Source organism: Vigna umbellata, chromosome 3 (assembly GCF_029865625.1).
Source record: "Vigna umbellata cultivar VRB3 chromosome 3, Vumbellata_1.0, whole genome shotgun sequence".
Classification (NCBI taxonomy): domain Eukaryota; kingdom Viridiplantae; phylum Streptophyta; class Magnoliopsida; order Fabales; family Fabaceae; genus Vigna; species Vigna umbellata.
This window is the reverse complement of record NC_142167.1, coordinates 5381178-5451984: the sequence shown is the minus strand read 5'-3', so window position 1 is coordinate 5451984 and position 70807 is coordinate 5381178. Positions and strand designations below refer to the sequence as shown.

The following is a 70807-nucleotide window of genomic DNA, read 5'->3' as shown; positions in this document are numbered from 1 at the left end:
CACCGCATGGCCAATTGGGAGAAATTCAAAAGTTTACCCTGTCATTCATTATCTGCAAAATTTTTTGAAGAGAACTTGAGCAACAAGACATGATGTTCTCTTTGTAGACGATGATGTTTCAAAATAAGTTGGTCTTGGAGTAGAGGGGCAACATATAGACTGAAGCAATTCTTCCACACGCAGCACTTTAAATTTAGGACGTGTGTTGGGAGCAACATTAATTGTCAACACAGTGTTGGAAAATCTTGCCATTGTTGTTAAGTTTATACTCTGAGGTTCCATCGAACCTCCCACGGTTCTCCCATGGACCTCGTGAGATTCCATGAACAGTCCACCGAACCATAATGACATTCTCATCAGGCTGCCACACGTTGGATAAGTCATTCCACAAAGCCTTGAAAAACATCCTGCCATGAAATCGTAGAGCCTAGAAGATTGATTTGTAACTCTCAATGCCAACGAACGTGTTCAAAGGATCTTTGAGTACAATATCATCGCTAAATGAAAGAAATAGATATGTTTATAGACACATCATTTTTAACCCAATTGTCTTGTCCTTTTTTAGCGGAAGTTGTAGAGCTTATTAGTTCTAGGGTTAAGGTAGTGCACTTTTTTCGGGACCAAGAACAGTTCTGAGCAATGGATGAGAATGGACATGGTGATGGGTGGGATTTTTGCGATGAAAGTGAAAGAATAAAATGTGGTTATGCATGAGAAAAAAAAGAAAAAGGGATTCGAAAGAAACAAAAAAAAACAAGATTAGATTTTTAAATTTAAAATGTATTTAAAAAATAGAAAAAATTGTTGTGTTCAGAGGAATTCAGAGGAGTAGAAGAGAGAGAAAGAAAAAGCTAATGTCGTTTGTGCGTATTTAACGAAAGGGATGACATTGACACAAAATTTACTAAATGAGGACTAAATTCACACACTTTTAAAATGAGGAATTGGATTGACATTATTCAGCTAAACTGGAAACAAAATAGACTGTTAAACCTATAGTATAATATATTATATAATATACATTAACCTAAAACACAAAGAAATCTTACCGCATACGTAACATACCAAAACTTTTGTTGCACCAATAAAAGACTTTGCATTTAATTATTACACTATTCCAATTTCTTAAACTTGGCCCTACTAACTTACTTTCCATCAACTGTTAATCTCTCACAGTCCTACCTTACCAATCTATTGCACATACACGTGAATCAACCTTAAAACTTCAAAAGCCATTTTACTTCTTTATTAGGCACCTAGTGTTACTACCTGATAAATGCAAAAAAGTAGTAAATTTTCATATGAAATTTTGGCACTTCTGTATTAAATTGTGTACATTTGTATCAATTTTCCCCAATCTAAGAAAGATGAAATGCAATCACATGTTTCCGAGTTGTTGATTAAAAGGAAATCATTTGATCCCTATTTTGTATATGTTCCAGGTAAATTAAGAGAAAAGAGAAAACAGAGAAGAGTAAATCCTGCAACAATTCGCCCAAGCTAAAATGATCTCGCTTAAGCTATATTCATCCAAGAAGCCATTGATTTAAAAGTCATTCTCGCTTAAGCGAAAATGACTATCTTCTCCAAGAAGTTTCTTCTCGCTTAAGCGAAATCATCTAGCTTAAGCGAGAATTCGCGTAGTATATATACTAATGATTTAGAAAGAAAGAAAGAAGATAGAGAGCACGTAGAAAAGAAGACACAGAGCTACCCAAAGAGTTTTTCTTCCACTTTAGCTGTAGGATCTTCTTCTTCATCTCTTAGAATGTCAACGCCACCACGAGTGGCTGATCTTTTCTCTTGGGATTGAATGTAATCGATTCGAACTCGGATGTAATCTGGTGATATTTATATATAGCATTTCTGTTTTATTCAATATTGGTATTTTTGTTCTGCTCTTAGTGCTTGATTCTATCTGATCAATAGTTTCATGAATGTGGGTTTTAGTTTTGACTGGAAAGTATTTCTAAAATCTGATCTGAACAAGAATACTTGATATCCTGGGATGCTAGGGACATATTTCAGTTTATCAATTGCTCATAACACTTGAATATAATGCTGGACAGTTTGTTGGATATGTGAGGAATCAATATTCAAGGAACTGATCTTATGAATTTTATACGCGAGGAATCGATATAAATGACTTTTGTGTGTTGCATCAATATTGGTAATTTCAGTTGCTATATCTTTATATTCATTCAGATTGCACACGACTGAGATAGATGAATTCAATCCCAACTTCTCGTATTAAACTTTCTTTAACTAATCTGTTGTTAATATTTTACTTTTATGCAACGTAGTATAAATTATCAAAATCCATTATGAATCAGTTTGAATACCCTTGTATATATGCTGTTTGAGATAAATTTATCTATTTAATTGAAGTTGTTCCTCGTGGGATCGATACTCTTACTCAAAAATCATTAGACTACAGTTGACTATTGGTACGCTTGCCAAAAGTTCAACACTACCTCACACTTATATATACATGAACCATTTCTTTTAAAAGCCATAAATCTTATACCCATGTCACCCAAAACCACAAGTTAACGTTTTCTTTGTATAATCCTCATGCAGTACGATACTCACAGCCCATGCACCAAAGTTCTAATATCTTTCAAACTAAAACACTCATTTAAAAACTCTCTACCATGCAACCCTGTCACCCATTAGATTATCTCACCTCTGCACTCATTTCTTTAGCCATCAAAAAGATTCAACAAAGGTAAACCAATATATTACAACATCTATATAACAGATTCAACAATCGCATTTCACCATGCCTATTTCAAGCCACGCTTACTCTCCTTCTCTCCTTCCTTTTTCAAGCACCCAAATATAAGCATTGCTCCATAACACAAGTCGCGAAACACATTTTATCTTCACGGGCCATAAACCTAATGTTATCCCTACTTCATGTCCGATAAACATAGAAGAGAAAATAGTACTAGGAAAACACAACAAGAACAACCAATACATATAATTATACACACGTAGGACCAACCATGGTCATTATATCAACAATATTCAAAAGACTCAAACATTGGTTACATCAACCCAACACAGCAAAGTAAGCTCCCCTTACATGAGATTTCTGAAAACGTTCAAGACTTTAAGGATGCTAGCGAGACGCTCCTTTCTCACGTCCTCTTCCTTTATTACGTCCAAAGAGCCAAGCCAACTCCCAAATATCCTTCACTCTCTTCTCAAACGCTCAAGGTGTGTGTGGAGGTGGGTTATAGGGTTTTTCTTTTCCCTTTCATGCGGTTATGAATTGTATCCTTCCCAACTCTAACCTAACTTAACCTTTAAATACCTCTCACAACTTAAAGGTTGATTAAAACCCATCTTTAATTATATCTAAAAAAAACTTAGCATACAAGAAAATCATATTATGTTTTTAAGAACCAAAATAACCTAAACAATTTACCTTTTAATTCTTCTCTGCTTGGCATGCACAATAAAAAGAGAAATTCTCTCTCTTCAAACTCAACTTTATGCACCCACTCCTAATCACCTCAAGGTGATTATACCTCCTATAAGTAAGCATATAATTTTTTGTTCCTTGCAAGTGTCTTACAACTTTCTTTACAACTTTTCAACAATCTAGTTTTGGATTACTATGGTGTCTGCCAAGCATACTAATTGTCAAGCAAATATTTGGCCTCGTACATGTTTAAGTAGACGTCAAACTTCCAACAAAAAATGTATAAGGGATATTTTCCATTGTTTCCATTCCAAATCATTCTTTGGACATTGCTTAAGACTACACTTGTCTCCTTTATGTATTAGAATGAGAGATGTTGAACATTTAGTCATTCTGAATCTCACTAAAACTTTATTTATACATGTTTTCTGAGACAAACCTAATAGTCCTTATGATATCATAGTATACCTTACCCTTATTTTTTATTTTGAAGTTGTTAGAGAGAAACTTCTTAATCTCATTTAATAAACTAAGATCATTAGTTGCAAGTAAGATATCATCAACATACAAAATCAAAAATATAAAATTGTTCCTATTGACTTTCAGATATATACATTGATCAACAATGTTTTCCTTAAATCCAAAGGACACAATAGTGTCATTGAACTTGAGATATTATTGTTGAGAAGCCGTTTAAGTCCATATATTGATATCTTAAGTTTACACACCATGTGACCCTTTTCCTTCTTCAATGAACCCTACTGGTTGGTCTGTATAAACATCCTCTTCTAAATTCCTATTCTGAAAGGTCATTTAGTTCTTGCCAGGGGAATAATTACACCATTAGTGTTTTTAATGTCGTAAGCAAAAAAGACCAACTTGAATCGCTTCTACAAAATATGGGACAACTATGAACATCTGAGAAAAAAGGTAGGACTTTAAGCAAACCTAACCAATCGAGGGACAAAAATATGTATTAAACCTTATATATTTATATCTAGTGTATACTTAAATTGTATTTTAAAAAATTATTTTTGTGTACATATCTTCATTTACATTTGTATTAAAGTATATAAAGTATGTAGTTGTGTGAACATTTCACATATTTAAATTACAAATAAAAGTTATTAGAGAAAAATTATTTTTGATAATTACAAATAAATTTTAATTTTAGTTTATTATATAATTTGTATAATTATAAATTATAAATCATATATATACTACATAATTATATACGTTTATAATTTATATAAATTTAAAATTATAACATAATAAACGATATGTAATTATAAATTTATAGAATTATACGAATTTTTTTTAAAAAAACTATGATAAATTTATAAAATACTAAAATAATTTATTTAATTATATAAATTTATAATCATAAATAGAACTGTATAATTGATATGTTTATCAAATGGTATAGATCTTACATTTTTCCACATTATCTTAATACACTCTCAACTTTATTTTTAATTCTATAGATACTGTACATTTATTAAATCTTATGATATCTATTTAAAAAATCTCATTAAAAGATTTAAAATTTAAAAATATTCAATTAATAGACAAACTAAAAGAAAATGCAATTAAAAATTATTAACCCCATTTAGTTTGTGCCTTGGAGTGAGTGGGCATCAGACACAGATGAAGGGTTTTCGATCTTCCCAATCTCAGGCATTTTTTCTATACTGAGAAGTAAATACCCATTGAAATAGAATGAACAAAGGTGGAGCGGCGGGGTTAGGAGGTGGCGCCGGTGCCGGAAGCGGACCCACTGCGGCAGCAGCTTCAGCCGCAGCGCAGAAGCAGAAGACACTGTTGCAAAGGGTCGAAGGTGATATTGCCAATATTGTTGATAACTTTAGCCACCTCGTCAACGTTGCAAGGGTATTCGTTTCTTTTCTACTTTATTTTACCATCTAAAAGCTCTTTTAGAGAAGTTTGTCCAAACTAGATGTTCAATTCACCCAAACAAGATGTTCAATTCATCCTAACAATTTAATTCATGTTAACCATGAAAAAAAACAAATTTTTAATTTTTCTTTTTAAGAAGTTATGTGTAGGATAAGTCTGAGATTTTAATCGTGTGTTAAACCTTGGCATTTGGAGCAATAACATGGATGATAAGAAGAAAGGTTTTAAATTGATTTCGTATATTCCTTATGTTACTTGATATTGAGGGTGCCCATGAGCAATGTCATTAAAGATGCAGTAGTTTACTGTTGTAGAGAGTAGAAACACTGAGAACGGTTGCAGATGTTCTTAATAACCTGGATTAGAAGTGAAGAAAAGAGGGGTGGCATTGAGGATGAGTGAAATTGTTTGTCTGATAGAATGCAATTTAAGGTGAGAAATCTTTTGGATTTTTGTCTCAAAACCAATTATGGTGAGAAATCGATTGATAGGTTTGGTCACTGCCGTGTGAATGTGAATTTGGGTAAACATTTACGGAGTCATTTTTTGATGATTTTAATTTCACAAAATCGACTTTGGTTGAAAATGATTTTAAAGTGAAGTGATTTATGTTTAGGACTTGTATGTTGAAAGTGAGTTTGTTGCAACTTTATCAGCTCAAAGATGTGTTGTGTTGCTTCAAGCATTTGCCTTTGAAGACAAGTTTGATTTGGGACGATAAAATATTAATGTTTTTCTTTTAGGGTAAATTGCATTTGGCACCCTAATGTCAGTTTGGCTGTCCCAACCACCTATCCGGACATTTTCTTATTCATTGAGAGGCTGAGATAATGAGTATTTGCCTTTAAAGAATGACCAGAGGAGACTGCATTTCTTAAGTACTTCATTATGGAAGAGTCTCCTATGAAAAAAACTCTTAAAATATCTTGGATGATGCCCCTACATCCAGGATCTATTATGGTTTTACTCTTTTTTGGGGCCTACCATAGCTCAAGTAGGAGGCTACTAGTAAGTTGGGGTGGAGCTTAGTTATAGATAAACATAATAATATATTTAGACAGACAGTAGCAAATTTATTTGGAGTTGGTTAACCTTTGAAATGGGAAATTGTGTATGGTTCATTACCATTTCAATAAAAAGATAACCCAACTGTAATTTTGTGATTCCACTAAAATGGTGAGTTGGTCTCTGCCAATTGACTAGTTTCTTGTTCACATTTTCTCCTTTAGATGTCGGCAAAGACTATCTTTCTCTTCATTGATAGTCACTATTTATCCACTTTTTCCTTCTCATTAATGCACTGGTTTCTGTCAACAGCCACTATGAATGCATGGGGTTACTTGGATTGTGGATGATTTAGTTTTTAAGCTGTCCTAAGCCCTGTTCTGATCCCAGGGTAAACAATCGGGAATGTCTTCAATATATTAACACACTAACATTATGAGCATCTTGTTATTTGTACTTAAGAAATGCAGTCTTGCAGGTAAATGACCCACCAGTTAGAAACTCACAGGAAGCTTTTATGATGGAGATGCGTTCTGCTAGGATGGTGAGAGTACTTTTTCTGTTCATTCTTGTGCTTATAAGCAAGAATTCTTATGAAGATATATTGTTTTACTTGAATTTTATACATCAAAGTCTTATTACTTTGGAGAGAAATTTGCTTGTGCTAGATTGTGTCTGGGAACACTGGAAATATTACACTTTTCAGTTACCTCGTATATAATGCAGAGTTAATTGACTATAATTTTGTTTTTCATTCATATTAAATTACTTCTTTCAAATGTCACAATGTCATTCTCTCCATTGTTCTGTTTTGTGAGACTTGTTAAATATGGTTAAGTTGACAAGGTTTAGTAAGAGTCACTGAAATCTTTTCTTTTTCTGTTTATTTTTTATATTGATTTATTACCCAGGTTCAGGCAGCTGATTCTCTGTTGAAGTTGGTTTCAGAGCTGAAGCAGACTGCAATATTTTCAGGATTTGCCTCTCTTAATGATCATGTAGAACAGAGAAGAATCGAATTTAATCAACTGGCCGAAAAAACAGATCATACTTTATCCAAAGTTGGGGAGGAAGCTGCTGCTAACCTAAAAGAACTTGAATCTCATTATAGTTCTTCTGCGCAGAAGACCATGCAAAACCTGCAACCATAGTTAAGAATCTCTATATGCAGTATGCTGATCATGCTTTACTCAGTATAGTAGTTTTTAATTTTGGTTTGAAATCTGTTTTTTCTTTAATGAGAACATGGAAAACAAATAGCAGCACTCATTTTGAGTCAGTGTATGGATGTAATTAGCATATTAGATGAGGAATTAACTAGCAAAGGGTCAAAATCATTTCCACTCATATGATTACAATTACTGAAAGTCAAGGAATTTCAGATTATGTGGTTGGTTAACATGTTTCTTTTGGACGGGAATATGATAACTTTTTCTTGAAATTACTATGATGATGAAAAAACTATATATAGATATAAATATACATTTTTTCTATCATATCTGTTAAGGAGTGGACGTTATCTTTAATTAGTGGTTCGATAGCATGTAGAACAATAGGTAGAACAATATGTCTATACCAATTTTTTTATGATAGGTTATAACTTAGTTTTGATACCATGTTAAGAAGTAAATTTTAAGTTTAATTCAATCTCACAAAATTGGTTTATAAGGTGAAGTTTGCACCTACTTATATACTATAAATTAATGCTTTAGTCGATACGAGACTCCTTACAGTATCAAAGTTTAAAAGCCTAAGTAAAGGGATATAGTGGTAATTTTAGAAGATATCATGTTTTTGTTACGTTTTAGTCTCTTAGGATTTTAAAATATTAAAATTTTAAATTTTTAAATGTAGAAAACGGATAAGTTGTATTCTGTCTTTTATAATTTTAGTTGTATTCTATATTATTAAGATGTATACCAATATGGTTTTAAACAAATTTGATGCACAATCTTTGCATGTAATAAGTTTGTAAATAAGTTATGTTAAACATAACTATGTTGACATAATATTCAAAAGTTTATGGATGACAAACATATATTAAAATAAAAAAAATACAAAATATTAAAATACAAAATATGAAACCACACAATTTATTAAAATAAAAAAAAATAAATACAAAATATGAAACCAAAACCCTTTATGGTTTAATAATTTGATTTATTTTAATAACTTTGTACTTAAATTGTTTTAAAGCCATATGGAAGAGCAAATTAGTTTCATATCTATAATAGTAACAATACATTATAGTGTAAATAATTTACAAAATTGTAAAAATATACTAAATTTTTGTACAATATAAAAAAAATAAAGAAATCCAATTGACTTTTATAAATTTAATTCATTAAAGTACATTATATTAATTAACGTAATTATAACCAATATGATTTTAGGGACTCTAGTTGAGAACGTAATCACATATTTTTTTTATTTAAATATAACAATCCATCAAAATATCAAATACCTTTAATAGTTTAGTACGTTTTTTAATGTAATGCCTTAAATGATTATTATATATTACTTTAATTTTTAATAATTTCAAAATAATTAGTTAAACAAATAATACTTTATATCTTTTCAAGAACCCATACTCTAAAGAAAAGTTGTATGAAACTTTCCAAAATTTAACAACAGTTATCATCGCTTAATTCCTTAGCAGTGAAAATTTCATTTTATAATTTTTGTCTTATCTAATTTTATCTAATTTTTACAAGCATAAAGAAATTGGTAATTGACCTGGAAAAAATCAGAAATACTCGTTGTTAAACAATTTCTTACAAAAAAATCATTTTATAATGAGTTTTCCTTTTATAATTTTTGTCTTATCTAATTTTATCTAATTTTCACAAGCATAATGACATCAAAAGAATTGGTAATTGGCTTGGAAAAAAATTCAGAAACACTCGTTGTTAAACAATCTCTTACAAACAATGATTTTATAATAAATTTTCATTTTATAATTTTTGTAATTTTATCTAATTTTCACAAGTATAATGACATCCAAAAAAATTGGTAATTGGCCTGGAGGGGTTTTTTAGAGATGATGATTCAACATATGGAGATGATGAAATTAGAGAGGTTAGTGAAGATGGTGAAATTGAAGAGATCTTGAATGAACTTTCGCCTAAAGGTGAATATGTCAATGACTCAACTCTTTACAAAGACAAATTGTTTAACGACAAATGTTTCTGATTTTTTCAATTGGGACTACAGTAGGGATGACAGAGAAAAGGTTGGAGGGAGAGAGATGAAAGAAAAAGGTTGAGAGAATGAGAAACGTGAGTAAGGGTTTGGTTTTTTTTTTTTTAATTTTGAGAATGAAAATTATTAAAATACCCTTAACCTTAAAACTTAAAATCCATGATATATAAACGTATTTTTGTCTACTAAAACCCCGGTACACATTGTTAAAATGTACCAACTGAAAAATAGGCGTACACACGTTAACAAACTCATATATATATATATATATATATATATATATATATATATATATATGTATATATATGTATATATATATGTATGTATATATATGTATGTATATATATATGTATGTATATATATGTATATATATGTATATGTATATGTATGTATATGTATATGTATGTATATGTATATATATATATACATACATATATATATACATATATATATATATATATATATATATATATATATATATATATATATATATATATATATATATATATAAACTCTTTAGCTATGCATACATCAGGTGACATTTAACTAATAATAAGATTGGAAATGTATGGATGATAGTTAATTATGAAGCACATAAATAATTAAAAAAAAATCTATCATGAATACATTTTTAATTTTGCCCTTTGACCATTTTAAAAGAAACACAAGAAAAAATTTGTAATTGTATGGCTTATTTCTTCCTCATTTTCATTTTTTTTCTTCTTCATGTACCTTTACTATTTTATAGGGTTAAAATGTTTTAGATTCTACAATAAAAAAATATAGTTCTAGAATTAAAAGTAAATTGGACTACGTGATTTGTAATACATTTCCAGATTCAAAATATGTTCCAATTCAAAAGTTTCTTAACTACAATATAAAATGTTTTTAAATTAAAAATATATTTTAGATTATGCAATTCATAATTATATATATACTAATTCATAATATATTCATGTACTGTATAATTCAAAATATATTTTCGAATCTTTAAACATATTTCAAATACATTTTAAAATATTTTCAAATCATAAAATCTGAAATATATTTTTAATTTTGAATTGTACATAATTTATGGTGTACCATCTAAAATGTTTCTTATGTATAAATAATTTACATTTTTCCTGCAACTAGGAATAAATGTGTAAAAAGAAATATGTGCCTTTCAATAAATTGATATAAGTAAAGTTATAACATAGCCCTTTAACTCTTAATTATAAAAGAAACCACTCATGTAGATTGAATAACATACAAATCAACCTTAACTCCATGACATTTAATATACATAATCACATTAACTAACAAAGATAAACTTGAAGTTTTGGAGCCTCCATATACACTAAGGAATTAATATAATAGGAGTAAGATTATATATTTCGATAATATGACTACAAATCTTTGTAATTTGTAAAAAATAAAATATCAAAGTATATGCATTTCATATCTTAAGAATACTAAATTTATGATACAAAACACATAGGAAGATTAGTAGAAAAAAAATATTATTAGAGGATTTAAAAAAATATCAGTACACCATACAAACTATAATGTTGAACAACACAGAATTATTCCTTTTCCCATGTGAGAAGAAAATGAAAATACAATATGCAATGGTGGTGACAACAAAATGTTATATGATGATGTGAATTTATGGACACTATAGGAGTAGGCAGTTAAACCGCCATTTCCATTTCACAGAGAATATGACGCCTATCCATTCTTTTCCAAAATCACATTGATTTTCATATAGTTTTGATTTGCCAATTTTCTATATATAAATGTTGATTTTTTCCTAATTCTGGTTGTATTGCTATCTTCTACCTTTTCTTCCACAATTTCCTCTCAAGATACCCTAGTGTTTTTGATGATGGGTGGTGCTCCAATCAACAACCAGCTCATTTTCAACACCCTCATGTCATTTCCTGTCTAAACCAACCACCTTCACCTTTTCCCCCCAATCATTTTTCTCTCTTCTGCTTCAAAGGGTTAAAACTGTTAGATTCATTTTTCAACGCATCTGAAACTTTGTTGCTCATGTTGTAGCTCTTAGGTAACCAGAGGGAGTTATCAGCATTCATGCCATTTCTGACTTTCAGGTTTTATTTCCCCCAAATCTCTTTTCTTATGGATAATCAATCTTCAATGTATGTGCCATAATTGTTTGTTCATGTGCCTCTGTGATTAGTATTAATAATGATGATGATTTGGTTTCTCATCACTAAAAAATATAATAGTTATTATTATTATTATTATTCTTGCTTTCTGACTTTGAGAATGGTCACCATGTCCTATGATCTGCATCACATTTCATTACGTGGATGCCATGAATTTAGTTTTTCGTTCTTTATTCTTTTGACGTTTCTATCATGGCATCGTGCATGTTCAACAACTTCCCTATTAACTTATATGTATATTCTCTCACAAACACAATTATTTGAGTGGTTACATAGTTTCAGAATCAAGGTAGTGGCAGGAATTGAGTACTTTTAGTTTCTTAAATTATGGAAAGACCAACAACTAGTTTCTTATATTAGGTTGAGTTTTGTTTGAATTTTATTACCATTTAGATTTGTTTCAACAGTCCATGTTACATCTCTGTATAACTGATTTGCATGAGTTTTCTTATTTCTCTCTCTCTTTTCAGGAGTTCTTCCTCTTGAAGGGTTATTATTGTGTTGCCTTTTGATAAGATCAAATCCTGTCAAGATGCCTGATTTACCACCTGAGGTAAGAGTTTCATCTCTATGCATCCCCATAATTGACCACAAAATGCAATCAGTGCATTCAAGGTTTTAAAAATGGTATTGGCCACAACATTTCTATACTTCTTCACAAAAGTCCTTTTTTTGAGTATTTTTATGGCAATTGTCATCACAGCTTTTTTAAATTTATGCAGTGGGTATGCACTAACATATGTGAAAACTTCAAGGGAGTAAAATGTAAGAAGAAAAAAGAAAGTAATTTTAAAAACAAAATTAACTTAAGCATAAAATAAAAAATAAAATTTAAAGACACGATAACTTCTATAAATCAATGTATGCACAAATTGATTTTAACCAACAGTTTTGTTTTTTTCTATTTTTCTCTCCGGAAAAGTCTCATGTGAAATATAATTTCAAAGCACAAAATGAATCTTTGACCCAATTTATAACCTTGGATGCATCCACTTTTGGAGAAAAAAAAGAGCCTGAAAAAACTGAGTGAGAATTAACCAAAACTTCTGGTTCATTCATAAACACAGATGAGACACAATGTGTCAGAAGAGGCACACCCTAGTGTTCATAGCAGTTGTGCAAAGTCAGGAAAGAACTCACCAAGTCATCCCAATAATGTGAACCAAGCAGAAAAAGAGACCTTCAGAGCAGCAAATGTCCACACTTCAGGAAGGGAAACTGGACAATTGGACCAAGTTTCAAAATCTGATAATGCAAAGTGGGAAGGTAAATCAAGACCCCAGAGGCTAATTCCACCAAACAGGAATATCTCTGACTTCAGCCCTCAACAACACCAAAGTCCAAGCACAACAAAAAAGCCTGGTCAAAACCCTGATCATCATCATTCAAAGACAGTGTCTGTGTCAACCCCACATGGAAAGACCTCGCATCATGGGAGTACTGGTTCTCGCAGTAACAGCTTAGAGAGCACAAGTGCACCCATTAGGCCACATACTGGGGGTGATGTGAGGTGGGAAGCTATCAACATGATTTCAAAGTGCGGCCCTCTCAATCTCAGCCACTTCAGGCTTCTCAAGCGCATTGGTTATGGAGACATTGGGAGTGTGTACCTTGTGGATCTCAAAGGGACCAAGACCTACTTTGCCATGAAAGTAATGGACAAGGCAGCACTCATAAGCAGAAATAAGCTTCTGAGGGCACAGACAGAAAGGGAGATTCTTGGACTCCTTGACCACCCCTTTCTTCCAACTTTGTATTCTTACTTTGAAACTGAGAAGTTTTACTGTCTAGTGATGGAGTTTTGTAGTGGAGGTGATCTTCATACTCTTCGACAGAAGCAACCTAACAAGTGCTTCTCTGAAGAAGCTGCCAGGTTAGTTAAACCTCACCATCTTCTAATCATAATTCATATTGAAAACCTTGTATGCAATTGGTAAACAGTATTGCAATATCTTGTACAAGTTTCTTCTTGAGAGTTTTAGAAGAAAAGAAATGGAAATCAATTTTAAAGTATCTCATTAATGAGTTAATTAATAAAAACTCTTGTAATTACTCTTGATTTTTATAAAAACTCTTGAGCATAACTTAATTTATTTTATAAAAAAGATTTTTTCTTTTTATTTCATTACCTTATCAAAGGCTGGGCACTCATTAGTATTTCATGTTTATATCATTTTGCCATCAGCAGGGACTTGTGTTAACCATCTGATTTCAGTTTGTAGATCAACTTCAGTACTTATATGCTTAAAAATCTTGTGATAGGTTTTATGCCTCAGAGGTTTTGCTAGCTCTGGAGTACCTGCACATGCTTGGCATTGTATACAGAGACTTAAAACCAGAAAATCTTCTAGTGAGAGATGAGGGGCACATCATGCTCTCAGATTTTGACTTATCCCTTCGCTGCTCCGTCAGTCCTACACTAGTCAAATCTTCATCTGCCCATGCAAGCAACAATAGTGGTGGCAACAGTGACTCCAGTGGCGTACTAAGTGATGACCAAGCAAGCACAACTCAAGCATCTAGTTTTTTTCCGCGCATTTTACCTTCAAAGAAGAACCGCAAGGCAAAGTCGGATTTTGGCCTATTGGTTGGTGGAGCACGCCTTCCTGAACTGATGGCAGAACCTACCAATGTGAGATCAATGTCATTTGTAGGAACACATGAGTATCTTGCTCCTGAGATTATCAAAGGAGAGGGTCATGGTAGTGCAGTAGATTGGTGGACTTTTGGAATCTTCTTGTATGAGCTGTTGCATGGATCAACCCCTTTCAAGGGTGCAGGGTATAAAGCCACACTTTTTAATGTTGTTGGACAACCACTTAGGTTCCCAGAAACTCCTCAGGTCAGTTCAGTGGCTCGTGACCTTATTAGGGGATTGCTTGTGAAAGAGCCTCAGAAGAGAATTGCATATAAAAGAGGAGCTACGGAGATAAAACAGCACCCATTTTTTGAGGGAATGAACTGGGCTCTAGTCAGAAGTGCCACACCTCCACACATACCAGATACTATAGACTTCACCAAGTATGCCAGCAAAGACACACCACCCCCGGTGGACAAGAAGATGGCAGATATTGCTAATGATAAACACAACCATAATGCTAGTGATTCTTACGTAGATTTTGAGTATTTTTAGCAGTAAAAGTTTTATATGGATATAACACACTTCTTTGACAAGAATATACTGTACAAAGTGTCACCTCTCTTCCCCAAGAAAATTGAAGACTTCTATGAGAAACATAGAATGTAAACAAATATGTAAATTTGTTCAAAAACATTCTTTTCCCCCCATTTTTTTGAAAATGTCTTTAATATTGTTGTAAGGACTTCCAGAGTAGCACTGCTTGCAAAATTCAGTGTTCAGAATATGTTTTGACAATGACAAGATGTTTATGGTACACGACATGAGTTCTTCAAATATAGAGTTCTGTTGGCTCAAGCAAAATGTAATTTTGGTGATCTCAGATTTGGAGTATTTTTAGTACAAGTCATATATTTGGTTAAAAACACAGTTTGACAGGAATACACTCTACAAATTGTCACCTCCACCTTCTTTCCCTACAGAAAATTGAAGACATTTCTGAGAAATATACATTGTAAAACACAAGGCATGTAAATTCGTTCAAGAAAGTTATTTTTCCCTTATTGTTTTTTTTTTTTATTTTCTTCAATATTGTCGTAAGGTATTTCAAAGTAGCACTACTGTTTACAAAATTCAGTTTTCAGAATGTTATATACTCTAAAATGTTTAACTGAGAAGCAATGGAATTCCCTCCTTCAAGAAAGAAAAAGAAAAATTAAGGAAATGGAGAACATATAATGGATACATTCATCTTGAACTTTACATCTTCGATTGTGAAGATAATCTTGTTCGCAGCTCCTCAGCTACAGCATCAATGAACTCTTCAGTATTCAAATAATGGGATCTAGAAACCCTACACATTAGATAAAAGACCAAGTTTTAATCTGTTAAGCATTAAAAGAAAAAATTCGAAAGACCAATTCGAGTGCCAGAAATTACTTAGGTCCATGAACAAGAAGCGCAAGATCCTTTGTCATCTTTCCCAATTCAACAGTTCCAATGCAAGCTGCTTCCAGTTTCTCCGTAAACTCCAACAGTCTAGCATTTCCATCCAACTTTGCCCTGTAAAAGTCATCGTGCATTTGAATAAGCTTAGGAAAAACATATTTTTTCCTATTTTTTCTATATATATGGATAAGCTTTTAATAGAAAGTGCTCATGCTATCTTCATGTAGTACTCTGTTTTTTCCTTTCAAGAAGATACAACTTATACTAGTAAAATTAAGTTTAGATACACTACTCTCACATATACCGTCAAGACAATATTTGTGCAGATAGACTCACCCCTCATGGTTCCAAGATTCAAGGACTAATTTGGTGTGTCTTTTATCCGGGAAGACTTTTCCCGGAATAGGTTGAGTCTTCCATCCTATAGGTTCTCTTGACTTTTGTCCTTGGGTTTGGTTTTTAACCCCAAGTTTTGTACTTGTCTTTTATTATTAATGCCAGTTTGTGTTGCATGTGATTGTTAGAGACTCTGGTGTCAACCTAGATAGGATGCCTCACACGTTACCTCTTACAAAAAATAAATTTAGCTAATGAGCAAAACATTAGGATTTTAACATTTTTAATTTCAAAAAGTTCCTGCTTATAAATAAAGTTACAGAACGGATCCTATTTTGGAGCTTTTTTTCTGTCCTACCATGGGTTTCTTTGAGTTCATTTGACTAGAGACTGGTCCCAGTCGTGATACTATGGTTGTTCCTAACTTGACAGTTTTTCACATGTTAGCAATTGAATATGGATTGGTCACTACATGAATTGTTTGCACAATGTGTGAACACAAGGTGCCTAACCACTACACCAACCCATTGGGTCCTATTTTGGAGCTTTACTTCGCAAGGTCAATTTTTAGAATCGTTTTAGATAAACTTCTTCAAAACACTTCTAAGAAAAGAAATTAAGAACATCATTGTAGAAATTTACTTCAGATTATGGAGAAATGTGTTTCAATTTTCCTTAATTTTCTTATCCTTGTTTACAGAGAAATTTAATCAAATAGACCCTTAACTTATAAAAAGATGCACCACAAACTTGTGCGTTCATTTCAAAAACCTTAACCAATAATTGTAAATAATTTTAGACATACTTTTTTACTAAAAAACATTTTTCCTTAAACACCACAAACAACGGCCTCTTAAACCACCCAGCCTTACTTCAGTAATATGAAATCGAATGGAAAAGGATAAACTTATACTGATTCTAGCATAAAGAATAACTAAGCAGACTAGTTTCCATTGCAATCCCTACCTGTGTGCAAGACCTCGTGACCAGGCAAAAATTGAAGCAATACTGTTTGTGCTGGTTTCACCACCTTTCTGATGAACCCGATAATGACGAGTTACCGTGCCATGGGCTGCCTCTGCTTCAATGGTTTTCCCATCCGGGCAAACCTGTTGCCAAATTTAGCTTCTTGAACATCCATACTAGAGATGCAATGTGGAAAAAAGAAGGCCAGAAGGAAATACAGTATGAATGAACAGAAAAGAGAAATGCTACGAAAGGTTAGAAAAGCAATACCAGCACTGATGTCATCAAGCCAAGAGAACCAAATCCTGTTCAATGGAAATTATTATAATGAATTTCAAGAAACTTAGGCCCATCCATAAACAGAAACAGCAGAACAAAGAATAACTAAAAGCTAAGTGAAATTCATGAGCATTTGGATATCCACCTTGAGCTAAGAAATCACTCTGCACATCACCATCATAATTCTTGCAGGCCCATACATAACCTCCATCACTTTTAAGAGCATAAGCAACCATATCATCAATAAGACGGTGTTCATACCTAAGAATCAAGAATATGAGTTAGCAATCTATTTGTAATAAAGGTTTCAATTAGCATGATTGCCAATTCAACTAACCATATCCCTGCAGCTTTGAACCTGTGGCTCCATTGAGCCTCAAAGACTTCCTGGAAAATGTCCTTGAATCTTTTACAAAAGCAAAGAGTTAAAAAGGTGCTTGAGGGTTTGATTAACAGCAACTACAATAGCATCTCACTTAGAACAGAAGAGCAATTAAATACAAAGAAAGATGAACCAAAAATATAACAGCATACCTTCCATCATATTTCTTTAAAATGGTATTTTTAGTGCTAAGATAGAGAGGCCATTTCTTCTGGTAAGCAAAGTTCATTGAAGCCTCAGCAAAAGCTCTAATGGACTGTTTCCAGATCAAATACATTATTATCATCCAAGCAGTAAGATATTATTTGAGAAGAATGATAAAAAAAGAAGAAGAAAGCATCATCCAGATACAAACCTCGTCAGTATTATACATGGACAAGGCTATGCCTCCAGCACCAGTAAAGTTGTAGACCTCTAGCTCTTTAATTCCTTCACCTCCACTAGGAGCTGTAAGCACACAATTTAACACTATAAGATTTCTTTGATTTTATAGGCCTCTCTAGCTCTTTCATACTAGGAATTGAAAGCAATCAATTCTCAGTTTTCATTGGGAAACTTTGCAACATCATCAAGATTGAATCTCCAAACTGCTTGAGCCATGACAAAAAGTTGACTGGAGAGTGAATTTACCAAACACCAATTTTAGCTTTCCTGGTCCATTTATAACTGTATCTGTTGCCCGATATTGGTCTCCAAAAGCATGCCTTCCAATGCATATTGGCTTTGTCCAGCCTACACCATAGAGAGATAGTAATTAACATTTGCTAAGTTGCAATCATAAAGTAAAATTCAAAATTTCAAATATGAAATAATCTTTAGCATTTTATGAACCTGAAACAAGACGCGGGATGTTTTTACATATAATTGGCTCTCTAAAAACTGTACCTGTAGAACATAAAGATTGAATGTTCCCCTAGATGTCAGATCAAATTCAGAAAACAAAGCAAGGATATAAAAACCATTAGAAAGTTTAGTTACCATTTAAAATGTTCCGGATCGTCCCATTTGGACTTCTCCACATTTGTTTTAAGTTAAACTCCTTGACCCGAGTTTCATCTATGACAGAAAAACTTTGCATGTGAATTTCATTCATAATGCATATCAAGTTACTACATAACCGTAAGTCATGACATGGAAAAAAGTATGCATCATTCCAGCTTAGAACATCTGTGAATACCTGGAGTTATAGTAGCACATTTGATTGCTACATTATACCTGCAATGAAAAATTTTCCCTGGCATGTTAGGAGACCTCAGTGTGTGAGACAAGTTTCTCTAATAATTAACGAAAACAAAAAGGAAAGCTACTCTAATCCACAGAATTCAAAAAATGATAAAATCAAAACATAAATTATGTTTTTTGGAGTTGATTATATGTCAATCTAAACCAAATACCCCTAAAAACTATATCCTCTTGCTATACTACAAGAATTCTTTCTTTCCATTCTAACCTAGACTATTGTAGGGTATCGTATTTACAGAACTGAGCATATAAAAAGTTGGCCCTTATCTCCATTTAAATCACATTTTTTCATCAAGTATAAAGGCAGTTTAGGGTACACCACAACCATGGAATGGAGCATTGCACCCTTTTATACCATCCCAGGTATAGGGAGAAATCTCAACCCAACAGCCCCAATATCCACAATTATATAACTAGGAACCTCTAAAGTGGTTTACCAGGGGGACATGACTATATGAGCAAGTCAAAGGGCTAAAGGTAGGTGAGACCAATTTCAAGCTTATAGTGAGATGATTCAATGTTGAACCAATCACTAGCTTGGTGGCACTGAAACCCAAGTTCAGTTATCCTCTGCTAAATAAAAGCATAAGAGAGTGAAAAACAACATTTCAACCACTTGAGCAAAACATTTATATACAATATTCAGAATTTGATCACAATTTTGGCTATGAAAGATCTATTTAACATTTCTGGATTAATGGAATAGCTTAATCAAATCTAAATGAGTGAAGAGTCAGCATGACTATGCACTGAATCATATTTTTGGCACTAGAAAAAAAAGACAGCAGTGTATTTTCCTTTTAACAGTGTTGAATATAATGAAAACTCTGTATGAGATTAATCTCTCTTATGTTAAATATATACATAAAGTACTCTATTTATAATAAAAGAAATATGAACTAAATCCAAAATATAAATAAAGAATAATAACAAATTAACTAAAAATAAATGATAAAGATAAAATATATAAGATACCTAATAATCTAATATATCTACCAAACAATATTACACGTTTTATCCTAGTAATAATCATGGAAGAAACAATAGAAGAGGCTGATAACAAATTCTAAAATGATACATAATATCAAGATTGAACACACACTTGAGTGTAGCTTCAGCACTTTCAATGGTAACTCTATCAGCAGTGGCATCCCGATGAGGAAGGCCAAGGTCAAAATACTTAATATTCAGCTCCAAATAAGGAAGAATAAGCTGAAAAAAAAATAAAGATAAAATATAATAAAGAAAAATACAGCATAAACCTACTTGATTCCCAAAATAACTCAAGATAAAACTACCTTATCTTTTATCATTTTCCAAATCACTCGGGTCATTTCATCCCCTACATGCGAAGACAAGGAAAGATTGATTATTCAGATCGAGAAACTGAAAGCCAATCACATTTTAAGCTTCTATGGAAAAATCCTATGATTCCGAAGACAAATTCTATGAGGATGAGACCCCAATTTAACTGCATATTCAGTAGTGACTAAATCAGATAGACAGAAACACTCCATTCAAATACTTCAAATTATTATTGAGTATGATATTTTCTATCATAATTTTGCTTCAATTTCACAACTTGCTTTAATTTTCCATCTTCTAGACAAGCTTTTCATGTTATTTCAATAGTTAGCTTTGCCTAATTAAACGTTTCAATCAAGAAAAAGGCATTAAATTTAATAAAGGAAGAGACCCCCCATATGATCTCAGGTCCCAAAAATGCTTGAAGCATAACAAAAAATGAAAAAGGGAGATTGAAATTGAAAGCCCAGATAAAAAAATGGTTAAAGCACACAACTTCTCACCCTGATAGAGAACTAAGCACTCACACTATTATTAACATTCGTCAGAACCCAAAGGAAGAAAGATCACATAAACACAATAACGAGAGAAGTGTGAGAGAAGCATAAAGTGATTCATAGCATACCATCCATTTCGACGATGGGGTTGTCAACTCTGATCTTCTGAAACCCCATTTTGTTGCTAGTTTGGTTGAGGTGAAAGTGTGAACTCAGAGAGGATCAACAATTCAAACTCTCAAACACACTGAAAGGGAGAAATTGGATTGTGTTTGTGATTATGTGACTTAAAGAAAATATGTGGCGTGAATCAACACGTGATCACTGCCTCGCAATGAACAGAGTAAGCTTAGATTGCATTGAACTTACCGTTCAATCACGTTGAATGAAGGATCCGTGAGAATGGTTTGCTAATATAATAGACTAGACATCATGGTTCCTTTGTTCTTTCCACCTCTTCATCCACTTCCGACCAAAATAATACGTTATTAAAATTTTATATTATTTCAAAAGGCTTATTTATTTTATCATTTATTTTATTATTAATAAATGTTCGATTAAGTTTTCCAATTTTTAAATTATAACAATATAGTTATTTATTCTTCTTCCAATTAACATTAAAATGGCCACAAGTATTTTTTTATAAAATAACATGCTCAATAACACAACATAATATTAGTTTTTTTTTTTTCTAAATCTGAGTTAATATAATTTCAAAATTACGGATTTAGATTCAGTTTTAATATAATTACTAAAAAATACTAAGTCGTGTCTCGTAGACACGATTTCACTTTGAAGGAGTGATGAAATTTATGATTTATGACTTTTGAAAATAAAATTATGGAAGAACACGATTTTTTTAACAATGTTAAAGTAGTACTGATCAAAAGCAATTTTTGTAAAAATTAAGTTTAATTAATCAGACGTGATTAAGCTAAAAAAAAAATCGTTATATAACTAAATGAGTTTAACCAAAAGTAAATCTTATTAAACTAAAATTATACCTGCAGATGACGACTTCTATCTAAATATTGGTTATATTAAAATCGTGTTTGATATTAATGATTTCAACCTAAAATGAATTTACACTGTAATGACATGACTACTTGTGTCTATAAATAATTAAACTGAAATCATAATTTCGTGAGTGATTTCATGGTAAAAATAAAATCATACTTTTAGAAAACGACTTTGAAATTTCTATTAAAATTGTGTATATATCTCATTATTTTTCTTCTTTTCTATTTACAATGTCTTAAATATTTTTTCTGTTATTTAGAAGTCGTATCACTACTTTAAAGACTCTTTTTCCTTTCTTAAAACCTAACTTTTTTTTTTTACTTCTTTCTCTTCTATGAATTTTTCTGCATTCCTTATATTTAGATATAAACATATTTTTCTTTTTTTTTATTTTAAGAATTTAATTAATGTATTTTTTAACTTTTTACTGTGTTATATGTTTTTATATAATCAAATTTTTTTATTTTGATGTATTTATTTTAATAAAATATTTTTTATAATATTTTATATATTAAAATATTCTTTTAATAACTTCACTAATATTTTTTAAAATTTTATGTAATTTTTTAAATAACTTTTATTATTAAGCTTATACGTGATTCTTAATTACATTATTATTATTATTATTATTAAAATATGATGAAATAAAGTTATTTAACATAAAATGGCAATAAAATCACATAAAATTTAATAATAGAACTTATTTAAAATAAACTACATAACAAATAAAATATTTAAAAATTTAGTAATCAAATTATTCAAAAAAGTATTTTTAAAATACACAAAAGATTATCAAAATTTAATGTTATTAAATAAATATCTTAAAGATAAAAATATACTTATAAAAGTTTAGGAAATTTTAAATTATTTTTTAAGAATTTTTCATAAAAATGAAATGTTAATTATACATTATCTGTCTTAATATATTTAAGTAGAGCATGGCATCGATTGATGTAACAAAAAGTTAGAAGTTTTTCTTTCTCAAAGACATGTAAGGTAATCCATGAATTTAAAACCAAAGTCGCCAACATGTGTAAGGATTTCTTCTCAACACCATTAACACATTGAAGTCGTTAACCAAAAGCACGAATTTAGTTTAATTACTTTTAGGTAAAAGTAGTCAATATTAAAGATGTTTTTAATATAATTAGAATTTAGAGAAAGTTACTAACGACCGACATGTGTCAAACCCTGAATATGACACTTGGAAAGAAGGGGTAGATGTCTCAAAAACAAGAGAGTGAGTATTTATTAGAATTTTTCAAACCACAACTCATTTCATTTTCTCATAAATCTATATCTCTCTAAAAACTCAAGTATCTTATTTTCTCCTCCTTCTCTCTACTCTCTTTCTTATATTTCTCCATCTTCTCTCTAAATTTTCTCCTTCTTTCTTCTTTCGATCAACAATTCGTTGGTGCTTGAGCACTTCTAGTATAAAGGACTTCATTTTTCACCGATCAAAATCCTCTCTTGAAGCTGGTAAGGTCCGAACCTTCTTCCTGTGAATTCTCTGTATTTTTTGTGCATGCAAGCATTGATCAGCTTGCATGTGTTCTTGCATTATTCATGAGTCTTTTATCTTTTGGTTTCTTCGGATTGGTTTCGCTGCACCGACCAGAAATCGTGGCTGTTGTAGAAGTTCTGGGATTGAAACGTATAAAAGTGGTCTCTTGGATACGAGGTAAGGGAAGCTAGTTAATTTAATTGATGAATTTACGGTGTATGTGAATGTTGTTTAATGATTTTGTATGTGTAAGAAATTGGATTCTGTGGCGATTGAATAGTCTATGTTATATGAAATTGATTTGGTTGATTTTGTATGAATGTAAAAATTTAATGAATTGTATTCGGTTGAGTTGGTGTGGACTGTTAAATAGCTATGTTCATGTTGATTGTCTTTATGCTGAGTTTATGGTTCATGGCCGAGTGAATTGTGAAGAAGTGGGATAGTGAAATTGGAGAAATTATGTTCGTTGTGAGTGTGGTCGGTATAGAGAATCTGGGTAAGTGGTATAAGACTTGTTAGAACCCTTGAGTTACTCAAAATTGTACAACAAGTAGGAAATCTGATTTTCGGTCCTTGAGTTGATGATTCTGCAGAATTGACTCTCAAATATGAGATTAAACTCTCTAAATGATGTTAGAAAGGTTTATGTATTCTTAGTTTAGTGTAGAGATGTGTATTATTCATGTTTGGAATATTAGAAGTTTGGAAAAAGGTTTAGTTTTTGGTAAAATTTGATGTGTTCATTCTGCAGAATTATGCAAAAAACTGAGGATTCGCTGTTGACCGCTTGGTCATGTGCTGATTTGGTCGGTCGGCCTTGTTCTACGCTCTGTTATTAATTAGGTTCGGTTTTTTTTTGGAGTTCTCCCAGTTCATGATCGTTTGGCCTTAGTAGCGCTCGATCTCGGTAGTGCTAAGTCTTGTACTAGCGCTCGTTCTTGGTAAGTGCTTGGTCTTGGACTAGTGCTCGTTCAATATAGTGCTCGGTTTTGTACTAATATTTATGATAGTGTTAGCGATCGATATTATTGAGTTGTGTGGTCTCTTATGAGCGCTCGTTCTCATACCAATGCTTGATATCGTACTTTTACTAAGTTAATAAAGTTTGGTCTAAGCCAATATTGTTCGTTATAAATCATAAGTGCATGATATAAGTTCAAGTGTTCAACTCTTGCTTGAGTCTTATTCTCTAAATGACCGCTCGGTCATGTTCTCGTATTGAGAGTGCTCTCCCGTTCGGTCTTGTTCATAGGTTATGTTGATCTTTCATGTTCGGTCTTTTTCCAAGGTGGGATTATTGTTTTACTGTTATGTGTAATATTTATTTAAAGATGTGATGGATGAGGAAATATGTTGTTAATGATGTATTGTATCAAAATGTGATATGAATGAAATAGTATGGATATGAAGAAGTATGATGTGATTTGTATTATATGAATATGAACGAGTGTTCCAAGGAGGAATATCTCAGAAATGGTTATGGAATTGTAAAGTATGAATATGGTCAAACTAAGATGTCGTTCATCCTGACATTCTAATGGTCACCGAGTCTCAAGTAGAGAATGGTGGCGCATGTGGTGAGAATAGCAGGAGGCCTGGTTGCGTATAGCTTGGAGTTCTAGCTATCAGACTAAAATCATGTTTAGGCTTGGGTTTCCAGCTACAGTGAGGGATGAAGGGCTAACCTCGTGTGGCGGCTTGGGTTTCCAGCTATGGTAATTCTGATGATTTTTCAGATTACCTTTCCACGAGTGCAAGAACGTCGTAGCTACAAAATTCATACAGTCCGGACAGTCAGAGTAAAGTGAACAGTCATTGCATGCATTGTTGTATGATTATGATTGGAAATGGATGATTGGTTGTTGCAAGATGGACTTATTGTTTTATATCAGATTTATGTGAGTTATCTATTTACATAGTTAATTAAATTACACTAGCTTACCCTTATTTTCCTATCTTGTCATGTCGTCCGTTCGGTCTTCTTTGTCCTTGCAATGATCACCCTTTGGGTGTGAGCAGAGTGTGCAGAACATATTCTGGAGCAGGCGTTGGCAGGAGAGGAGAGTTTCCGCTAAGATAAGTGATACGCTGTCGTTGAAGTTATCAAATTAATACTACTTTTCAAGGCAACTTCAGTATTGCCAAGTAGTATCCAAGAAAGTAGATAGGGCTAAAGTAACCTTGAGTCGTCTCCCTACGAACACGAAATTGCTTTCGAATATCTGACTCTTATGAATGTTATGTAATGCTTATGAATAAAAGTAATGATTGAAGAATGTTTAAAGAATAAATAAGAAACTTAAAAATAGTTTTGATTAAATATGCTAATTCTACTGCTTTTCCAAGATAGATTCATCATCGGTTATTCACGAATAATTGTTCAATTAATTATTGTTTAAGTTTCAAAATTAATTAAAGTACATTCTTAATTAATTTGAGGGCGATCGTGCATTTAACCAAAGTAAATTCTCAATCAAATGCAAAACCTTTCTAGATTATTCACAATAAATTCAACCAAAGTACATTCTCAATCAAATTCTATTGTGTTTAATCATGTCTATTCTTAAATCTCCTAACCAAGTTAAAAGTTAATCAATCAAAGTAAATTCTCAATTGATTATAGTTGAAATTATTACTACCAACCAAAGTACATTCTCAATTGATAGTCAAAACCATTTAATCATATGAAAGTTCCTAAATTAAATCAAAGTAAATTCTCAATTAAACCTAGAAACCCTATAACTCATATAATCAATATGCATGTAGATTCAAACACATTATGATGCAAAAATCTTTACTTTTAACAAGATAGAGAGATGAAAGACATAGAGAGAACAACTTAAATCAATAATCAAAGTAAACAATTGCATTAACTGAACGTAACCTCAGAATCCATCATGGAATTACAGCAGAATAACCCTAGATGCTTAGCTCTCCATGAATGAAGTTGAATACAAGATGAAAGAAAAGTGAGAGGAGTATGAGAGAATGAATGGATTGAATGAAGTCCCCCCTTTCTGCCTCCCTTGGGTCTCTTTATATAGGCTTGATTGGGCTTGGACTCTGAATAATTTGTTGATAAGATATTTTCTGTTGATATATTATATCTTTCAAATATTCATTAGATTAAATCAGTTTTAAAGAATATTTGATAGATATTAACTCAATTATCTTATATCCTATATCTTCCAAATAACTAAAAGATTTAGATAATGATAAAATTATTTGGAAAATATTTTCTGTTGATATTCCCAAATTAAATTCAACAACTGAATTTTATCTTTTAGATTTTCTGACTTTCCAAAATTGCACAAATATCCTGAAATTTCCTCTATTTGCACTTTAGCCCCTTTTGAATTTTCCAAATAAAATCTGATTTTGGGCCTTGAATTGCCATTTGGACCAATAAAACTTATATTCTCAGCTGCACAAATAAACATTAGAACATCCAAGAATAATTTATACGCTAAAACTCACTTTTTATGTCTCTTTATTTCCCAAATCCAACAATTCCAATCATAACAAATTCACTTAAAATAAACCATTTAAGCACCATTATCCCATCAAAAATTTGAATTTTAAAGCATAAATGTGGGCATAAATATGCACTGATTAGTAAGACCGTTTGGTCTTGTGCTTGTTTTTGTTTTTTTTTTAGTATAGGACTGTTCGGTGTAATACACCGTTGTAGGACATTTCGGTTTATAATCCTCTTGTATGACCGATCGGTCTGTTTTTATGATTTGTATCAGTGTAGGTTTATGTAAAGTTTTTAATTTATGGTTATTTTAGGATAATTGTAAGTTAAACTTTATTTCTTGGAACTGTTCTATTTTATTGTAAATGTAAGTAGTATTGAATATAGTTTGCAGCTATATTTTGAGATGTTACAACATGACTTTAATTTAATAAATTTTTTAATACAAATCGTCTAATTTATGACTATTTTAATGAGATTTATTTTTGGTTGGATTCGTCTAATACGAATTTACTTTGAGCTTATTTACGTGTAATTAGTTAGACTTAATCTTAACAGAATTTGCCTTAGACCAGTATAATTTCAATATTGTTAAAGAAATGGTACTCTTCTTTCACGACTTTATTAGAAGTTTTACGTGCATTTCAGAATTTCTTTAAAACAGAATCTATTTACGAAACACGACGTAGTCTTTTTTTATAATTATTTTAAACAACATCCAAATTCATAATTTCGAAACTAAATTCACCTAAATTTGTAAAATAACCTGTAATATTCTACTATTTTGGAACTAATTTCTATATTAGTAATGAAAATAATATGGAAAGCACTAAAAGAGAAAAACTTTTCCCGAAGCAAATAGTTTAACATTGTGAAGGATGAAAAGATTTTTATATAAGTTGTTAAAACTATAACTTCTCAAACAAATATTTTTCCAATCATTTAAATGAATTAGTTGCAGATAAAACTAGTTCTTAAAATAGTTTTTGGTGACAAGAGTTTTTATAATAATTAAGAAAATGTTCGACTAAAGTGTTTGTAAAAGGAACATTTAATAAGATTAAAGCAATAAACACACTGTTATTTTTATATTTGTTTGTTTCACCAAGTTATATACAATCTCTTCTAAGACTTCTTAGAGGGATTTATTATAATTTTCAACAAGCTTACAACTGAGTATTTTCACCAATTCTAGTATTCATAGTCACTTCGAGTAACTCTCATTACTCTAATTAGAACCGAATTTCACCCACTCGTAGTTGCATAATATTCCTCACCACTCCTAGAATCCCTAAACACTCCCGGTATCCTAGAATTCCTACGTTACTTTCTTAGAGAGGATGTGTATATAATACAGTTCAATCTGATAAATTCTCGAAATTTTCTCTCTTACAAATGTAAGTATTTTCGTTTTCTTTTGAGATTTTCTTTTCTTCACATATATTTTCTTTCGTATTCGTGTGTTTATTCTCTTGCTTTTTTCTTAGACATTTTCTTGAAAAGACATTTTTCAATATATAAGCTTCAAGAAAATGTCCGTTAGATTGTACTTTGTTTTGATCTTCGAATCTTCTTAACCTTGTTTTAGGTAATAGTTATTGGTTAAAGTCAATTTGTCAGAACAGACATGTTTTATAGTTTTTTTTATTAAAAGTAGGTTAACTTTTTGAAGCGACTTTTAATTGAGAAAACATTTCGTGAATGTCTTGTTTGTCTCAAACGTCCACTTCTTTAGTTTGTATAAGATAGGATAAGTGGATACTTGACATAAGTAATCTGCACATAATAAAGTAAAGTAGATATGCATAAACATATATATCCTTTCTACTTTTCTCATTTATAAATATTATGTATTTAAATACATGTTCAGAACCATAAAATGTTTTTTCATATTTTCTATCGTTGGTGTCAAATTTTTCATTTTCAGAAATAACATCCCTTTGATCTACTTTTAAAAAATAATCAATTTTTTATTCTTCATCAATATACCTAATTATACTTTTTATAATTAAAAATTATTTACCTTTTAGTAATATTAAGGTGATTTTTTTATTCTATATAACTATTTTTTAATTTAACATTTCTACAATTTTTTTAAAACTTCCGATAAATCAGATTATATTTGTGAGAACCTGATAAATTAATAAACACTAATCTATTCTCTGATCACATTTTACTGCACCTTGCCACGTCAAAAATCCACTCTCTTTCTCTCTGCATGCACTGAATGCCATATGTCACTTTGGAAGCTTCTAAAAGCTGTAGTGGAAACCAGGTGGCAGTGAGTAACTGCTCAACCGTTTGACGAGGAAGAGAAAATAATTTCTCTGAAAACTCTTCTCTTCCTTTCATGCAATCTTCTTCTTCCTCACGAATTCTGATCTTACATCTTCTCTGCATTTTCTCTGCACTCTTCCATCTTCTCTCTAAAATACCTTACTATCAACTCCTCTGATCTAATTTCAGAGACCGTAGACGCCTTCACTGCACCGTGAGCGTTATTCTGATCCGAACCAAACTGAGAACTGAACTGGTAAGTTCTCGTCCCTGCACTTGTCTGTTTTAGTTCATGCAAACCAAGATTTTTGGGTTGCATGTGTAAGTTAGAAGTCTGATCTGTTAATGATTTTGGTGTATTAGATAAGTGGAAGTGGTTGAGTGAATTCTGGATAGGAAGCCGTGAGTGGTCGAGATAAATTCTAAGCATTTGGAAGTGCAGTGTTAGACCAGGTAAGGGAAGCTTTAGTAATTTAATTTAATATATGTTTGATCTGTATGACAGTAATGAATTGTGATGGATGTCTGAAATGTATGCATTATGCGAATTTTGAATATGCGTGATGAAGCAGAATTGAAATGGATGTATATCAGGAATGTTGTATGAAATTATGCAGTGAATGAAATGTATGAGTTGTAATGTGATTGATTCTGCATAATTTGGAATGATTTTGATTTGAACTGTATGTTGATATGATATGTTTGAAACTGGAAGATGGAAGACTCTGTATTTATGGATTGATAATAGGAATTTTGGAATGCATGAGAGTTATGTTAAAGATAAATTCTAAGTTATGAATCATATGTAAAACTGTGAAATTCTCGTGTTTTAAAATCTGGAAAGTCTGGTCTTCTCTGATTGATGGTGTACGCTCGTCATCGAACGGTCTTATACCGTTCGGTTTCACTGGACAATAACTTAGAGTAAGAATTCTTTCATTTGGAGAGGATTCGGATCGAGAACGAGCGTTATTTGTGTGCAGAGTTAAGTTTGAGCGTTCGGCTCAACTTAGCGTGTCCAACCATTTAAAAAAAATTAAATTGAAGGGTATTAGTACGCTCGGTTTTGTCCACCAGCGTTCGTCATAAGTGGCGCTTAGTATTATATTGAGCGTTCGCCCAAAGGAACTCTCGATCTTAGATTGAGCGTTCGTTCTAGTTAGCGTTCGGTCTGACACTGAACGTTCGTTCCCATGCGCGTTCATTTCCATGCGCGTTAGTTCTATTTGGTGCTCGGTCATTGACTGGCGTTCGTCCTAAGCAGTGTTCGGTTTTATAACTGAACGCTCGTCCTATCCTGGATTCGTGAGCGAACGTATATGGTGTTCGTTCAAATTCTTATTTAACGTTCGGTTTTTTTAATGACAGTGTTCATATCTGAATTTCTTTCATATTCTGGTTATCTATTGAAATATATCTAAATTATACTTATCCTTTTTATTCAATCTCCAGTATTATACTTAGAATTATTCTAAGTATTATTCAGATCTTCTTGATTCAATCTCAAATAAATTCTTAAGTGTTCTTAACTCACGTAAATGGATACAGATTCGTTTCTTTTGTTCAGAAACGAGGCTACAGTGCACTGTAATACAGTCGTTGTGATCTATTAAAGAGTAACTTGTATTTAAATTAAGAGAGTGGAATACAGGATGCAAATCTGAATAAGAGAAATTGTGAATATGTACAAATGGTGATTTGAATGGAATTATGAGATTTGGATTGTGAATGAGCGTTCCAAGGAGGAACGTCTCCATGATGTGAATATGAGAAGTAGTGTAGTATGACCATGGTAAAGCTGCTGATGGCTGTTCATCCTGATATTCCGTGAGTGCTCATCCTCAAGTAGAGGGGAGTAGGTCATGCGTGGGAATGGCAGGAGACCCTAGTCCTACTGAGTACTTTGGACTGATAGGGTTAACCTCGGGTGGCAGCTGTTGAGGGCATCCCAGTTACTACATCACCCGGGTGCAAGAACGCCTGTAGATACATGGCTTCATACAGTCCGGACAGTCTTTAATTATGAGAATCTGAATGAGTTACTGTATGCGTGGATATGTGTTTAATATTGTATGAATTGTATGACTGATTTTATATGTTAATTTATGTTGATTATATTGAATTAAATTACCTAAGCTTACCCTTGCAAATTTCCTTGTGTTGTCTACTGTTCTGTATGTCCGTCTTGTCAATGCAATGATCATCCGTTGTGGATGTGAGCAGATGGTGAGGCACCCCTTGAAACCATGCTGGAAGAAGAAAATTTGGAGGATGTCAACCTTGTGGAAGTTGAAGTTAAAGCTGAGCAGTAGAGGCGCGTTTCTGTAGTAGCTTTAGTCACTTTTCTGTACTGTATTTTGACATTTCTGTATATAGTTATGCAGAATAGTAAATCAGAACTGGTTTCTGTATTTATTTTAAATTCGGAATACTGTTAAGTGCTGCATATTCAGTTTTAATGTGTGAGCAGTTGATGTAAATTGCTGTGCGTGCTGTTTTCTTTTTGAGCAGCTACTGTAAATATTAAGACTGTACTGTATTTACTGTAAATGTGATTAGTTCTGATTAATGGTGATTACTATTTATTGGGATGTTACAATATTCTTATAATATTTATTATTGGTTATTAATTAAAATAATTAATTTGAAGAGCGAAATTCTAAATCTCTATATTCTTTTCTTGGTGATAACCTAAAATGTGATCATTATATAAATTTACAGATTTAAAAATTTACAATTTTTTTTAATTATAGAATAATTTTAAATAATATTTTTATTATAATTCAGATTTTATAAATAAGGGTTAAATATGTTTTTAGTTCAGTTTTCGTTTCTTCTTCAAAATAAGGTACAATTTGGTTCTTACTTTTAAACGGTGTTAGTTTTCGAGGACTAAAACAAACGTTTCGAAAAAAATAGGAACAAATTGTACCTTACTTTGAAAGAGGTACGAAAACCAGAAACAGTGACTAGTTTAGGAACTAAAAACATATTTAATCCTATAAATAAACACTAATTTAGTGTAAAATACAATAATATTTAAATTATAATTTATTTTAAATATTAATATTTTTAAGAAGATCTTTTACCACGATGAGTCTGGTTGTTTCCTTAAACCTACGCGGACCCTTAAACCCTACGCAGCGGGTTTCTTCTTTCTTCTTTGTTCTTCATTCCTTCAATGGCTTTGAAAACCTACGCATCCGCCATAGCCGCCGCTGCTGCCAGTGCCGCATTACTGAATCAGAGCACTGCTTACGCAGATGGAATTTTACCACCAAATCCTTCTGAAGATCAACCTTCTCCGGCGCCGCCAAAGGTGCGAAACGATCATCCGAGGACCACTTCTGCTGGGTTTGATCCTGAGGCCCTGGAGAGAGGGGTTAAGGCTCTCAAGGAAATTTCCGCTTCACCCCACGGAAAAAAGGTTTGAACTTTATGCTCATCTTCCCTTTCCATTCAACCCCACCATTTCTCTTCTCCGTCTTTTTAACTTGCCTCTTATAGCACAGGTCTTTGAAACTATCAAAAAGCAAGAGGAGACAAAACAAGCAGAGCTTGCTGCAAAGGTTGCTGAGTTTAGGCAAATGAAAGCACAGCATGAGACAGTAAGTTAGTTTCATTCTCTTCACTTTAGTGCAATGGAAAATGTTGAATTTTGTTATGTTATTATTTTACTCTCAAGTGTGTTCTTTAATCATTGGAGTTCCTGGATTGTAACAACTGGTATCAACTGTCACGTTCCTGAACGCAAGCAGCTTTGCGAGAAATGGAGGAACGGTTAGAAAATCAAACTTGGAGTAAAAGTTGTGGAATTGTTGAACCACATCAAATAATTCCTGTTAGATATTAGGAACCACTGAATACAGTTAAAACCTTTGAAAATCTATCATTGGCCTGTTAGTTAGGATTTCTGTTTTGAGTTAGTGTCTTTTAGGGGTTATGGGTGGATGTTAGTTTATAACAGAAGATGGTTCCCCAACCTGTTATAAGTAGGACTTCTGTTATGGAAGTAGAGGTCTATTTCTTTGTTAGTTCCATTTTCAAGTCCCTGAACTTTTTACTGTCTTATTCTTGTAGTATACCAGTGTTTTTGTAGTATACCAAATGTTTAACATACCGCCAAGCCATTTTGTAGTATACCCCATTTTCTGCATCAAAAACTAAATCACAAGATTCTGATAAAAACCGAGAGCAGTTCTAATAAGATTTGTAATATGAATACCCTTACGTTTTGCAGATATATAAGGTGACATTTTAGGATTCCATTTTCTAGTACCGTGGCCAAAATGAACTCCAGCTGCTATTGTTTTGTCCAAAATTATGTTTGGACAGATTCCAGTGTGAAAGGAGAAATATCCTTCGGCCTGTTAGTCAGTATATCTGTTTTGAGTTAGTGTCTGTTTCAGGGGTTATGGGTGGATGTTAGTTTATGAACGAAAATGGTTCCCCAACATGATATAAATAGGAATTCTGTTATAGAAGTAGGGGGGAGGCTCATTTCTTTGTTAGTTACAAAACTGGACAGATTGTAGCGTTGAAAGGAGAAATATCCTTTGTGTATTTATTTTGTTGTCAAAAGACAATAAAAATCATATAGGAACTTTTTTTTTGTATCTCCGTCATTCTGACCATTTTGCTTGGGATTGTCCGTATTTTGAATATTTTACATCACTGTTGTTTAATAGTTTATAAAATCATGTTCATTGCTTGGTAAGCTTTAGCTATTTCAGGAAGAAATTCATGTACTCAAAGTTCTTTTTCATTGTAATTATGACCTTAAACTGTTGAATATTTGGATGAGACATTTTTGCTTTGTTTTGTTGTGTACTACTTCAGGATTTTTGTGTCTTGTGATTTATCTCTGATATATCATCTGGTTCATTGCAGGAAAGACAAAAAATTATATATGATGAGCAAAAAAAGCTTGCTCAGCATCAGGCACAAACAAAATCTCAAATGGCCAAATATGAGGATGAGTTGGCAAGGAAGAGGATGCAGGTGTTAAACCTTTTGAAACTCAGGATTTTTGTTGTGTCATTTATTGAGTTTCTCAATGTTGCATTTTTCTTCTTGGCAGGCTGAAAATGAATACCAGCGAGCCAGGAACCAAGAACTAGTCAAAATGCAAGAAGAATCATCAATCAGACAGGAGCAAGCTCGACGTGCAACAGAAGAACAAATCCAAGCACAAAGAAGGCAAACTGAAAGAGAGAAGGCTGAGATTGAACGTGAAACAATCAGAGTAAGGGCTATGGCAGAAGCAGAAGGCAGAGCACATGAAGCAAAGCTAGCAGAAGATGTTAACAGGCGAATGCTGGTTGATCGTGCTAATGCTGAACGAGAAAAATGGGTTGCTGCCATAAATACCACTTTTGATCATATTGGAGGTATTTTCTTACCATATTCACGAAATGTAGAGGATTATATTTACAGTCTGAGATGCAACTGTCATTACGTATGTGTTTTTGGTCATTCTGTACATATCCTACTGATTTTGAAAAGATCCCTTTGACATAAATTTGTGGGGTAACATGGTATTTTATTTTATTTTATTCATAATTTGGTTTGCTCAGTGAGCCATAGGCAATAACATTCCATTATTAATCAAAATATTGTAATTTGAGGGATGCTCTTTTCATTCACTTTTTCTTCAGTATCTAATTTATTTTAGCATAATATTGGTGAACTCCATTATTAATCGCTTTACTGTGTTTGGTGAACTCCATTCCATACTGACTTGAGTTGAAAAAACTTTATCCATATGTTGCAGGGGGTATAAAAGCCATTCTAACGGATCAAAATAAGTTGGTTGTCGCAGTTGGTGGAGTGACTGCTCTGGCAGCTGGGGTCTACACTACAAGGTAACTACACAATTATTTGTTATTGACGATATTATTTCATCTTGCCTTTGCTTTATAATTGAGGACAGTGGGGTAATGTAGTAATGGGCTATACCATGTACTATTTTTCCAGCACTTCTCACTTCTGGGAATTTTGAACTTAAAGAGCCATGTTTTCCCTTTCTACATTGTACATTTCTTTTTCCATGGCAACATTTCACTTTGGTTTATTTGCATTCGAGAGTTGCATAGTTTTGTTCATACTGGACCTTTGGTATTATGCACATCAGTTGCTGTGAGTGAGTTCATGGGTTGTGCAGTTTTATATTCACATCAATTGATTTGGTCTAACCCAGGGAAGGTGCACGAGTAATTTGGGGATATATTGATAGAATATTGGGACAACCATCATTGATTCGAGAGTCTTCCAGAGGGAAATACCCCTGGTCTGGCATGTTTTCTCGTGCCATGAGCTCCCTATCTCGACGTAATGATCCAGCATCTGCCTCTAAAAATGGAAATGGTTTTGGTGATGTGATTTTGCATTCTTCTCTTCAGAAACGAATTGAACAGCTGTCATCTGCAACTGCAAATACAAAAGCACATCAAGCACCATTCAGAAACATGCTTTTTTATGGTCCTCCTGGAACTGGAAAGACAATGGCTGCTAGAGAGTTAGCTCGTAAATCTGTATGATTTTTCTTCAATCTGTTGATCTACTTATTCTAATTTTCAATTATTTCATACAATTTACATTCTTGGGTCAAATAAATGGGTGCATTGTTCAATGGGTGCATTGTTAAATTAGTTTTTCCCTTCAACAGGGTAAATTTTAATGTTATCATTCTGTATTAATTGGTGTGAATACACCAGCATGCAGCAAACTATTTAGTACATTTTTACGATTTTGGTCTGTTTCAGAATTTCTTCTTGCTATTTAGGGCCTACAATTAAAAAATTCAAAATTATGTTTTGACTGCTCTACAAATTTATGCTCTCATGCTTTCTAAATTCAGTGGTTCAAATATATATTCAGTGCCATTTTCTGGTTATAGCATGCTTTATGAAACAATAAAATTTATCCTCATCAGTTGAATATTTATGCTTATCAATTATATTTTATTTTTTAACTGCAATCTATACCTTTCAAATAAGTTTATTTTATTTAATTTGGGTTTCCAATTTAATGCAGGGATTAGATTATGCATTAATGACTGGAGGAGACGTTGCTCCTCTGGGGTCACAGGCTGTAACAAAGATACACCAGTTGTTTGATTGGGCTAAGAAATCAAAAAGGGGTTTATTGCTTTTCATTGATGAAGCCGATGCATTTCTGTGCGAGTAAGCAATACTTCTTCCATGTTTTCATTTGTTTTTTATTTTGCTTCTCTTTGCACGCGACAACATAAGATGATCAAAAGCAGCTAGATGCTGCTCAATCTGGATCACATTTGTTTGTTAAAAATGAAACTGACAACATACTTTCCGAGAAAATTGTTTGAAATGGATTCATTGGATTTGATGGCTTTGCAGGCGGAACAAGACTTATATGAGTGAAGCACAAAGAAGTGCTTTAAATGCCCTTCTCTTCAGAACCGGTGACCAGTCTAAGGACATAGTCCTTGCTCTTGCCACAAATCGTCCTGGTGATCTTGATTCAGCTGTTGCGGACCGAATCGATGAGGTTCTAGAATTTCCCTTGCCTGGGGAAGAGGAGCGCTTCAAACTTCTTAAGCTCTATCTGGATAAGTACATAGCCCAAGCTGGATCCAGAAAATCTAGTTTTGTTAAAGATTTTTTTAAAGGAAAGCCACAACAAATAGAAATTAGGGGATTGACTGATGATATTGTAAAGGAAGCTGCAGCTAAAACCGAGGGATTTTCTGGAAGAGAAATAGCCAAACTAATGGCAAGTGTCCAGGCTGCTGTATATGGAAGTGAAAATTGTGTGCTTGATCCAAGTTTGTTCCGTGAAGTGGTAGATTATAAAGTTGCAGAGCATCAGCAGAGAAGAAAACTGGCAGGTAGTGATAAACCTATGCCATGAGGAGTTTTAGAGATTTTATCAAGAACCCTTGTATAATGTAGGTCTGGTCCATTGCATTATGTTATGGGCATGCTGCTATTTATTGGTTCCCCTAATTGATGAGAAGATTTTGGAATTTGAATTTTTTAGTGTTTCATTTACGGCTGATAATCACTATTCAACATTCATCTCTAAATGTAGCAGCAGCTAATCCAGGGTTTGATATCACGTTGAATATTCTTTTTCTCCCTTCACTGGCCAAAAACTAGGTTTCATGCTATCATTGGAAGTTACATGTACTTCTTGAAAAACCATCAGTCTACCCTACTGTGATCTAGTAGAGGCTCTATTTTTTTTCATTTGTAATTTTTTTATATAGTATTAATTACAATAAAAATATATTGTGGGTTTCAATATTTGTTAGTAATTTATTGGTGATGACCATTACACATACACCTGAGTTAGAGAATGAGAATACATAGTTCAGTGGAGGATTAACCATCAATTTTCTCATTTGTTACTCACTCATAGTCATTAACCATTAAATAATGGAAGAAAAAAAAGAAAAAAAAGAAAAAAAGAGAGCAAATACATATTAAAAACTATACATAAATTATAAAATAACAAGATCAATTACTCTTCAATCTAAGTATTAGATATTTAAATGTCAGGTTAAAAAAATAGCAAGAAAAATAACTAATATTATGTATCTTATTCTTAAATATTTTATGCTGTATTACGGTTCAATATATTTTTAGTTTTAAACTTATGATGTTAAATTGGATATGATTCATGTTTAAAATATTAATCTAGTTTGATTTCCAAACTTGTAGAAATAAATGAATGAAGTATTTATCACCAAATAATATTAAAAATTTACTGATGTAACAAATAATATTACTATACGTGTATCCACATGCATATGTGTACGTGTTAGCCTATGACAAACGTCAGCGCATGACACACTTATGTGGGAACGAAATTCAAAGTTTGGAATGTTAACATACCTATGTGATTTTTCACTTGTAAAATATCATCATATTAGCATATGATTTACTATGTTCTCTTTAAAACCAAACAAAGATATAACTTCATAAAATTTTTAAAGGCCATTACCTGTTGGTTTGTTTTACCCATTTCGGACTTCAATGTTATAAATCAAATTCTAATAAATAGGTTTTATAATCATTGAAAATTGTTAACCTTAACTTAAGTAGATGTTTTTATTGTTGTCTCATTGTCTAATGAGAAACTTTGATTCAATTGTACTAAATAACTTGTCTAATTTTTTGTTTTTATTAACAATTTGATTTATATTATCATCTTTAGCAACTTCTGAGATCTCAAATCATTATTTAATAGCATATTCTTGAATCGAAGGTGCATGCATAAATAAAAAAATTTAATTTGATTAAGAGCATTGAATAATGAATAATGACTATTTTTAAAACAATATTTTAAATTAAATGGTTAAATATATTTTTGGTTCTTAACTTTAAGTTAAAATTGAAATTAGTTTCTGCTCAAAACTTTGATCTAATTTAATTCTCAAATTTTAGAAAAGTATGAAATTTAGTTTTTTTATCTTTATTAAGTTTATTTGATGTTTCAAACGTGTTTTAAGATAATATTTGAATTGTTTATACTGTTTAACACATTTTTGATTCAGTGTTAATTAAAAATTGCATTTGAAATATCAAATAAACTTCATTTGAAATCTCAAATAAACTTGATAAAATTTGATTAAAATTATTAAATCAACACATTTCATAAATTGAGAAACTAAATTAGATCAAAGTTTTGAAGAGAGACTAATTTTAACTTTCATTAAAAGTTAAGGTACCAAAAACATATTTATCCTATATTAAATCATTTCCACTAATAAAGTCATTTTTAAGAAACTCTATATCTTTTTATTAAAACTCTATTTTTTTTATTTCACAGTTTTAATGTTATAAAGTGCACAACAAAATTTATATCCTTTAAACTTTTTAGAATATCCAATAAAATATACACTATAATAGTCTTTAGATTTAGTTTCTTTATGGATTTTAAATTCATATTTTAGACAGACATCTATAATTAATTACAATTAATATTTTTTATTTGATCTTAAATATATATATATATATATATATATATATATAATATTTAACTATTAAAGATGTTCTAAAAACTCTTTAATTCATTTAAATTATATAGGTATACTCCTCAAGGGTGAGTCCCTTTCACATAGGTATACTCCTCTTCCAGTGGAAGCATTCCCAACCAACCACAAGTATGAGTAGCTCTTGGTACCGCCGTTCATCTTAACGGGACTTGCTTACCTTAATACCCTTTGTTAGGAAGACTTTCCGTATAGGGACCATTATACTCGTCTGAGTCGATCACCAAGACAAACTATCTGCTTGAATACCACGATTGGGTATACCGAGAAGGAGGTTCATCAGGGAGACACAAACACTAGTGAGATCTGAGTCAAACCACATAAGGGCTTGACACCACTCTCTACCCAAAACCTTAAGTTACTTTTCTTTTGCAAAAAAAAAAAAAAGTATGACAAAAAATACTTTTCTTCTTACTTCCCAAAAGCAACAACAAAGTATGGGCAATTGTGTGTATGCTTGAAACAATAACAAGAGAAGTATGGGACATGGACAGTCTAAAAGGTTCGTTGTTTGAAGGAAGGTCTAGCCTTTGGCTATGTTTGGTGTTTATAGTTTGAAATGCAAGAAGAAGGAAACATTTGAGGGTTGCGAAAGGTTTACAAATACACCTTCGTCGGGGGACACGCCCTGAGTCGCCATTGCTAAGTGTTCGAACATGAACGTGAGCAGCGCATTGTTGGGAAGAACTACCACATCCTCACCAAAGATCTTGTGTTTGGCGGGCTTTCTGCGATATAGGTCATTATTGTTCATGCAAGGTAGATAGTCTCGACGGGGCAAGCAGAGACGATGGTAGTGACTTGTTCTCCACCTATGAGCTCACAAATAATAGATCTGAAAAAGAAACTAAGAATGAAAAAGGTAAGGAAAGGGAAAGGAGGTACTTGGAAGAATCTCAAATCTACTAGAAAATGAAAGTGAAAGAGCACAACGAGAAAAAAAGGAAAAACAAAACCTTTAACAACTTAAACCTAACATAGGATAAAAATGTAATTTTATTTTCTTAACAGGTAACGGATACTCACGGATACAAATAATATGATACCCGAACCCGACTCGTTAATGAACGAGTATTAAATTATCTGCTACCCGAGTACCTATTATCCGCTAGTATCAACTACTCGAAACATATTTTATTCAAGGATACCTACAGACTTGGATATCTGAAAACGCAAATACCTATATACGTGGATACCCACATAATCGGATATCTACAAACACATATACCTGTGTATGCAGCTACTTGCGAGTGGATATTTTTTTGTCATTCCTAGTCTAATATATTATGGGTTAAATATGTTTTTAGTCCCTAAACTATTGGTCGTTTCTGGTTTTCGTCCCTCTTTCAAAGTAAGGTACAATTTGGTCCTCATTCTTAATATGTTTTTAGTCCCTAAACTATTGGTCGTTTCTGGTTTTCGTCCCTCTTTCAAAGTAAGGTACAATTTGGTCCTCATTCTTTTCGAAACGTTCGTTTTAGTCCTCGAAAACTAAACACTGTTTAAAAATTTGGTCCTCATTTAGCAACAAATGAGGACTAAAACCAAAATTCCGAGGACTAAAACGAACGTTTCGAAAAGAATGAGGACCAAATTGTACCTTACTTTGAAAGAGGGACGAAAACCAAAAACGGCCAATAGTTTAGGGACTAAAAACATATTTAACCCATATATTATTAATAGAAATATTGTTAGTAATGTAAATTTTAATTTAGCCACAAATTTAATTGACAGTTTCATTACTAATAATTTTTTTTAATGATTTTAATTTTAAAGTTCATCAATAAATTTAAATTTATTAACGAAAAAGAAATCCATCATAATGCAAAAATTAGTGTGACAACCTTATATTTTGTAAATATGATGTTTAACCAGTAGATCATTCAAATGGAGTTTTTTTTTTAATTTTTTTTTAATTTTTTTAATTTTTTTAATTTTTTTAATTTTTTTACATTGTGGTTTATAATCTATTCAACCAAATTATTGTAGTACTTACAACCCCTTCTCTACAACTTCTTTAACAGATCTTTCTCAGCAAATACTTTGTCATATGCATAATGGTATGATTTTTTCTTTCATGTACACCATGTTGTGGAATATAAAACACAATAGATTAGTGTTCAAAAATTTAAGAAGATGCATTATAAGTTAGAATTTAATAAATATAAAAAACAATATAATTGTAATTCACCTACTCAATTTTCAACTTATAGTTCTAAAAGACTTATTTATAAATTTCATTTAAAATTCATAAAGATTATTTTTTTGGAATAATTTTTTTTTTTCGAAGATGTTTACACTATTAAAATATAAAAGATATGGTATATTATTTATTGTATAATTGAATATGTATAAAATAAAAAAAAATATAAGTGATCCAAGTAGTTTTCAAAACAAAGTCACCAAACATAAAATTTATAAACTTTTAAATTTTTAATCTTTTTTAAAATTAAAAATTAAGTTATCATCCTCTTTAATTCTAATATAATTATTTTCATATAGTACTACATATTTTAAAATTAATAATTTATTTTAATATGCATATTTTAGAAACTAAATATAAATATAAAAATGAATATTTTAAAAAGGATCCGTGCATTTGCACGTTTTTAAAAATAGACATGCGGAGGGAAAATGAAGAGTGCACGGTATAAATTAAGGAATAATGATAAACTATTCAATAATTATTATAGTCAATACATTTTTTTATAGATAAATTTAAGTCTTGGCAAAAGTAAAAGTATTTATAATTTTTTTTTTGAAAGAAATTCATTAGTATCATTAATTTTACTTAAATTTTTCACCAGTAAAAGCTTTTTTCATCCTCAATAGTTTATTTTTATTTATTTTTTATCTTAATAATATTAAATAAATTACTAATAATACGTCAAAACTTGTCTCTGCATGCCATACATGTTTTTTTTTTCTCATTTTACATGTTACACCTGTAAATTATGAAATGTTATCAGACATGTTGATAATTAATTTTTATTAGAAAAATTAGTTAATTATTTTTATTGAAAATTTTGTCAATATCTTTTTAAGAAGTTATTGGGTTCTTCTTTGTCCTATTGGTTTAAGAAATGTCTATTATTTATACTATTTAATATATTAAAAGAATAAATCTTAAAGAAAAAGAATTATATACAAATGTGTAATAAAATAATAAACACCAAAAAGTTAAACTTATCCACTCCCATAAGCAAAATCAATGTGAAAAATAAATTATCCATTTAATTATTTTTTTAAAATATGAAGTTTCTCATAATTGTAATTTTATTTTTCCATACTTTTAAAAATAATTCTTGAAATTTGAGAAATATAATTACCAGTTTAATCATCTAGATCTAAAAACAATATTAACAAATCATTTTAATTTCTTCAATGTAGTATCTATTTTTTTTTAATTTAAGAAATAAAAATATTGATTTTAAAAAAAATTGAATATAAAAATCAAATTCACTACAAATTTCAGAAAAGAAAAACATAACTTGCTAGAAAAATATTTAAATCTTCTTTTTATGTAAGCAATTTCTCTTTTGTTTTATAGATACATCCAACAACACCACCTTATTAGAATAGAACATGTTTCATAGTTGACAGTAGTGGTGCAGAACAAGATAGATACCAATAACATACATAATGTTGCTGCAACATTCCTTGTTCTGTGCTATTCCTCTCTCTCACACTGTTTCTCTCTTCACCCCATCACTGAAACAAAGGAACCCATTTCTTCACCATCTCTCTTCTCCTAGAAAGCCCAAAGCTTCCACCTTCAGAATTTCTTCTCTTGGCCCTGGTTTCTTTGATGACATCGCTCAAATTGCTCATAACAAGGTACCCCATTTCAAAATTCAAAGTTTATATGTCTTACAAATTCTTGGTTCCTTTCAAATTTTGATATTTTCTTTTTCTTTCTCTTTCTTTGATCTTCTTCTCCCAAGGTTCTGATTGCAGCTGGTGTTTCTTTGGCGATTGGTCAGCTTTCTAAGCCATTCACTTCGGTTTTTCTGTATGGCAAAGAGTTTGATATCAGGGTAATTGTTCAAGCCGGAGGGTTCCCATCGTCACACTCTTCTGTATGGCCTTGCAACCCTTAATCAGTTAATCCTATTTTGATGATGACACTTCAATTGTTGAATATTTTACCCAGTAGGGTTTCATTGTCAATATCAGTATCTCACCAAGTTGTTTGTATTTTCCTGGCATAGGCAACAGTGGCTTGTGCAACATTGTTTGGCCTTGAGAGGTAAGGTATTGAGATTGTGCCATTTTGGTGTTCGGTTCAAGAATAATTAAATATATACTATTAGATTATATTTGAATGGTCAAGACCTAAAGATAAAGGCACACTACTTTTTTAATGGTCTTGTGATCACTAAAACCCTTTTAATCTTGATCATCCATTTATAGTTGTATGGATAGCATTCATAGGTTTTATTTCTCACAATAACCAAGAATTTCACTTGACTTATACGTTTGTATGCATATATTCTTGTGATATATGTAATTTTATAATTTTCAAATGCAGAGGGTTCTCCGATCCTATTTTTGGGCTTGCAGTTGTGTATGCTGGTCTCATTATGTATGATGCTCAGGTATGATCTTCTGTTAAATATGGTACTTTCTATCTAGTCTTTAGTATTATTTACTTCATGTATTTGTATTGTATCACGTGAATGTCTTTTGCTATGTTCTTTTAATTGTGTAACATTTGAACTGCGCTTAGATAAAAAGCAACAATTGGGGAGGTCTATTTTGTAGACACCGTGGTGGTCCATTGGCTATTTATTTCAAACTTATTTGACAAGTCTTAAGCCGGATTATATTAAGATCTTGTAAGATATTTGCTATGGTTGTTACGTGATTATTCTAATCTCTAATGAATGATACAACTATTGTGGAATTCTTCTCGTGGTGGTATTGGTAAACACTAAACATGAACAGATTTAGTTCAATTTTTTGCTTGTGACTTGTGGTTTTATGCGGGGATGTGTTGTTTCTGGAACTACGTATGTTGGTAAAGCAATTAGCATAAGCTGATATGCAGCAGAAAATTCTTTATGACCAATGAAGATTTTGAGGAGTGACAACAAAACATAAACTCTAATTCAAATATACTCGAATGTAAAAGATATTATAAGATGACTGAATTGTTGAACTAGCAATTTATATAGGTTCGTACAGTGGGGGACTCCGTAAACATAAAATTCTTGCTTGTGTTACTCCTCTGGTTTGTCAGGTTGAATGTGTTCCACTGTCAATGCCCTAAAGTAAAAACAAGCTTTGAATAACAGTTTGACCATAAACTTATCATTTTCAATGTTATGTACCATGGTAGATATAGTTGTTTGATGGAATGCTTACTACTAAACTAAAAGCTATATATAGTTGATGGTTAGGAGACAACTCTTACTACTTAAGAGTGTATGAACTCAAGCATCACTATTCAATTGTGCCTTGACCCACCTAGCCTACGCCACAGACAATTGATGCATCCCGGCAACAATCTCCCTCTGAACAATTGTTCCACTGGGAATCAAACTTATGACCTTGGATTTGATACCAATTGTTGGATCGAGTGTGTGTCACTAGAGTTATAGCTGATAATCAAGGTTAAACTCTTTCTACTTAAACGTCTAACAGCCCAAGCACCACTATTCAATAGTGACTTGTTCCATATAGACTAAACCACAGGACAATTGATGCACACTACAACAATATGAACTGTCTACCAGCATTGGTAATCTATGGATTTACATTTAGGCTAGAACTGTTCTTTATCTTTTGTTGATGGATTGATTTAGTAAAACTGTGACCTAAGAAATATAAAGTTGTTGCTTAAGTTTGAGGCCAGAGAATTTAACCAAAACATCTTTTCCTCAAAACAGTAGTTTGATACTGTGCTGAAAATATTGTATATATGGGTAATAAAACTGGAGTTAGAGAAGCTTTACATTTCTGAATGGTTATACAAAAAAAAGTTGCTATTAGGATTTGCAAGAAAAGTAGCTCCAGGAGCATAAAGCTTCATACACTTTGAAACTAATTAACAAAATTCAACAAATACCTATGCTGTGGACCAAAGACCACTAGGCTCATCCAACTGATTAGGTTCATCCAACAAGCGATTTAATAATCCTAGTGGCCATTAATGTCCAAAGAGAGTTTCTAATTACAAAATCATAAAAACCATTACAAAAGAATCATCAAAGACCCCATACAAAATCACACAATTCCTAATCTATAATGTATCCCCTCCTTCTTAATTCTTCATTATGTTCCAATTTGTGCACTTATGTAACAGATTGCCAACAAGGTAAACAAAGGTATTTAGGTGGAGTGTTTATCTCTATAGATTATTAAAGGAGGAGAGGGATGTGATGCAGAAATGTAAGAAGCCAGTAAAGAGAAAGGAAGGGTGCACCTCTCTTTTCAATACCCCTTTTTGTTTTTGTTTCAGTATATACATTGTAAATTCACACCCAGGGGTACTACTGATAGTATGTAGAAGAATGATACAGAGGGTTTACTAAATATTTTTTATACATTGGTAACAACGAAGTCTGAAACTATGACTTGATGCCAACTGCCAAAATCCCTTACTACTAGCCCAATCCTACTGCAACTAAATATTTAGTTGGACAATGCTAGTCCCTTACTTTGATGGCATCTAAAATATTTTCATAATTTGGTTTTTGTTTTATACTTAGAGTGAGATTGCAGAGGTACTTCTTTTGTTCTTATTCATATCTGCTCCACTTTGAACTGGGCACCTTTAAAGCTGCAGAATGAGAAATGGAATTTAAAGAATGTATACGGGAAGTAGAACAAGGATGGTTGCAATTGGGAGAAAAAGTGACCAGGAAATTATTACCATCTTCAACCTAAGAAACCTTGTTACATGTATTTTTAGTCACGACTTACTGCCTGCTTTTCTGAGATTCGTTTAAAAAAGAATTATAAATCTCAGTTTTCTAATCTCCCATAGTTGTCCTCACTAGACCAAAAGTTAGTTGAAATGTCAGTTGCTTAGACCCAGCAGAAAGAACATTTGTATAAGATAAATGCTGTTTTTTGTACTACTCTTTCTCCTTTTACTTAAAATCAGCCCAAGAAAAGCTGTTTTTTACTGTTTGTCCCCTTAACTTGGTTGCTTTTGTTATGAATATAACCTTATAACTAACAATTGGGAGTTTGGATTGTGTGATATTCAGGGTGTAAGAAGAGAAGTAGGGATTCATGCTAGAATGTTGAACAAACTACTACTCCAAATGCAAGCCAACTCTTTACATTCCAAAGATGCAGATAATTTAATGAACTCTCAACCAGGACTATCAAAGCAACTGAAAATAGAAGACTTTGAGAAGTCCCTTTTGCCCAAAGAAGCCACTTTGGAACCACAACAAGCGAATGGAGGTTTATTGGTCAAATCAGGAAGCAAAATAAGGCAAACAGAAGAAGAAGAAGAAATCTCAAAATTGGGTGTTGATGGCATACCCCCATTAAAAGAATCTATTGGCCATACAGAGATTGAAGTCATAGCTGGTGCCTTACTAGGCTTTTTGGTGGCTTTGGCTGTGTATGATATCGTGTAAAATTCTTTTTTGATGAATAATTTCATCATATATCTTACGTCAAATAGAATATTATACTAATGTAAAGAAACCGCAAGTTGGAACCAGCTTAGGTTATCTTTCAGCAAAATATACCACATTCAAATATGTCCAAAGAGAACATCACATTGGTAAAGATAGAATACCCTTCTAAAAGGGATCGGATTTGCTTGGGATGAATGGCAGATTTTTGCTTCTTAATTCAATTTTGAAACATTCAGGTTTGTCTAATTGAATGGAACAAAGGATATTTTATTTACCTTAATTTTATGTAAAATTATTATTATTAATAATTGGTTATAGATAATAAATTTTGAAACTTATTAATTAAATAAAGAAATATATGCAAAATATGACTTTAAATAAGTTTAAGTTATTACTACTTGTTTTTTGGTTTTTATCATTTTGAAACTTTAATATTTGTTTGTATTTCCACTTTTTAACTTCAGTTTAAATTTATTTATTCATATTTTAATATCTATAAAGTATTATTTTTTATACATATATTTATCGTGGACTTAAAAATATTTTAACTCTAGTTATTTAAACCAGTAAAAAATTGAGATGCTGTAGCTGCATTTTTCAATATGCCGTCTTATATCCCTTTTATAAATAAAAGTATACGAGTTTTATTATAAACAAATATATAGAGGTATTATTACTTCTATTTTATGTGGTTTTGTTTTATAAAAATAAGATAATTAAATATATTATTTATTATATATTATATATTTATATTAAATTTAAGTTGTAATAAAATATTAATTAAACAGAATAAATATTTATTATTTAAAACTTATATATATATATATATATATATATAATGTGGATACTTAATTTTTTAATCTATTTTTGGAAGTTTAAAGTCTTTTAAGTACTATTTGTTAGTTTATTATTTTCTACATTATGTTTAAATTTTTTTTAATTTTTAACATAATACGTTTATGAATTTTGTATTATGATTTAAAAATATTATTAAAAATAAAGTAAAGAATATATATAAATTTAATATTATTTTTATAGAAATTTTTTATTTTCATATATACACATCTTATATACCCCTTTATCATTAATTATATTTTAATATATATATATATATATATATATATATATTATATAAATTACAAAGGTGATATATATTTAATACTTTTATTTTGATTTTAATTATATTTTAAAATTAAAATAAAAATAAAATTTATATCCTAAATGATACTATAGTGTAAGATCTATTAATATGTTATTTTTCACAAAAAACACAAAGCACCTCATGATACTTAATATCTCGCGTCATCCCCTTAATAAAAAAATAACAAGTCACAAAAATATCAACTAGACCAATTCTTACAAAAATGAAAAACTTAATTCTTAATAAAACAAATAAATTAACCCTAATGTAATAACGTTATAACAATGTAATCGTTAATTTATTATTAATTTGATCATTAAAATTACATTTTAATAAAAAAGGATTTTGTAAAACTCAAGTGTAAAAACTTTTACAAATATATGTTCACTCACTTGACAAAAACTTTCTAGATTACTAAAAAGGCACAAAACGTGGCAGAAAACAAGAGTGACAGTACGAAATAACACGCGTAATCTGATGGCATGTCTGCATACTACGTGGTTTGATTTTGGTAGGGCAGAGTTACATTATCAATATCCTCCCATGATATATATATATAATGCATATGTGAAGGTGAAAAATAAGCATAGAAAGGATCAAAAGAGTGTAATCAATCACATAGAGATATCATGTCTGGGGCACAAGGAGCACAGCCAAAAGGGTCAAAGACAGCAACAATATATGAGTCAGTAGGAGGAGGAGGAGGAGAGAACAGGAGCAGGATTGAGTTGCGTTCAAGGGAGGATCAAGGTTCCATTCAGGTGGAGAAATTGCAGGAGAAGGTCAATGATCCTGCTGGAAAAGGTGGTCCTGTCTTTGGTGCTGGTAAAGAGGAAGACAAACAAGACCTTGGAGTCACAGGCACAGGCTAATTCATAACCTATGCATAAACCAAAACCTACTCTCTTCTTATCATCATGCTGCTGCTTCTAAATCTTTCTTCTGTGTGTTTGTGTCTTTGCATGAAACTGATTTCTGTCTTCCTTTCTTACTTTGCTTCTACTTTGTGTTTTATGGAATAAAACGGAAGAGGTTGATGTTATGACCTAAATATCCTTTTCTTTGTTTTATTTCTTTCTCTACAGTGACTCATTGTTTTATGTTCTTACTTGTTTGATCTTTTATACATTAATTCCTTCCTTCCGTCATTCTTTCTTCACTTGTCTTGATACTTGAGCAAGATCAATCAGTGGAGTAAATTCACATTTCATCTTCATCTGAATATATCTTCATTTAATTTTGGAAGATGTTTCTTCTTTAATTAGTAGGCAATTTAATCTATTTGTTACTATATTCATTCATGGTTGTAATGTTAACTAGAACTATAGATTCTAATATTTATGATGAATAAGTATTTATTTATTGCAAGGGTTAAAGTTAATTTATGATTACTTTTATACCACCATTTTCTTTGTCCATGAAACTAACCAATTTTCTACTCAATATTATGGAATAAATTTTTTTATGCATACCTACATACCAAAAATCAAATTTTCCTTTTATTCAAAGAAATTAAAACTAAGATTTAGGAACAAAGTTACAATATATGTGTATCCAACATTTTTGTTGAATAATGCTACACTTCTTGTTTTTCTTCTTCCGTGACCATATTACCAATTTCACAATACAACAAACATATGTAATTTGAAACAACACAATTATATTATAATGATATAATAATATTAAATAAGATTATTTGTTTGCTCGAATGGAATTTTATAATAATACAAAAATATACTGAATAAGATTATTCATACTTAATTGGAATTCTATTCTCAAGTAGAATTGTTTATATATATTCTATTCTAAGTTTAATAGTGAACGTTTTTCTTTCTCCCACCAGGATGATTCGAGATGGATTTTACATATTTCAATCTAACTTTCTTTTATTGGAATAAAGTAAACAATAATGTTCTTTTAAGTAAATCTTATAATGATTTCAAAACATCACTTTAAAAATAATTAATATTTAAAATTAAGATTTTAATAATAATATTTCTTCAGGAAGCTTAATTCGGTCCTCAACAATTAAGCTCTTTTATCCGTATAAGGGATAACGGATATAACATAATACTTACATCCAAGAGTATAATATAATACTTACATTTGAAAGTAGGTATTAAAATATTGATAGTATAATACTTACATTTGAAAGTAAGTCGAAAGTAAGTATTAAAATATTGAGTACTGTCGCGAATGAATTTTATTCGTATATATATATATGTTAATAGAGCTAGAATGATGTTTTCCATGGTTTAATTATAAAATAATTTCTTATAATTATTCCATCACAAAATATTATGGACAGGATGTTGTTGGTTTTCAACGTAATAACATCAAAAGTAACAAAAATGATTATTTTTATACAGATTCAAATTTATTTCTTATCTTTTTGAGAAAGTGTAACTTTTATTTTTATAATTTTGAAATTAAGCAATTTTAGTTATTGTCAATACATTATTTAATTACTAACTGAAAATATTAATATATTGACAATAATGAGAAATACTTATCCATATATGATATCAATAATAATATTTACTCTTATTTTTAATAGTTGATATTTTTAATAGTCAACTCTTAATATATTTAGTCTTTATTAACGCAAGAGTTTGTAATTAATCTGCCTACAAATTCTACTCTCTGGTTCCATAGCTACCTTATTTTTGCTTCTGTGCGTGGCAACATGTGCATCACAAGAAATCCTACCGTAAGGATAATTCCCAATAATAATAGTAATAATCTATGCGGCTCCAAATTTTTCTCTTCAATCATCCTAACAAAGCGAACAAAATCCGACTCGCCGTGACATTCAAACACGACAAATCCGAAAACTATTTCATTCTCAGAAGCCATACATGCCAAAAGAGTCCCACAATGTTGTGTGACTATTGAGTTTCAAGAATAAACATGGAGACCAAGCATTGATTATGCACATATAATAGCTTTGGGCCAAATTAAGAATACCCAGAGAGGAAAAAAATGATCTTGCTGTTTCAACAAGCATGCCCTCTTTTCACCTTCTCCTCTAACTATAAGTCCAAGCTTCCATTATCAAGTCATAACGTTCAACTTCATCTTGGTTTTGGTGCGTTGATCCCATTTTCTCCATTGCCCATTTGCAGAGGGGGGCTTTACATTAGGAGGAATTGGGGCAAATGTTCCTCTTCTTCTTCCGCTGCCTCACAGGCTCCATTGCCACCTGATCCTGATAAGGTATACTTGTGTTGTTTTATTTTTTTTGGATAAACAATACCTGTTTTGATTGTATTCTTTATCATAGGTTGAAATTTATTGGAAATTAGAAAATGTTAAACGGGTCTCCATGGTGATAGTGTAATTTTCAATATATTTTAACCATTAAGAGGTAGAGATTGGATTAGAAAGAACATGTTACCGTTATATCTCTTCTTTGAATTTGTAAAGGGTTTGGTCGATGAATAGTGTTTAAAAGTTTGAAAATTTTGTTGGAAGTGCAGGAATACAAGCTAGTGGAAGAAGAGAGTGATGGTATCGTTGCTGCACAGGGTGAAAGTCCTGACCTGCAGACGCTTTTCAGAAGGTTCTGGAAGGTGGCAGCTCCTTACTGGACTTCAGATGACAAAGTGCAAGCAAGGTTGCAGCTTGCTGGTGTTTTTGCTCTCACTTTGGCTACCACTGGAATCAGTGTAGGCTTCAGTTTCTTGGGGAGAGACTTCTTCAATGCTCTTGCTAGTAAGTTTATGTGTGCTGGAAGTATGGCAGAAAAATAAGATAGGGAAGAAGGAGCGACATAATACGTTGGAATATTTTGAGCTGAAAGCAAGGAATATAATAATTTATTGGTCAATAAAATTTAGATTTATAATTATTGAAAGACCAAAACAGACTAGCAAATTAAGAGATAATTATTAGTAACTGAGATACGCGCTCCTCAAGTAAAAGTAACTGACGTACTTCCTGTTCCTCAAGTAAAAGTGTCAATAACCGACTATTATGAAATTATTGAGGAAACTGAAACAGAAATATCAAGTTACATGCAATTATGTGAAATACATAAAGCAAACATTTAGCAATGTGTATATATGTGTGGGGATACAGCCACCCTTGTTTATCTTCCATTTACCATGTAGTATTTGCTTGCGTGTGAGATTTTCTGCTGTTTCTTGTTTCGTTATATGTTTGCTGTTGTATATGAAGTGGCAACAAGGAACTAAACGTGTTTATGTTTATTAATGCAAGACAAGGATCAAGAGCAATTCACGAGGCAATTATTATACTACTTGGGTGGTTTTGCTGGAGGAATCCCGGTGAGCACAATGCTGCATTTTCTTAGGTATAGCTCGGCTATACTTTGTTTTAATTCTTAGACTGATGTATACTGTCATATGATCCATCTTCTTAAATGGAAAGAAACAAGAATGAATGAGCGAATTAACTCACACATCACATGGTATATGGATTTGCCTAGACGTGGTTTTGAAAGTTGCCCTTTTCATGTTCTTATTTGTCATATGAGAACTTGGACAATACACATAAATGACTTTCCTTCTTTGATTCTTTTGGAAGTAGTCTCCTTTCAATCCGAGTCATTTCTTCTGAGTCAGTATTTTTAATTGAAATGAATGGATTTCTCGACATAGTAAAGCATACATGAATATTTTAGCTAAAATAAAGTAAGGGAAATAAATGACTATTATTTGATAACAATTTTGATAAGGTTTTACTAAATCAGCAATTACCCCGACATTCCATGTCCTTCTGTTTCTTTTGTGTATTGGTTCAAGATTTATGCATGTCTTCTGTACTGTATTTTGTTTGCCATCCCCTTTTTCCAGTAATCTGCACATTTTTCTCATCTTAATCGTAATTACTTTGCAGTTTTTTGTATTGAGAGATTATGCAAGAGAAACTCTTTCTTTGAGATGGAGATCTTGGATGACAAGTTATTACATGGATCGCTATCTGAATAATCAGACTTTCTATAAAATTCAGTCACAGTCAATCATTGATAATCCAGACCAGCGAATTGTTGATGATCTAAGTTCTTTCACTGGGACATCCCTTGCTTTCTCCTTGACACTCTTTAATGCTGCTGTGGACTTAATCTCATTCAGTAACATCTTGTTTGGAATCTATCCTCCACTGTTCGTTGTTCTTCTAGTATACTCAATTGGTGGGACAGCTATAAGTGTTTTCCTTGGAAGGGTAATGATCGTTTCTATATTTTAGTGATAGTTTAAATTGTCAGGGAAAGTTACCACCTATGCCCTAATAACTGAATGGCCTTTAAGTTAGTTCCCTTTTTGTTAACCATAAATTGTGATAATGTCAGGGGCTGGTGAATTTAAATTTCTTGCAAGAGAAAAAGGAAGCAGACTTTCGGTATGGACTTGTACGGGTCCGGGAAAATGCTGAATCAATTGCATTTTATAGTGGTGAAGAAAGTGAAATGCAACTTCTTCTGCAGCGCTTTAAAAGCGCTTTCGAAAATTTGACTGTGAGACATTTCTTCTTTATATTTACCATTTTTATTTTTAAAACAATTTTTGTACATTGTGCTATCGGTATCTATGTTCAGGCCAATGGGTTTCTTGAGTTATATTGCATATATTTCTCACTCGTATATTGCTTGATATTTACAATGAACATAACATAATCAACATTTACTGTAAATAATGCTTCTCTACATGTTTTCTTTTTCTTGATTGAAAAACTAAATCCCTGTGGATCATCTCGGCTTCAATATATTGGTAGCTGACAAAATCATTTGAAAGATATACAGCCATGTCAGCTGATCAGATTTTGGGAATTAGGAAACTCTATTAAATACGAACTTAACCTTGATACAGCATCAGTTTCTTTATAAAGTTTCGCAATGCAGTTTTATCCTCTAACTTGTCATACCTTAATGATGAATGGCGTTACTTTTATTTCTTTACAGCAATTGCTGATTGCTTCTAGAAATCTGGAGTTCTTCACCAATGGCTACCGCTATGTTATTCAAGTTCTTCCTGCTGCTGTTGTTGCTCCCATGTACTTCTCAGGAAAAATTGAGTTTGGTGTCATCAATCAGTCAGTTTCTGCTTTTAATCATATCCTTGGTGACTTCTCTCTCATCGTGTATCAGTTTCAAGCTATAAGTGCTTTTTCTGCAGTTATTAATCGGTTAGGTACAGCATCCTTTCACCCTTATCTTTCCCTATACATTTTTATATATGCAGATATCATGAAGGATATGAGCATAAGTGAATGAACTATGAAGTTTTACTCTTCAGAAAAATGGGAGAGCCACTTTGGTAGAATTTATGGTTATGTTTGAGTAAACACAAATAAAAAATCCCAGAAAAGAGAAAAAAAGTATTACAATGTATTAAAGATGTTATTTATGAATCAACCAATGCCCTTATCTATGTTAATTTCAACCCTTCATTTTTCCTTTCACTCCCTCATCTTCTTTTGTGCTGCAGCACATTTTGCTAGTAGATATACTCTGCTTTCTTTGAAGTAATTATCTGTTCCATCTGTTGTTTTATTTATGCATCTGAAGCTCTCTTTTATTCATTTATGTTTACAGGCTAGCTTTGTTCCTTTTCATGTAATGGACACTTCCAACTAATAAATGTTGTATTGCATATGCAGGGGAATTCGATGATGTTTTGGATAGAAGCAGCTCCAAATCTCTTACTAATACATTGGAAGACATACAAATTACATACAAAGATTTTAGGAGTTCATCTGCATTGGAATCTAATGGCTCCACTCCACCAGAAAAATTTGGCACATTACTGGAGGTAGAAGATTTGATTCTGAAGACACCAAGTGAATCTACACTTATTAGAGACTTGTCATTGACGATCAAGGAAAAAGATAATTTACTGGTAAGATATCCACTGACGCATCTGATTGCAATTCTAGCCAAATGGTTCCTGAGCTGCCCATTAAAGCCTTTAAAGTCTAGATTTGAAAGCCCAAGTGCCTAAAAGTCTAGTTGAGGAGTATTGGTGGGAAGTTACAGAAGAGGGGGGGAGGAGTTAGTTATGGAGAGATGTAATTAGCCAAGTTTGTTATAAGGAATAGTGGGAGTAGAGAGGGTTTTGGCCACTAATTTTCTAGTTTAAGGTAGAGAGAATCTCTCTCTGGCTAGGGGGGAATTACCCCTTTCTCTTGCTTGCTTTTTTCACCGACTTCAGATAAGTCTGTTCTTGCTCATCATCTCTCACGAACATGTAGATTTTAAGATTGTATTGTTAAGTTAATAACACTAGGTCTATACAAATGCGCACTTTTGAATATTATCAGCTTAACAGGTAATGGGACCAAGTGGAAGTGGCAAGACTTCTTTGTTAAGAGCTATGGCTGGTCTATGGAAAGCTGGAACCGGAAAGATCACATACTATATTAAAGGTGGAGGATATCCTGAACAATCCCTTTGTTCAGATGTGAATTCTCCAAATAATGTTCATGACACATATGTAGCACATGGAAAATCCATAAGCAGAAAATCTGGAATCTTTTTCCTTCCACAAAGACCGTATATGGTTTTGGGTACTCTTCGTCAGCAGTTACTTTATCCAACCTGGTCCAATGATGTAGTTCCTACGTCAGATGGTACAGAGCAAACAAGTATGAATTTCTTCCTCCCACCCCTAAATGTATTGCTTTTGGTTCTTATAAAAACTCAATATTTTTTAATATTAAAAACAGAGATCTTTTTTCGTGCCCTTAGTGTCTAATCTCATTTGCTTTATTGCAATTTGGGAGACTTCAGACAAACAATACTGGCGGAGTTGTTGTGGGCACAACATAGCTGGTGCTGAAATGATGAGGACATATTTCTCCTGCAGGAATACCAAAAATGCTTTTGTAGTTTATTGGCATAAGCTCTATAAAAGGAAGGCTTAATTTAAAAGATAATTTACATATAGGAAATATGGAAATTATATGATTGTTAAGCATCAGGTGTTATTAATTACGTTCTTTTGAATCTGTAACCGTAAAAATTGACTGCTAGACAAGATAGTTATTGATATATCTTTCGTAAACAGCTAAGCAAGCCTATCAAAGAAGCATCTCTTGAAATTGAACTTTCATTAGCTTCACTAAAGGGAGCTGTAGCTGTTCACAATCTTGCGAACATGGTCCCTTTAAATTCCATGTTAGCTGCTTGTCAGACAGTTTATCTTTGTTGTTCTCCAGAAAATTAATCCCTTTTTTCATTAGGATCAACCCAGGTCCATCTACTTATGTTATGGATGTGTTTACCCTTTTGAATAAAATCCAGACTTTATAATCAAGTAAAAAAACATAATAAAAACTATCAATTCTGAGCATAGACTTTTAGGTTACAACAAGTTTCATTTGTGAAATTATAATTCATCTTTTTTTCTCGAGGGTATTTTTTTCCAAACTGTATTGAAGAGCTAAGTTAATCAGATAATAAATACTAATATAAAATCTAATTAAATAGAAAAGTCCTTCCTAATTTATACTGATGACATTAGTAGTCCTGCTGGAAATTGTGTAAGCTTTGTTCATTGTGATAAATATTTGTCTACAGATGCACTTCCTTTCTTGACAAACTTGGCAAAGTCGGAGGATGGAAATGATAGGCCTACGAAGCCAACAACTGATGAGCTGATAAAGGTGTTAGAGGAAGTCCGCCTTGGATATTTATTGGCTCGTTTCAGTTTAGATTCAACACATGAATGGTCTAGTGTTCTTTCCTTGGGAGAGCAGCAACGCCTTGCATTTGCTCGTCTTTTGCTTTCAAAGCCTCAATTGGCTTTACTCGATGAATCTACAAGTGCACTTGATGATGCCAATGAGGTATTGTTGGATTTTAAGTTCACTTATGATTGTTCCTATGTGTTGGGTTCAAACAATATAGAAAAAGAAACTAAACTATAGTAGATTCTATACACAGGTGACACATATCATACAACATGCTTAAAAGACTTTAACATTATAGAACTAGGGACGGCAGAAGAACTATTAAATAATATTTAAGACAACTATTGTCTAAGAGTTTACAAGAGGTAGACAATCCAGCTATTAGACATGCTAGACGATAACAAAAAATGTGCATCATTTAACTAGGCGACAAACAACCATTTAGTCTTAAAAGTACTAGAAGCATCCAGTAGATAGTCTTCTGTGCTCTTCATAAGGCAATCGTGATTTTAGAGCCAAAACATTACAATTCTCCACCTTGACTCCAAATCATGGAAGAACTCCTCCTTTAGCGACAAAGATGTTGACATGTTCGCCTCCCCTTTATGACATCAACACATCTTTGCCAGTATCAGGATAACACACATCATGATCTCCACAATCCAAAGTCATTCTCACTAGGGAACTTCTCATTGTCAAATTTGGTGGTCATATTTCAATTCTTGATATTCCTGACATTCAAATAATTTGGAAAAGAAACACAAAAATGAAAGAAAGAAAAAACAAATTGACTTATAAATATTCTATACACGGAAAACACATCATACAACTTTTTGAAAGAGTTTAACAAGACTTTATACATAGAATTAGGGACAACAAAATAACTGTTAAAAAACAGTTAAGACAACTCTCAACTAGTAGTTTACTAGAGGTAGATGTTCTAGCTATTAGACGTGCTAGATGATATCGACATACGTGCATTAACCAACTAGATGACATAGAATCATTCAGTCTTAACATTACATGGACACATCCAGTAAACGGTCTTCTGCATTCTTCATAAGACAATTATGATGTTAGAGTCAAGACATCAGCCTATATAATTACTAGTTACTAGCTCTTAATAGAAACTCTGACCTAAAATGCATAAGAAGTTACTTGTTATTAGCTCTTAATGGAAACTCTGAGCTAAAACACATTGGAAATTACTCAGGATAAAAAAAATTGCAGCTATTGTCCAATAGTTTTTCATTAAATTTCTTGGAAAGTACTGTTGCAAGAACTAACCACTTTTACCATGTTGATGTTTTGCTGAAGTTCATTTTGCTGCTATGCTTTGGGTTGCAGGTTCATTTGTACCAAAAGATTCGAGCAGCAAACATAACATATGTCAGCATAGGCCACCGGTCATCCTTGTATGATTACCACGAGAGGATCTTACGCATATCCACATTTGATTCGGACAATGAACAGCTAAATTGGTACATTGAACCTACTAGACCCGAGTCTTCCTTAAAATTTACAAATCTATGAGCTTTCAGTGCTTACCATCTCAAGAAAACATGGTTCAATTGCATTGAACAATAGTTTTGATGTATATGATGTTAAGATGTAGATTCTATTCTATTTCTATTAATGAATATAATTGATTTAATTTCACTACTATAGATATTATGATTAGTTAACATATACCAAAAACTCCATATGGTGAACTTGTAAATTGGAGAAATCAAGCAAGGATGAGAAAGGATGATCAATTACTTCATCACTCTAAAGAGGGTATGGTTAGACCTTGACTTCTACGATAGCCATGAGTAACCTTGGAAGCTATATATCACATTCTATGAGGTTGAAGAAGCAGAGGTTGAAGATGCAAGGAATAGTGGAAGTTGGGCACTACTTTCCTAGGAAGGGTTTTTATAGAAGATATGCTTAAAGAGGAAAATAAGGGCAATGTAAGCCAATTAATTTCGTCACTTCCTTAATTGTTTTTTTACAAAGGAAAAAAAATGATGTTTTAAAATTCTTACACTTTCTTAGATATATTATTCAGAATGTGTTAAAAAGTTCCTGAATTGTAGTTTCCAGAAACATTTTAGAGAAATATACTCCAAAAATAAGTTACACTTAAGAATATTATAGCACGACCTTAGTATATTATAAAAAATGATTGTAATATTATTTAAGCAGAGGTGAGGTAGAGTACAAGTGTGAGACTGACTCTTTTCACTATGGTGTTCATGGTTTAGTGATGCTTATGGTGTTCTTCATGACTGTGATAGTCATAATGGTGATGTATCTATAATGATGATCATGCGCTTTAAGGGATGCTAAGTTGATAGTTATTAAAGACAAAATCGTCTATGCATTCAAAAGTTCTCATGTTTTGAAGTTTAATCAAATAACATTAAAACAAGATAATTAATAATCAGAAAATAACTTAGGGTAAAAACACAAAACTTAAAGCCTATATAGAAGATCTCTCAAGAAAAAAATAAAGAGAATAACTTAAGAAGATAGCTTAAGAGGATAACTTAAGAAGATAGCTTAAGAAAAGAAAAGCTTACAATAATATATTCATCCTAAAAAGAAGAAGAGAAAGAGCTCAAGAAAAAAAATATATCTAAGCTAAAGAAAAGAGAAAAGAAGAGAAAAAGAGAAAGAGATACTCTCAAGCTTCATTGTCATATTATTTTTTGTTGTTAAAGAGAAGAGAGAAACACCTTCGAGTGTTTAGATTACTTTGTATTATAATCAAATTTTTTATGGAAAGATATAATCTGAACTACTTGTAAGCAATCGTTGACTGCAATTCGAAGAGAATCAAAATACTTACAATTGAATTCTATTTGAGTTAAGGAATCTTGGCACGGTTGCTAAGTATCAGGAGTGGTTTGAATACTCAAAGAAAATCTCGACTAAAGTTGCTGAGTACAGAGTGGTGTGAATACTCATTGGAAATCTCGAGCTTTATTTCTAAACACAAAATTCTTCCGAGCTAAACGATCTTTTTCATAAGGGAAGTTCTTAACAAACGTTGTAGTACTTACATTTTGATTAACATGTTAAAACCTGTTATTATATAAATCTATTAAATTGAGCTTACAATCATTTAAATTAAAATTTCAAGAGCTTGATAACGTGCTATATTAGAAGGGTTGCGAAAAGTTTTCATTAACACTACTCAACCCGTTATCTAGTGTTTTTGTACTTCAATAGTTGTGTTATTATAATGGTTATAGTAAGTAGTTAGCATAGGTGCTAATGAGTGGATAGACCAAGGTTAAATTGTTATTACTATTAGGTATGAGAATGCTATTGTTATTACTATTGGGTATGAGGTGATTGTTTATGGTTGACATATTCAGTAGGTTTATATCTTATTATTATGATTGTTTTATTGATAGTTTATTCCATACATCATTTATTCCTTTAAATATTTGAGCCTCCCACGTTGTCCACTTAAAAGAATCTAACCCTATCACCAAGCCCATGAACAAAGTTTCAAACCCTAAACCACACACTAATCAATCACATATACCAATCAAACTAACTCATTCATCTTTTGTAAATCATACACAGCAAAACATATAATATTGTACATACATAACATATTAACATAATAAAATAAAGAAACACATTATATAGCCAACAAAGGGATTGAACTCCCATCTCACATAACAACAAGGTGCTCTTATTAACTAGGCTACACATCATTGGTGTTAAATATATAATTACTTATTATTTTATATTTAAAATCCGTGGGTCTTACATCCTTTGTATTTACTACTTTTGTCATCTTTCTCATTCTCTCCTTTCCAGAGACTCAAACACTCAGTGAGTTTTCCTCATGTTGGACTCTCTTCTTTTTCTTTTTTACTCGGTAATGAGAGCATATAGCCCTCGTACCATTTTGTTGAATTAAGAAAAAAAAAAAAACTGCTGCACTCGCACACTCTAAAAGAACCGCTGCACTCACAATGATAGATAATATCTTCATTAAATAAGGGCGGGTGCACTCTATAATGTGTTCAGTGTGAAAATTGAGGTGGTTCCTTTGCATTCATGGCTTTAATAGCCATATAAGTGGGTATAGGGTCACGTGTTTAAAAAACATAATAAAATATATGAAAATAATAACTGATTCTAAGATAAAGAAAACAACTACTTTATGGTAGAGATAACAACCTCAAGAAAATAAAACCAACCATGACAGACTTACATTTAAATGAAACGACACAGCAGCAGCAGTTAAGACTAACAATATTACAATCAAACCCCTCATATTTACAGTTTATCCAACATAGATAAGAGATGTTTCATAAAATAAACTGAATAGAAATATTTATTAATATAGAGGTTAACAACTAACTGATTTAATAAAGCGATCTGGAGGTTAAAGTTTCCATTTTTATTTTTTTTTACCAAAACACTCCGTTCTATTTTTTTTCAAAGTATTGATAAGTATGAAAAATAGTTGTTTTTACAATCTTCTAATTATTCATGTTATTACTCAATGAAATGTTGTAATAGGAAGTAGATTGTTATGTAAATTATGTACAGGAAAGGATGTATAATTGGGAGTCTGTCAGTCAATTCTCGCATAGCGCAAGCCAAAATTCGCATAGCGCATCAATACTTGTGTGTTGTGCGAATAACATCAGTTGAGAGGCAGTAGTTACAAGAAATTCGCATAGCACACACCTGTGCGCTGAGTGAATTAATGAAGTTAAGTGGCTTTAAAAAACGTGACAGAAAGGCAGAAACCATCTTTTGAGAAAATAGCCAGAAAAATATTGCAAAACTCAGGAGACGATCAGGAGACCTTTCAAGACATCAAGACTTCACTTTCTGTAAGGAATTGCTGAAAATAGTACGTTTGAGATGTCTAGGATAGGCTAAATTTTTCTGTTCATTGGAATTTGTTGTATGACGAAACATTAATATACGCATATTTCGCTATTTAAAAGGAACAACATCTCTCGGACTATGTTATAAAAGGAGTAAGAGCTTCAATCTTGAAGGATGTGATTTCGATTTTGCTGGAGGTTGAACGGAAAAGTACGAGTGGAGGCTACCACTTCATTGGAGGAAACCTAGTGTTATGGTTGAGCAAAAAGCGGAATACAATTGCGTTGTCAACAGCTGAAGCTGAATCCATATCTACTACACACTGCTAAGTTGAATACATATTTACTAAATTATTTGAAGATAGACTTAATCGTCTAATCACCCTTATTGGTATAAGAAACATTGAATGAAGTTGGTTCAACATGTTGAGTGTATAACGTCTAGAGAGTCAAACGTCTAGGACACATAGTTCATCTAACGTCATAATATGCATCGTTTAAGACAAAATGTCTATAAGACATATGCATCCATGCACTAAGTTGTGTCTCAGTACTGAGCCCATCTCAAGAAGTTATCTAGGATCTCCAAAACCCTAATTCCCCTCTCTCTCTCTTATTTGCCAAAATCTTCTGCGTCTCAATCAAGCCATTACTCCTATCATCAATTCTCTCTTCTCTCTCTTCCTAGAAACAAAAAAAATCTCTTATTTTGTCACTCTTCCCATTCTTATCCGCTACTGACCACCACTCTTCTCAAAATCTTCTTGGTATTCAAGAGATACAATCTTTTTTTCGAATCTTTCTGTACTAACCACATTAAATGGACGAGACTGATTAATCGCCCATGACTAACTTTTGTCTATATTTAACCCGATCCCATCTCTCGCTTTCTCAACACATTCTCTCAAACCCTAATTCTTTCATTCCCGCTGTCATGCCTTCTCAAAACTCTGATCTTTCAAACTCTTAACATTCCAAACTAATGAAGCCTTCCTTCAAACCTTTTGACCATCATCGTCATCTCATCTAATCTTTGGAACAAGATGAGTATGATAATCTAACACCTCTTCTTACTCTTGTATTCAGAACTTACCTACCTTACACACGTAGTTCTCCCAAACCTGCACCCTTCGCAGCAAAACCTTACCTTACTTGTTTTCCTCATTCCACCCCACCCTTCTCCAATCCTACTTCCCTTCTCTTTCTTTTCAGTTTTTCCAACCTTTACTCTCATTCTTCTAGTTCCCTCATGACCCTTTTCTTCACCCTTCCACCACTCATTGTCGAACTGTGATGTCTTTTCTTTCATTTCTCTCCTTTTTTATGTTTATCAAATAAGGAGGAGAAAAAGAAATAGAGTAGACACGTCAACATCTAGGAGCATGTACTTAGGGGGAGTACACCAAGAGTTAGGATAGGACATAATCAGAGAGAGTCTCTAGATTCTTAGAGTTCATCTTATGATTTCATATTTCATTCATGTAAAATGCTTTGTGTTTAAGTATAAAATTTGTTAGTTGTTGTTTTCTTTCTGTTTTTTAATTTATGTCTTCATTTATAATTATTTTTCTTTCAACTGTGTCTACTAACTCACATGCAAAAGATAAGAACAATAAAAAAATGTAAAACACACAAACGAACCAAAACACACAAAACTTAAGACTCTACACTAAACAAAGTAAGATTATACATCATTTAAATACGTATTTGTTAAACATTTAAAAGGGGGAAGTTTTTAAGAGAAAATCGTCTATGCACCTAAACACTATCTTGTTTTGAATTTTTACCAAATAACATTAAACAAAATAATAATTTGAAAACAACAAAGGTGAAAATATAAAGACACAGAACTAAAATTCCCAACATAGGAAACCATAGGAAAACACTTAGGATTTTAGGAAACACAAAAAATTAAGTTAAACAGCCAAACGCAATGATAAAAGAAGTCAAAAGCATCTAAGAGAGTTGAAGCTAAAAGCGTAAAACTTATCATTCTTAAAGCGTATTTAGATTAGCTCACAACAAAACAAAGTAATGTCTTTGACAAAACACACTAAAAGACTAAAACTTAAGACACCAGAGAAAACATAAACAAGCTAAACGTTGTATTTTTGTAAAAGAAAAATAATAAAACCATTTACTTTGCCTAAACGATAGCATAAGCTAAGAAGATACTTCGTCAGACGACAAAGTCCTTAATCAAAGTTTAGTATCTTTGGAAGAAAAATTTAATTGTCAAACGCTACCGCAACGGTAGCAAATCAAAAATCACTTTGTTGTTTTTAGCAAGCATTAAATGACATTATATGTTCAACGTTCAAAAACAACAAAAGTGATAAGAAAAGACATATTTGTTGAATGCACAATCTACTCTATTCTTTGCAGATGAGTTATTCTACACGCATCCACAAAACCTCAAATCAAATATCAGAAGTGGACAATAGAGACAAAAACATATTCACATAATATTCTTCACTTGAAGCCATGTCTAAAAGAACATACAACCTGTTTGAAACAAAGAACTGAAAAAGTATGCATGCTTTGACAAGTTTACTTTATCAAACGGTTGTTGTTGTCGCAACCGGAATCGCGACGGGACGACGATCCAAATAAGAAACGGGTTTTAAAAAGAGATTTGGAGTCGCCACCATAGTTTATTCTGGAAAACTACGGAAAAACCATAAAAAAAAAAAGACACGGTCCACGAAAACCAGATTTTGTGTTCGGGAGTCGGTTACGTGTAGGGAAGGTGTTAGCACCCTACAACGCCTGCCCTAAGGCAGTACCTTTAACTAAATGCGCGAATGTGATGTGGTTTTCAAAATGTTTAATTATTCCCTAAAATAAAATTCTAAATAAACAAAATATATTTTTTAGTTTTTTGGGCCCGGCAAGGATTGACCTTGCTCCTACGTATTCTCATTCAAAATGAGAAATCAGGGTTACGTAGTTCTTTCTGAAACTGTTTGAGAAATTTGTTTGGAAATGATTTTGTATTTTTGGGAAATGAACCTGACAAGGACTGGCCTTGCTCCTACGTATCTCCATTTTTGGTGAAGAATCAAGGGTAACGTAGTTCTAGCGGAAAGATTGTTTGTTTGTTTGAGAGTGTTGATGTTTTTAGTTTTTGAAAATTTTATATATTTGTTTTTGACATTTTCGAGAAAAAGAAGGTAATGAGTACTAGGCCGACGCGAACGGTCACACGAGTACTCATACCTTTAGAATGGTATTTAAATATTTTTAATTATTTTTTAAAAGAGAAATAACGATATTAAGCACTAGGACGATGCGGACGATCACACGAGTACTTATATCATTATTTAAATTTTTTAGATTGAAGATATTAAGTACTAGGCTGATGCGAACGATCGCACGAGTACTTATATCATTATTTAATTATTTAAATAAGAGAGAAAGGTTTTTAGCACAAGGACGATGCGAGCGATCACACGTGTGCTTAACCTTTGAAACAGATTTTTGTAATTTTTATTTAAGAAAGAGGAAAGGTTTTTAGCACAAGGACGATGCGAGCGATCACACGTGTGCTTAACCTTCAAAACATATTTTTTTGTTATTAATATTATTTATTATTATTTTTTATTATCGTCTTTTTCGTGTTTAAAATGCAGCAAATAAACCAAAATAAAAAATAAAAGACAAGATCTAGGAGTGGGGTTATCATATAAAGGGGTTACATACAGTAAAAACTAATAACCAAACAAATGCTAATAAAAATAAAGAAACAAAAGCATAAAAATGAAGCAAGAGAAACAGCCCAACAAGAATAGGGGTGTAGAGATTAAAAACCAGAGGTGCGACGTAAAGTTGAGGCTCTTTAGTTTGGGCCAAAACCTTTTTCTCCAACTTTGTATCTGTCAGGGGTGTAAGGGTGAAACTGGAGGTGCATCCCGAAATAGTGTGCACAGGCCCAATTCTTCTTTTATTTTTGTTTGCAGAAATAAAATGGGCTTCAGCCCAAATGAAAAGGGGTGCGAATGGAGTTGCGCGTGTGGCAGGAAGAGAAGGGAAGCAAACCGCACCAGGCCCAAGGCCTCTTAACCCTAATCAGAAACCCATTAGGGGTTCCTCCAACTTCATCTCATTTGTGTGAGCAACGCCGAGACCCAGGTCTTCTCCTCTGAATGAAAGAACACAGAGACACTCATCTCTGCCACCCACGGCCATGACTCAGCCTCCACTCCAACCGGCCACCGCGAATCATGATCCACGGCGTCACCAGTGAAGACACCCGTCGCCGGAACTACCACCGTCCACGGCATTAGGTCTATCTCCTCCTTCCTATCTTCGCGCTCCTTGTTCCTCACGGCTGGCCAAGAACATTGCCGGCGACAACGCCAATGTTGGAAGCGTCGTCGCCCTCCACGACCCTCCTCCTTCCGCGCTCTCTCTTTCACGCGTGGGACCGAGACTCAACTACGACGAGACATCATCGCCGTTGCTCGCCACTCCGCCGTTGTAGGCACCTCCGCTGCTACAGGTGCTCGTTGTGACGCTACCTCCGGCAAAGAGCGTCGCCGCGAATCAGCAACTTCGTCTTCTCCAGCGCGAACCTCGCTTCACCGAACCAGCCACCATCAAGACGCATATCAATCTTCTGGAGCTTCATCGCGCCAAACACTGACTGCTAGCGTGCCATCATCGTCATCCCAACCAGAGCCCAACCGCCGTCATCGTCGCTGACTGAAGTTTCGTCAGTGCCATTGTCGTCGCTTTTCCCTTGTACAATGCGAGACCAAATCCTTGGTTGGGTTTACCTCTTTACAACATTGCCGCCAGACACAGCTCCTTACCGGTACCGTTGATCACCATCACTAGACCACGACGTCGTGGCTGGAGGTATAGTGTTTCTTGCTTGAGGATTCTATTTTGTTGATGATTGGAGATGGCTTCAGTATAGAACAAATGAGGTTTGGGAAATGATTTTTTTTTCTGTTGAAGATGGTAGGTGAAATGAAGAAGGTGAAGTGTGAAGAGAAAATAATGTGTATTCTGTTGTTCTGTTAGAAGTGCAGGTGATGAAAGGATGTCATTGGGTGATGAAAATGGAAGAAGAAAGTGAGGCGTGGTTGGGTCACGGTGGATATGGGTTATTGGTGTGATGCGCGTGATGCTCTAGAGGTGAGATGTAAGAATGTGATAGGAGTTTGAGAGGTGAATCCTCGTTTGATGAGGAAATGTGAAGGATGATAATGAAGACGCCATGTGAAAAGAACGGAGGTGTTGCTCCAAGGTTGTGGAGGCCTCGGATGAAGATGATGGGTGTTGGAGGCAATGGAGGAAGGTCAGAGGTGAATGATGGATGCTGTTGGAGGTAATGGTTGGGGTCGTTACGGATGAGAGGAGCAGAGGGGTGGAGAGCAAAAGGAAGTGTGTGTCCGTGTGTGTGAGGGAGGAACGATTTTTTTTCTTTTGAGAAATGGGGTGTACGTGATCTTGCCTCTCTCTTTTTTTTTATTCTTTTGTTTTCTTTTTTTTTTTGCTTTCTTTTTAAAATACTCATATAGAAAATCAAATGAAATAATAAAAAACGAAATAAAATAATAATAAAAATAGAATTAAAATTATAAAAACATAAAGTAAAATAAGGCAAAATCAAAAGAGACTCATTATTTAGTCAACCCGGACGAAATTGGGTGTTGACAGTTGTACACAAGAAAGAGAAAGCACAATAATCAAGGCCAAAATCTTAGTCTGACGAACATTTATCCAAACGCCTATAAATACAAGAGCTTTCAGATGAAGAATCAAGAGGATAGTTAGAGAAAATTTTACAACGAAATATTCATCCTGAGAAACATTCAAAAAGAAAAGAAACAGCTCAAGAAAAAGAATACATCTGAGCAGAAAAAGAGAAGAAGAGAAAAGAGAAGAAAAGAAATACTTTTAAACTTCATTGTCATACTGCTTACTATTTGTAAGAAAGAGAGATAGAGAAAAGAGAGAAACATATGCGAGTGTTTATACTTCATTGTATTGAACTTACATCCTCTCCGTGAGAGAATTAAAACACTTATTGAAACTCGTTTGAGTTAAGCAAATCTAGTCAAGGTTTCTTAGTAATACGAGTAGTGCGAATACAAATCCAGTCTAGGGTAACATGTGTTTATTCGCTGATTAATAAGACCAGGAGTGGTGCGAATACTCAGTATAATCTTGTGGAGATTATAGTGGAACCCTTGCGGAGAAAACTGAACGTAGCTCAGTTGGAGTGAACCAATATAAAATATCTGTGCAATTACTTCCTCTCTTGCCTAAATGTTTCTCTTACAAAACCTGCAGTTGAGTTTTTAATTCTAAACGCAAGAATGTCCCAAGATAAACGATTACTATTAAACAAAGAAAGTTCTTATAAAATCTGCAGTGTACATTTTGAATAGCACGACAAAAGTATTTTTTTGAAACAATCTTTTATTAGGTAGATGTTTAAGTATTTAAAAGAAAATCATAAAGATATACAACGTGCTATATTAGAAGGGTTGCGAAAAATATTTTTCCATTAACATTATTCAACCCTTCCCTTCTAGTGTTTTTTAGGTACTTCATTTTGGAGGTTGGCCATGAGGTTTTTCACCTTGGCTAAGTTGTTTGTGTTAGTTTTCGAGTTGTTTGTGTTAGTTTTCGAGTTGTATGTATTGCTAGCCAATTTGTTTTTTTTTGTGGCCAAACTATTTATGTTGATTGTCGAGCTGTATATGTTGTTGGCCTTGTTTTGTTTCTTTGGCAAGTTGTATGTGTTGTTTTCTATGTTGTTCTATTTGGTTGTCGAGCTGTTTGGTTGGTTGTTGAGTTATGCTTGAACATGACTATCTTGTTTGTTGTTGGTTGAATGTTTGTATTTTTATTTTTATTTTTTGCTTTGAGTTGAGTTGTATGTGTAACATCCTAATTCAAGACATTTCGAACAACCATTTTTATCATGAAAATAACAGTAAATTAAAGGCTCAAATATGTTTTTGGTCCCTAAACTATTATGCGATTTTGGTTTTAGTCCCTATTTCAAACTTTGATTCATTTTCATCCCTTTTCTTTTAGAAAGTCCAAGATATAGTCTTCCATGACTAACACCGTTAATTTTTTTCTGATGTGGCTAACGGTGTGCCACGTCCTCAATACACATGTACAATTAATTGATCAATGAGTAAAATGGAAGTGGAAAATAAAATTGATCATAACTTGTAATGCCTCAAGTTCAAAGTTGAAACCTTTATCAACCAAAACTCTAATTTCTTCAATGTTTAATATAGTCGCATCAAATCCAAAACGGAACTGGTTCACTTCGTTCGTCTCTCTGACCGCTTTCACTGCTTTCTCCATGAAGAGCAATGGATTTTCTCCAAGGACAAAGCTCTCATTGTCTCCAAGTTGTGTAAACTGTTAATGATGTTCAAGAACCAGTTTATATGTGAAAAGGGAGTTCGGATTCCCTAACCATTTTTGGTTGATTGGAATCCTAAGCTTGCAAAATATGTTATTGAGAAAAGGGTTAAGGAAGATAGTGTGAGCTATTGAGGATTAGAATTAGGCTTAATTTCAAAGTGCAGCTACTGCCAAGGTTTGTGTTAAAGAAGGTGATGGGAGAGTGGGTTAGGGATCAATGGGTATGGGAAAAAGTGTTACAAAAATAATGTGCATAACAGTATTGCAAAATCCATTCGTGATTTTCTCGCGCAACTTTTGGGGTTGTTTTTTAACCTTGCTTTTCTCTCTCCATAACCACTGAATTTTATGTTTTCGTTTTTTGAGGTTGGAAGCTTTTTACCAGGTGGGGCCACTCTTTACGTGAATTACTCCTCAAGCTAAGGAGGGTTAGTTTCATCATAGGCTTTATAAAGTAATTATCAGAATCATTCTTATCTCATTCTCTCTTATATTAAGTTTCATTCTTTCTTCTCCTAAAAATATTCTGAGTTTATTTTATTCTCTTTTTAGAGATCCTTACTAGTTCTGTGATCCTCAGAAATTCTGAAAAGTTTCTAGGGGACTTGCGCAATACACTGCGAATAAGTCCTTAAAGACAGTGATCTACACGCCTCAAGAAATCCTTTGTTCGTGATCTTTGTTCTTTATTGTCAGCTTTTACAACAAAAAGTTGGATCAATGGGTAACTTGACACATCATAAGTTTTAGGGGCAACACTGTTTTAAGTGGAGCTACTCCATTCTTAAGTTATCGCTTGAATAACTTTAGTTTTCTTATGCCAAAAATGTATAAACTTTTTTTTCTCTTGCTTTGGGAGCTTCGGTTTGATGTACCAAAAATGTACAAATTTCACAAAGAAGAAAGTAGATATTGTTGTGGACCTCTGGCGGTTTGTTCCAGCAAGTCATCAAAGAAGTACTTCATGCAGACAAGGATAGTGTGTATTGGAATTTATGATAAGATTGCAAGAAAAAGGAAATTTGTGGGTACCTATAAAAAGAAACCTTCTCTATGTGACAAGCTCTTGCACGAAAAATTGGTCGATGACACTTCTTTAGTTGCGTCTATCTATAAATTCAATGGTCAAGAAGTTACAATGCTCTTATTGCTTGTTCATACAGGGATCTTCCAGAAAGTTGGTTATATCTGATTATGAAACTTAGTTATATCAGACAATATTATGCTCCTTCTATTTCATATTGATCATCAATTTAACGTTGAACTTTTCTCGTAAGTACTATTGTTTTGAAGTATTTACTTTTAAGCTGAAAAAAAGAAAAGTTAATCGGTATAAAATGGAGTAATCCATAATGAAACCTTGTCTAATTTAGTTTACTGAGAAAAAAAAATATATGCATTTCAAGAGTAATGGTGAAAATGTATAAATTTATTTATGGAAAAAGAAGGGTGAGAAAATGCTCTGGATTTTATTATGTGGTTGAAAATTAAGCATGTAAGAAACTTAATTATCTATTAATTACATTAAATCTTATTTGTTACGAGATGAATTTGCAATAAAGAGAAGAACGTGGTGTAATATTTATCACAGACAGTAAGCAAAGTAAGTAATAGCAGAGAATAATAGTCTTTCATAAACATTACTGTATTATTGTGCTCATCTTCCTTGACTAGAAAGAGAGATCATTTCAAAAACATGCAAGAACAGAGAATTAACAGAGAAGTCCGAAAATGAACCATCCCTCCCGCTTTTCCTTTTTCCCTCACTCTCATATAACCACCCCCCACATCACACATAATCTTTCATACGTATATTGGGCCTCCTCAGCCTTGTACTTTTTCTGTTATGCACAATTGTATCATTGCTTGCCACCTGTACATTCTGTCTAACAGAATTATTCTCCTCTAAATTCTTTTCCTGATTTGCCCTTATGTCATTCCCACTTGTGACAGTACCTTCCCCATTAAAATCAACCTTGTCCTCAAGGTTGAAGTTAGGATAAGCGTTTTGTACATAAGAAAGATCCTCCCAAGTAGCATGTTCTTCACCCAAGCCATCCCACTGTACCAAAACCTGAGG

General features: G+C 32.5%; 7 protein-coding genes and 1 pseudogene across 8 annotated transcripts; 6 read left to right on the top strand and 2 right to left on the bottom strand.

The window, feature by feature from the left end:
• Positions 1 to 48: 48 nt before the first annotated feature.
• On the bottom strand, positions 49 to 1054 carry LOC148201476 (uncharacterized; annotated as a pseudogene).
• A 3985-nt stretch (positions 1055 to 5039) lies between these two features.
• Positions 5040 to 7751, top strand: LOC124839198 (mediator of RNA polymerase II transcription subunit 22a-like). The gene is made up of 3 exons (XM_047314940.2): positions 5040 to 5320; positions 6831 to 6896; positions 7264 to 7751. The coding sequence occupies exons 1-3, from the start codon at positions 5150 to 5152 to the stop codon at positions 7501 to 7503; spliced, it is 477 nt and encodes a 158-aa protein (XP_047170896.1). The 5' UTR covers positions 5040 to 5149; the 3' UTR covers positions 7504 to 7751.
• A 3500-nt stretch (positions 7752 to 11251) lies between these two features.
• Positions 11252 to 15203, top strand: LOC124839200 (serine/threonine-protein kinase RHS3). The gene is made up of 4 exons (XM_047314943.2): positions 11252 to 11649; positions 12198 to 12280; positions 12795 to 13600; positions 13990 to 15203. Exons 2-4 carry the CDS (start codon positions 12260 to 12262, stop codon positions 14858 to 14860), a joined length of 1698 nt encoding a protein of 565 aa, XP_047170899.1. The 5' UTR covers positions 11252 to 11649; positions 12198 to 12259; the 3' UTR covers positions 14861 to 15203.
• A 138-nt stretch (positions 15204 to 15341) lies between these two features.
• LOC124839202 (isocitrate dehydrogenase [NADP]-like) lies at positions 15342 to 21239 on the bottom strand. 2 transcript variants are annotated; one of them, XM_047314944.2, is made up of 16 exons: positions 21131 to 21239; positions 20890 to 21008; positions 20258 to 20301; positions 20062 to 20171; positions 18895 to 18932; positions 18696 to 18773; positions 18549 to 18602; positions 18348 to 18449; positions 18073 to 18164; positions 17870 to 17973; positions 17673 to 17741; positions 17481 to 17596; positions 17327 to 17361; positions 17057 to 17199; positions 15746 to 15868; positions 15342 to 15659 (listed from the first exon to the last, which is right to left on the bottom strand). In XM_047314944.2, exons 2-16 carry the CDS (start codon positions 20936 to 20938, stop codon positions 15566 to 15568), a joined length of 1251 nt encoding a protein of 416 aa, XP_047170900.2. In that variant the 5' UTR covers positions 20939 to 21008; positions 21131 to 21239; the 3' UTR covers positions 15342 to 15565. The 2 variants fall into 2 exon arrangements, with proteins under 2 accessions (XP_047170900.2, XP_087964570.1); XM_088108444.1 differs by lacking the exon at positions 21131 to 21239 and having other exon boundaries at positions 20890 to 21124.
• Positions 21240 to 32154: 10915 nt separating this feature from the next.
• LOC124844163 (uncharacterized) lies at positions 32155 to 37329 on the top strand. Its single transcript, XM_047321044.2, has 8 exons — positions 32155 to 32473; positions 32559 to 32654; positions 33937 to 34047; positions 34127 to 34436; positions 34820 to 34910; positions 35246 to 35579; positions 36082 to 36230; positions 36423 to 37329. Exons 1-8 carry the CDS (start codon positions 32228 to 32230, stop codon positions 36934 to 36936), a joined length of 1851 nt encoding a protein of 616 aa, XP_047177000.2. The 5' UTR covers positions 32155 to 32227; the 3' UTR covers positions 36937 to 37329.
• Positions 37330 to 42664: 5335 nt separating this feature from the next.
• LOC124844165 (Acid phosphatase/vanadium-dependent haloperoxidase-related protein) lies at positions 42665 to 46912 on the top strand. The gene is made up of 5 exons (XM_047321047.2): positions 42665 to 42919; positions 43027 to 43161; positions 43294 to 43331; positions 43614 to 43680; positions 46300 to 46912. The coding sequence occupies exons 1-5, from the start codon at positions 42725 to 42727 to the stop codon at positions 46678 to 46680; spliced, it is 816 nt and encodes a 271-aa protein (XP_047177003.1). The 5' UTR covers positions 42665 to 42724; the 3' UTR covers positions 46681 to 46912.
• Positions 46913 to 48394: 1482 nt separating this feature from the next.
• LOC148201475 (seed maturation protein) lies at positions 48395 to 48866 on the top strand. The gene has a single exon (XM_088110570.1). It carries the CDS (start codon positions 48454 to 48456, stop codon positions 48694 to 48696), a length of 243 nt encoding a protein of 80 aa, XP_087966696.1. The 5' UTR covers positions 48395 to 48453; the 3' UTR covers positions 48697 to 48866.
• Positions 48867 to 50609: 1743 nt separating this feature from the next.
• Positions 50610 to 58135, top strand: ABCD2 (ABC transporter family protein). The gene is made up of 10 exons (XM_047321043.2): positions 50610 to 51040; positions 51304 to 51538; positions 52046 to 52113; positions 52685 to 53011; positions 53139 to 53303; positions 53748 to 53976; positions 54446 to 54684; positions 55114 to 55429; positions 56364 to 56632; positions 57824 to 58135. The coding sequence occupies exons 1-10, from the start codon at positions 50807 to 50809 to the stop codon at positions 58007 to 58009; spliced, it is 2268 nt and encodes a 755-aa protein (XP_047176999.2). The 5' UTR covers positions 50610 to 50806; the 3' UTR covers positions 58010 to 58135.
• The last annotated feature ends 12672 nt before the right edge of the window (positions 58136 to 70807 follow it).

What these genes read in the sequence shown, in the direction of transcription:
- LOC124839198 (XM_047314940.2), top strand. Translation starts at nt 5,150, where the DNA reads ATGAACAAAGGTGGAGCGGCGGGGTTAGGAGGTGGCGCCGGTGCCGGA. An exon ending in ACCTCGTCAACGTTGCAAGG is followed by an intron (nt 5,321 to 6,830) that starts GTATTCGTTTCT and finishes GCAGTCTTGCAG; the next exon opens with GTAAATGACCCACCAGTTAG. An exon ending in AGATGCGTTCTGCTAGGATG is followed by an intron (nt 6,897 to 7,263) that starts GTGAGAGTACTT and finishes TTTATTACCCAG; the next exon opens with GTTCAGGCAGCTGATTCTCT.
- LOC124839200 (XM_047314943.2), top strand. Translation starts at nt 12,260, where the DNA reads ATGCCTGATTTACCACCTGAG. An exon ending in TGCCTGATTTACCACCTGAG is followed by an intron (nt 12,281 to 12,794) that starts GTAAGAGTTTCA and finishes TCATAAACACAG; the next exon opens with ATGAGACACAATGTGTCAGA. An exon ending in TTCTCTGAAGAAGCTGCCAG is followed by an intron (nt 13,601 to 13,989) that starts GTTAGTTAAACC and finishes ATCTTGTGATAG; the next exon opens with GTTTTATGCCTCAGAGGTTT.
- LOC124839202 (XM_047314944.2), bottom strand. Translation starts at nt 20,938, where the DNA reads ATGGGGTTTCAGAAGATCAGAGTTGACAACCCCATCGTCGAAATGGAT. An exon ending in AGTGCTGAAGCTACACTCAA is followed by an intron (nt 18,933 to 20,061) that starts GTGTGTGTTCAA and finishes TTTTCATTGCAG; the next exon opens with GTATAATGTAGCAATCAAAT. An exon ending in GATCCGGAACATTTTAAATG is followed by an intron (nt 18,603 to 18,695) that starts GTAACTAAACTT and finishes TATGTTCTACAG; the next exon opens with GTACAGTTTTTAGAGAGCCA.
- LOC124844163 (XM_047321044.2), top strand. Translation starts at nt 32,228, where the DNA reads ATGGCTTTGAAAACCTACGCATCCGCCATAGCCGCCGCTGCTGCCAGT. An exon ending in TGAAAGCACAGCATGAGACA is followed by an intron (nt 32,655 to 33,936) that starts GTAAGTTAGTTT and finishes GGTTCATTGCAG; the next exon opens with GAAAGACAAAAAATTATATA. An exon ending in TGGCAAGGAAGAGGATGCAG is followed by an intron (nt 34,048 to 34,126) that starts GTGTTAAACCTT and finishes TCTTCTTGGCAG; the next exon opens with GCTGAAAATGAATACCAGCG.
- LOC124844165 (XM_047321047.2), top strand. Translation starts at nt 42,725, where the DNA reads ATGTTGCTGCAACATTCCTTGTTCTGTGCTATTCCTCTCTCTCACACT. An exon ending in TCCCATCGTCACACTCTTCT is followed by an intron (nt 43,162 to 43,293) that starts GTATGGCCTTGC and finishes TTCCTGGCATAG; the next exon opens with GCAACAGTGGCTTGTGCAAC. An exon ending in TCATTATGTATGATGCTCAG is followed by an intron (nt 43,681 to 46,299) that starts GTATGATCTTCT and finishes TGTGATATTCAG; the next exon opens with GGTGTAAGAAGAGAAGTAGG.
- LOC148201475 (XM_088110570.1), top strand. Translation starts at nt 48,454, where the DNA reads ATGTCTGGGGCACAAGGAGCACAGCCAAAAGGGTCAAAGACAGCAACA.
- ABCD2 (XM_047321043.2), top strand. Translation starts at nt 50,807, where the DNA reads ATGATCTTGCTGTTTCAACAAGCATGCCCTCTTTTCACCTTCTCCTCT. An exon ending in GCGCTTTCGAAAATTTGACT is followed by an intron (nt 53,304 to 53,747) that starts GTGAGACATTTC and finishes ATTTCTTTACAG; the next exon opens with CAATTGCTGATTGCTTCTAG. An exon ending in CACTTGATGATGCCAATGAG is followed by an intron (nt 56,633 to 57,823) that starts GTATTGTTGGAT and finishes TTTGGGTTGCAG; the next exon opens with GTTCATTTGTACCAAAAGAT.